The sequence below is a fragment of the Heterocephalus glaber genome, unplaced genomic scaffold, assembly GCF_053883595.1.
Source record: "Heterocephalus glaber isolate CG9 unplaced genomic scaffold, H.glaber_assembly_v1.0 deba00001442, whole genome shotgun sequence".
NCBI classification, from domain to species: Eukaryota; Metazoa; Chordata; class Mammalia; order Rodentia; family Bathyergidae; genus Heterocephalus; species Heterocephalus glaber.
The window spans coordinates 507,834-579,922 of NW_028258296.1; the positions used below are offsets into that span (position 1 = coordinate 507,834).

A 72,089-nucleotide genomic window follows, 5' to 3' on the forward strand; every position below is an offset into this window, starting at 1 on the left:
TAGGGTTAACTGGACTGGTTTTCAGTGAAACTCGATGTGAAGTTTTGGTGATCCTGGGTTGAAATGCTTTCTCTATCCTTAAAAGCAATGAGGAACTTTCCCTTCTCTTAACTAAAATCACGATGACAAGATGGGTTCTAAGGAGATGAGCCTTGATTTACCTTATCCCTCTACAAAAATTTAAGAAAAGAAAACGTGGGCACTGGGAACACAGCCACACATATGCACCCTCTTATCAGATAGCAGTCACAAAAGGGACTCAATTTAACTCATGAAACTAGAGACTCTCTTTTGAGGATAAAGCAAGAAAAAAGCCAGGCTGCAGGTCAGAGAAGCAGATAAAGAGATCCAGGCATTTATTTCCTCCTACAGCTCTGTTCATTTATATGACTTAATACTCATGTGCTAACCAGTAGTTTTCCAACAAGTTGCTCAGAATGATTGAGTTGCCACCTAAATTCTCCTTCAGAGGAGAGACCTGCCCAGTGAAGTAGTTTAACTGTCTTGCCAATTTGGTTTCTCCAGCTATTGGCATTCTGGCATGTTTGTCTGTCTCCAGATAGGTGTGTATTCTCACATATCCAAAAGTCAGCATGGTACCTGCACATGGCAGACACTCAACAAATGGCTTTGTATTCTATAAAAAAGTTGTTCTGAAAAACCAACATTATTAACCACTTTAAAGCAGTGATTTTCAAAATGTGGCTCCCAGGCTGTACAGCATCAGCATTGCCTGAGAACTGGGTGCCACCCAAGACCTGCTGATCAGAAACCCTGCAGGATGGAGGCAGAGGCTCCGAAGCAGGGCCCCAGGGAGCCCTCCCATGACTCCCATGTCTGCTGGCACTTAAGAAACACTTCTTTAGGACTTAGTCTGTGGACCAGAGATCCGGGCCAATAAAAAGTGACGGGTAAACACGAATTACAATGTTAAACCTACAATGCAAAGTGTAACTACCACTGGATTTCTTCTCCACAGCTAGACCAGCCTGAGGAAGCCAGGAAGCTTCTTTTTTTTTCATTTGTCATGTTCAAAAACTGCCACTTTATTGCTGAGTTTTTAAAAGGTAGAATCCCTGAACAATTAACTTTACAAAAATTATTTAAAATGACCTCTTGACATTACATTGAATCTTTATTAACATGGGTACTATTTCCTAAGTCCAAATGCTTTTTAAAATTATTATCATAATTGTATTACAATAATTCTTTCTTTCTTTCTTTCTTTCTTTCTTTCTTTCTTTCTTTCTTTCTTTCTTTCTTTCTTTCTTTCTTTCTTTCTTTCTTGTGCAGGGGAATGAACCCAGGGCCTTTGCATGGAGCTACATCTCCAAGTCTTTTTTATCTACACTCCTATTTTGGGACATGGTCTGGCTAAGTCACTGTGTAGCCAAGGCTGGGCTTGACCTTGTAAGCCTCCTACTTCAGCCTCCCAGAGCTCTGTGGCGACAAAACTAAGCCACTGATAGTACTGAGGTCCTATCTGATAAGGACAAGTGCCTGGGAAGGGAATTCTGGGGAACAAAGGATTACAGACATCTACATTAGGGAATATTATAAGGCAGGCACATTCACTGAAGGTTAACATTATAAAGAGAGAAACTACTACATCCACATACTTCCCCTAGGGATGAATAACAGTGATTGATACTCTTAAATAGATGTCAATCACCTTAATTGGGGACCAAACTACCCCTAGCTAGCCCATACCTTCTGGGAAATCCATGTGTGCTTGCTAGGAGTTTATCTTCCCCATTTGATGTCCATTTAACCAATATAACCTGGGCAACTGTAGTCGTCATCTTACCGGTTGATCATGGCTTTGTGCCACCTTGTCCCCAACTTGTGATTTTTCCTCTGGGTCTTACAGTTTTGTCCTACTTTGTACCCAGCTCACCTTGTGGCTTTGCCCCATAAAACTCCTTTGAAGAGTGGGGTGGGTGGGCAAGCTACTTTCTGGTCACCCTTCTGTCTTTCTTTCCCCACCCCCATTCCTAGCCTTCCGTTCACCCCCTCCACCCTTCTCTATTTACAAAGACTTTATTTCCATTTTTTCCATTTCTCATCATTTTTCCTTTCCCTTCTTTCCTTTCCCCTGCCCCTCCCACTTCCCCTACCCCTTTGGACCTTTTCTTCCTATTTTGCATTATCGATTATTCATTCTAATCATCGGTACATTTTAGGTATAATGTATTATGTAATGTATACATTATAATGTATAATGTATACATTAGGTATAATGTCAATATAATGTCAATACATTAGGTATAATGTCAATATAATGACATTCATCGTTGGAAATTTGCACCTTTACATAGTCTCTCTTGGTTCTTATTTTTCACCCTTGCCCAGCCCTCCCTTCAACCCCTCCAGTCCTCCCTATTTACAAAGATTTTGTTCCTATTTTTCCATTTTCTCATATTAATTCCATTCCCTTTTTCCTTTCCCCTACCCCTCCCGCTTCCTTCCCCTTTGCCCCTTTTCTTCCCATTTCACATGACCTATTATACGTTTTAGTCCTTATTTACACTTTCAGTTTCTCACACCAGAGATACTATTCGGTATTTATACATGTGTGTACTATTTATTTCACTTAAGAGTATCGCCTCAATGTGCATCCACTTAGCTATAAATGTCTCTAATTTCTCATGTTTTATGGCTGAGTAGTACTCCATTTTATAAAAAAAAAAACACACATTTTCTTTATCCAGTCTCCAGTTGATGGGCATTTGGGCTGTTTCCAAGTTTTAGCTATTGAAAACTGTGCTGCTATGAACATGGGTGCACATATATCACTGTGGTATGATTCTTTTAATTCTTTGGGGAAGATCCCCAGCAGTGGAATAGCAGGGTCAAATGGGACTTCCAGTCCTAGTTCTTTGAGGTATCTCCATACTGATTTCCACAGTGGTTGCACCAGTCTACACTCCCACCAGCAGTGGAGCAGGGTTCCTCTTTCCCCACAGCCCCGCCAGCATTTGTTATTGGTTGATTTCCTGATAGCAGCCATTCTTTCTGGAGTGAGGTGGAATCTCAGCATTGTTTTCATTTGCACCTCTCAAATGACCAGTGATGTTGAACATTTTTTCATGTATTTATTTGCTATTTCTATTTCTTTGTCTGAGAAATGTCTGTTCATTTCAGATGCCCATTTTTGGATTGGGTCTTTAAATTTGGGAGGTCTGATCTTTTTAATTTCTTTATAGATTCAAGGTAGTAGACCTTTGTCTGAGGAAAAGCAGGTGAAGATTTTTTTCCCACATTGTGGGTTGTCTCTTCACACTGCTGGTGGTTCCTCTTGCTGTGCAGAAGCTTTTTTTTTTTTTTTTTTTTTTAGTACCGGGGATTGAACTCGGGCTGGGGATTTAGCTCAGTGGTTCTGTCTCCTGCCTCACAAGTGCAGAAGCTTTTTAATAAGAAGAGATCCCACTTGTTGATTGTTTGTTCTAGTTCATGGGCAACTGAGGTTTTGTCCATAAAATCTTTTCCTACACCGATGTCTTCAAGAGTTCTACCTAGCCTCTGTTCCAACTGGTTCAGCATTTCTATGTTAACATTTAGATCTTTAATCCATTTCAATTTTAGTTTAGTGCATGGTGAGAGATATAGGTCTAGTTTTAATCTTTGGCAAGTTGAAGCCCAATTTTTCCAGCACCATTTATTAAAGAGGTTATCTTTCCTCCAGTGAGAGTGTTGGGCTCCTTTATTGAAGATGAGATGGCTGAGTGTGTCTGGCACTGTTTCTGCATCTTCTAATCTGTTCCACTGGTCCTCAGGTCTGTTTCTTTGCCAGTACCATGCTGTTTTTATCACAGGAGCTTTGTAGTATACTTGGGGATTGTCATACCCCCTGCCATGTCTCTGTTACCTAGAATTGTTTTTACTATTCTGGGTCTCTTCTTGTTCCAAATGAGTTTTTGGATTGTTTTCTCAAGGTCTGTGAAGTATGCTGCTGGGATCTCAATTGAAATTGCATCACTAGCTGAGCTCTTGCCATTGGACTGAACAGTACTCCCTAGAGCGGGGGTGACCCAGCCATGGGGCTGTAATCCTGGCAATCCCTTTGCCAAGACTTTTCCTTGGAGGAAAAAGCCAAGTGGGCTTTGCTTACACAACTCTCTTTCCTTCTCCAGGTTTCTGCTGGCTGCATCTCTTTAACTCTAATCAGTCAGGTGCAGACCTTCTCCAGCCCAGTGGTTGCATCTCACTCGTGATGCTGTGTATCTGTGGTATCACCCATTGTTGATCTCACTATTTTTCTCCCAAAGACATAAAAGAGAATAATCTTTTGCCATATTTAAATTCTCAAAGAAGCTCCTCTCAGTATTCCCCCATTGCCAGTAACAGTTCAAATCAATGAACATAGTGGAGAATAAATACTGGGAAGGAAGAAGAACATGTTCAAATAGGAAGGAGAACAAGAGAGGGGGATGGGAGGGGGAGAAAGAGGAAAGGCAAAAGAGAATGAAAGGAAAAAATGGAAACAAAGCTTTTATAAATGGGGAGGGGAAGAAAGGTTGAAGGGAAGGAAGGGGAATGGGGGAAAAGGGAGAATTAAAATACTTTATGCATAGGTACAGATTCCCTATAACAAATGTAATCCTTATGTATGTCAAATATATACTAATAAAAAAATTTTTAAATAAGATCAATGAGATAATTTTCTATAAAACAGAGACCATGGGCAGCATAGAACAGAATTTTTACCATTGTAACCACCTCCCCTATCCTTCTTCATGTAATTCATCAGCCCCAGCAGGAACCCCGTTAAGCTGGTATTACCATTCCCAGTCCAGGAATGGCAACACCGAGGTTCAGAGAAGACGGATTCCTGCAATGACATAAATCAAGGTCTTCCTGTGAACAAAATCTACTCATCAGTGTCTGTAGCCTCAAGAGAAGGTTTGATAATTTCCTGGAGGTTGTCAGGAGGTCAGAAGAAAGGAAAGAGAAAGAGTAGCCTTTCTGTCTGCTATTATACACTTAAAATCTCTTCCATTTGACAGTGTCTTTCTATCACCAGAGACCTTAGCCGGCTACCTCTCCTGTGGCTTTTAATAGCATAGATGTTAGGCTGCTGAGTCAGACAGCCATCAGCATCCTTGATCTGGAGGTCAGAAACAGAAAACTCAGAGGTGTCAACTGCTTTATCTAGGTCACTCCCCTACGAAATACAGAGCTCGGAGGTTTACCCAAGTGCTCTAGCTCCTGAGTTACAATTTGCAGTTTCACCAGGTTGCAGGAAAGAGAGCTTCTCCGGTTTGCTACGTAACAGGAAGGACAATTCATGGAGGAGCCACAGGAGGACTCCAAGAGGTGACAAGGTTGTGGCTACAGCATCAAACCACCCCCAAATATACTGAAAAATTAGTGCAGCTTTCATGAATCTTAGACTATTCCTGGAAAGAGAATCCATTTTCTGATTGCCTCTGTGAAATACATATTCTGAAGATAATAGACATCCTTGGAAATAAATCTTTCTACTTTCCTCATTTCTAGGACTTTCCCACAAACACAAGAGACCAGCAAAAAGGGGATCTAGGTATCAGAGGCTTCTCACCAAGCCATGCCCAGTGCCCAGTTTTTACCTTTAATAAGTCCATGCTCAGAATCACGACCATGGCGGCTCTCATTACAAGAATAGACACCTCTTGTTTTCGAGGTCACTTAGTCACCAGGTAGCAGCAAGCATGATGTTTTCCTTTCTCTTCTTGGCACTCGTTCAGGTTCCCAGGGGCAAGTTTGTGACCAGCAACTCCAGGAAAAATATAAATTCTTACCTAATAAAACACCAACAGACTTTCCAGGCCTCAGGGAGAATAACACTCCTGCCCTTTCTAATTCTCAGACCACATTCCAAGCACAAAATGGAATCATTTTTGTTTTCAAAGTGATGCTAATTTATTAGCCATGGTGCAACTGTTGACTGTGGTAATAGGACTTCAAAAAGAATATCTGCAGTCCAGAAAGCTTGAGGGGGAAAGGGAAATCAATCAGGAGGCTAACAGAGTCCAGTAGGCTCTCTGTTCCAAACTGACTACAATCAACAATTCATCTGCACACTTTCCTCCTCATTTCTCAATTCTTTTGTTACTAACAAAAGATTCTGGGAATTTCCTAGCTGCTAGGGCCACATAGACGTTCAGTATATGATCTGTTTCCTCATAGAAAGTATCGTTATCTCAGACACAGATGTGGAGACAAAGCACTGTGGCCTTCAAGACAGAAGCATATGTTTGGTGCTTCAACACTGGTGGGGCCACATCGGAAAAGGATTGGCAGGGGAGGAGGTGTCAGGAAAGGCAGAAGAGAGTTTGAAAAGTGTGAAATTCAATGAATCTTTAAAGAAAAAATTTATTTCAAACCCAAGATCTTCCAAGGAAGAAAGACATATATATATTAGAGAAAAATTTCTAGGTGGGTTAAAACAAGTTCAAAAGGGGCCCAAATCCTGTTTTAGCTGTTTTCTTTTCTTAAAGTATTTTTTCTACTGTTTCTGTGGATGCTTAGGTAAGTAAAAGTGTTATTTAGGTTTCCTGGTTGCATGCAAAAGAAGACTGGCTCTTGTAAGCAGAAAAGGGAATTACTAGAAAACTATTCAGATCCTTTCCCATTGACAACACACCGAGAGAGCAGACCTGAGAACTAAAGAACCCCAGAGCTACAGAGGCACACAGGAGAGATGGAGCACTGGGGTGACAGGAGAAACCAACCTCACTCTGTCTCAGAGAGCCAAGTGAGTCTGAGGCCACATGGCAACGAAGTGCCCTGAGGCCAGCTGTGCAGAAGTGACTTCTGAGCACTTCTTTTGGGCCACTTCCAGGAACACTTTCCATTTTTTAACCTTCATTGGTCTCTTTCTTATTTGTATTCTTTCTTTTCACTTGACCATATTTCTAACTTTTAAACAATTATAGTGACATGTGCATAACATAAACATATCATCTCACCCATTTCTTTCTCAGTCCAGTGACATGAAGCATACTTACTGCTGAACAGCCACAACTACCACCCATCTCCAGAGCCTTTTTAACTTGAAAAACTGAAACTCTGCAGCCACTGAGGAAGGACTCTCCATCCTTGCCTCCCCAGGTCCCAGCGACCATCCCTACTTGTACTCTTCTACCTTTCGAGGGCCCCTGTGCTGTGTGAGTCTGAAAGAGCAGTGAGGTCTCCCTGTCCTTGTCCAGATGAGCTGCAGAGTTCAGGGCTAGGTTCAGTCTATCCAGGGCTGCCTCCCAGCAGAGACGTGAAGCTGCACAGTTAGCTACATCCACGGATCTGCCCAACAGCACAGGACTCTCTGTGGAATAGAGCTAGAGGGTCAACCTAGGCAAGCTGAAATCACAACTCACACAGCTACTGAGAAAGAGACCTATATTTTGATTCCTTACTGAACAGAAAGTTTGGTGTCTTTTTCATGGTAGGTTGTAGGAAAACAAAGTACATAAACAAGATTCCTGCTTTTAAGGATTAAACTTAAGTGAGGACTCGGACTGTCAATTATAAAGTACCTTGATGGTAGTTTTTATAATAATAAGAATATATATATAAAGAAAAGCCTAAATTAACATGGAGAGTTAGAAAGGATTCTCAGAAGTCTCAGTCCTTGGTATTCATCGTATTTTCCTCACTATAACAAAATACCTGAGACAGTTAACTTTTTAAGAGAAAAGATTTATTTAGCTCATAGTTCTAGAGGCTCAAGGGCATGGAGCTTACACCAGGTCAGTTCTGGTGAGGATCGCACAGCAAATGGCAGGGGCGGGAGCCAGCGGTCATAACTCCAGCCAAGGAGGAGAGAGAGCTGGGTGGGGCCAATTCAGGCCCTACTGGGGGAAACCACAAGGACTGTCACAGGAGCCATCCCCTGGCCTAGTGATGCAAAGACCTCTAGGATCAAAGGCTCCATCACCTCCCAGGAGCATCACTTGCAGACTATGCCTTCCCCACAGTGGATCTTTGGGGGATGCCCAGAACACACCCTAACCAGGTCTGAAGGTGCCCAATCAGTGTGCCTGGCACACTGGAGAGCTAGAAATATGCAAAGCTGCTGAGGTCAGAGATGCCATAAAGGCCTATGCATTCCCAAGACACTCACAAATTGGTGTAGCATGATGAGAGGTGAGAGGAAGGACTTGGCATATGCAGTTAAGGCATAGATTTGGAAGGTGAAGAGCCTCTAATGCCAGGCAAAAAAAAAATCTTTCTTAGCTCCCTAAGACTAGAATTATTAATAGAGAGCCCTCAGATCCTCTGTGGGTTTGTGAGACACCACATTGCAGCCATGTTGGAGTGTTGCTGTTGGATATTTTCCCTAAGAGACGATCTACAACTGTGTATTGTGGTGACTGGAATCTGTGGAGTGGGGTGAAGACAATGGAACCCTTGAAGTAGCCTGTTCTCAATATCTGTGTTCTCCCAGCATGCCCTCTCCAATTGGTAGCTCACATGCAATCCCCACATTGGCCCAACTTTCATTGCTAGCCTTTACACGGTGATGGAGAGCAGTGCAGGGGAGGAGCATGTGATGGAAGGAGAGTGGTCTCTTTTCCCTAGGAGCAGTGGCATGCTGATTGCTGAAACACTGAGCTCATCACAATACAAATGCAGGAATGCCAGGTGAATGAACTGTCTGTTCTGAGACTCCACCCTGCAGTGAGTGCTTTTGTCCCTTCCCATCTTGGGGAACACCTGCAGGCACAATGTGTACCAACTGTGGGAACGTTGGTCCCCAGCAGCATGGAGGAATGGATGGGAAATGTGGGGAGAAACACTGGCACAGTGATTCCTGGAAGCAGAGCTGCACTCTGGCATAACGTTTTGTTAACTCCGTCCTTGCTGGTGGGATGGCAACAACATCTGTCTCCCCCTCCAGTTTTATTGTAAGCATTAAAGCAGGAACATTCCAGTGTAATTTTTTCCTCTCTCTCCCTTGGTACCTCAAACAATATAGAGGTTAAAGGAAGTTTTTAAAAACAGGATACTTTACTAACCTGAATTATATTACAGTATGTCAGTTTACAAATTACTCAGCAAGGATACTGTGTGCTCCTCACTGAGTGTACAGACAGTGTGAGCTCTGTCTTTCAAAGGGCTGAAAGTTTGGGGGGGGGGGCTCTTACATCACTAAAACATTTATAAATGAAATAAAATGTACTCTGTTGGAAAAGACTATGTAATTGAGGGCCCAAGATTTCAGCAGTCTGAGTTAGATAAACTTGGAGTGAAGTCCCCACTCTACAGGATGACTTCATAACCCTGAGCAAATCAGTTTCCTTGGGTCTCAGCTTTCTTATCTGTGAAATGGAAAGAGTCACTCTCCCTCAAAACTTTGTATTTTAGCATGTTTTGTGGATTAAAAGACACACTGTGTGTGAAATACCTCACAGTGTGTACCCAGTAAGATGCCTTCAATTGATAAAACAGGCAGAAGTTTCAAGAAGCCCTTTGCTCTAAGTGCGAGAGGGAGCAGTTCTAACCAAGGAGCTGGGGTCAGACCTGCACCTGGAAGGGTGGGCACAGTTGTCATCGAGGAAGGAGGGGAAAGCCCATAACATCCAGGAAAATCCAGGGCAGTGGAAAATGTCAGCAAAGGGGAGAACAGAAGGTCATTATGGACAGAGCCCCAGCAATCGGGGTGGGGTAGGGAGCTCTCAGACAAAAGTAGAAATGGGCAATTGAGTGCAACTGAAGCCACCAACAACCTTCTCGTCTCGACAAAGAGCATGACTGGGAAAGTGAATTTATTCTGTCAGTCTTTTAGGGATACTGCATTGAACCTCTTGGTTCAAATGGGTTTTCAGGAAGGTCCCTCTGGAGACGTGACGAGGGGCCAGGTAACTCACCTGGCAAGTGAAGGCATGAAGATCCTTACAACTCTAGGCAGAGATATCGAGACTAAATGAAAGCAATGGTGATGGCAGTGGGGAGTGAGAGGAAAAGGCCAGCTCCGGGCAAAGGTGAGCAGTGGTGTCGAGAAGGCCCCTGGCTTTGTGTCTGAGGGATTAACTGTAAGTCGTGCATGTTGTCAATTAAATACTTTTTTCTTCATCCATCATGTATTGACATGCCTGTAAGCTTTTTGTCATTAAAACATGCTCTGATTCAATCCACTATCCAAAGATAGACTGGTAAAAACGATTGCTGTGGAGATTTTACTCACATTATTTATGCTGTATAACAAACCACTCCAATATTTGTTGTCTAAAACTACAACCATTTAATCCATCTCACTATTGCCAGGCTCAACAGAACTCAGTTCAGCTGAGCAGTTCCACTCCATTGATGTTGGTCTGGGCTGTGGTTGGCCCTGGCTGGGCTGGGCAGTCCCAGCTGGGTCCCTCTCAGCCATGGCACTGGTGATGATTGTCATTTAGGGGCTCAGCTGGGATGGCAAAGGCAGTGCCTCAGCTCTCTTCCACGGGACCTGCCTATGTCAGTCACATTTCCACAGGAAAGGAGGTGAGGGATGCTGGGCCTCTCACTCCCTGAACTGGGGAGTCTTTGGTCATTACCTCAGTGGCCTCCTCTGGGTTAAAGCCAGTCTCCAGAACACTTCCACTTCAGGGGGATGGCACTAAGCACCACATCAGGTCATGAAGCACAGTGCACACGTTTGAGGAGGGAAGATTATTGGGGACCATCTTCTGGGACTGGGGACTTCAGCTGAGCTCTCAAAGATCCAAACTGAAGAACACTAGCTTGGAAATCATCCATTTCATTAATGATTAGGAATCCAGAATCAATATGGAAAGGCAATTGGTTGCTCTTCTGCTTACATTCCTGGATAATCTCCAATCCCATATTTCCACTACACTCTCCAAACTCCAGAACTGTATACACATGGCTTTTCCAGCTGAATCTTCCTCAGACAGAGAAATCTCTTCAAACTTTGAAGATATCCTCTCTCCTCTCCTACAATGAACAGCCCCCCCCCCCCCCAAAGAGGCTGGTATATTTTCCTCCTAGGTTTTCTGAATCAGTGCACAGCATCCCTGATCATGATTCTCAAATTTCAATGTGAAAGGGGCCCACCCAGGATTCCAGTTGAGATAAAGATTCTGATCTGACAGGTCTTTATCACAGTTCCAGAGGATGCTGATGCTGCTTGGCCACTCAGGGCAAGGATCAAAGTCACAATACTGGAATTCCTATGAATATTGCTGTTTTCCTTCCAAAACGACCGGTCACGGTCACCCCAGTCTTGTCAATTATTCCTTCTAAACATCTCTTAAATCAACATCCTCTTGTCTTCTTCTCTCTTTTTTCTAGGCTGGTCTGGACCTCTGAGCTTCTCACTTGTGTCTCCGGTCAAGGCTCACATTAGCACAGCCTACAGAGTGTGGTCAAGGTTATCTTTCTCTGGAGGCATGATCATGAAATATACCTTCTAGGTTAGTATTTTGACAAACCTGTCTGAATACTCTGCCCCTACATCTGTGTCCAGTCTCTACTTTAACGTCCCCCTATCCCCACCTGCAACACAGATTCACGCACACATGTGCCAATCTGTGCTCCAGGACTCAGTAATCATTCCTAACATCTTAACTGCTTCCCTGACCATGGCACAACTCATCCTTTAAATATTAACTAAAATATTACCTCACTCATGATGTCTGATTTGGTGCCAACTTGGGAACTCTTTCCCCAGAACGCTGCCTCTGCTTTGCATGTGGCCCCAGCCAAGCACTTTCTTTGTTGTTGGTCTCCTTGTTTCTTCTCCACTAATTCATATGAATGTTGAGAGAAAACCACATTTTCCCAATGTTGTATCCCTAGTAGCTATCCGACCTCAAAACTGCTTATAATGGTACATGTTGAAATATAAATAAGTGAACAAATGAACTAATACAATATTTGATCTTACGAATAAAGTTCAATTACTAGCCCAACACAACAATTTCATTGGAAGCAAATCCTTATGTTCCCTGGGCAACAGTAAGCTCCCTGATACCTGAGAGAAAAACAGGCCAGAATACTACAAATGGATGTTCTACTTTTGAATCTGTATTTTATCTATGTTATTTTTCATGTCTCCTCCAATTATGAGATTCTATGAAATAAGATCACTTCGGGAAAGATGTCAATTTTTGAAAGATTTCTAGGCCATGTAGTAATCTCCTTTAAACTATACAAGAAGGGCTAAAGAACATTTCAGATTTGTGGCGTAGAGAGAGAGCAATCCTGTAATCCATGTTTCGACCACATGTGGTCGAAGCGTCCTGAGCTGAGTTGCCGTCACCAGGATTCCCTTGACCTGTCTACCACTGCCACCCACAATTTTTCCTTGGCGGAAAGACTCGAATTACTGTAGCTTCAGGAGACAGGATACTGCACATGGCTTGATTTTGTCTTTTCTTCTTACAGCGATTCCATAACTTCTATAAAAACCTTCGCTCTTCAAAACATTAAGGGCATTGTTGACAGAAGAAAGAAAATAAAAATGTATGGAATCATGGTTTCAAAGAAGCTACTCCCAAGGGTCACATTTTTCATTTCGGGATATTGTTTTAAACCTGTAATGTTCTTTTTTTTGGCCCAACTTACAGGAAAAATGGCAAATTTCTTTTCAATTTGATATTTGAATAATCCTTGAACTAATTTAAAGTTCAAGAATATCATAGCTAATGGAGCTGTATAAATTTATTTATTCAACAGTTACACAAAATACTATTAAAAATTTGAAACTGCTATATATAATTTACATTTACCAGGATATATAAACAAGACACAATACCTGCCCAAGAAGAAATCAAAGTCAATTTGTTATATGGAAATTTAAGAAGAATAACAAAAAGTCTCCTTATATTAATTCACTAAAGAACTAATTAAATCAATGGAAGGCTATTTCACTAAATTCAAAAAACTTATTTTTATTTTACTTTTGCCCTTGTGTATTTAGATGATTGGATGCACCTTCCCTTTCCTCTGTGTGTGTGTGTGTGTGTGTGTGTGTGTGGGGGGTGTGTGTGTGTTATTCTAAGTTCTATCTGGTAGTGGATCTATGGCCTGCCCCCTTGTGTTGCCTTTGGCCTATTCCATGCCTCCACCTCTGGCCCAGCCACAGCGATTATCTGACAAATACTTTAAGCAGGGTCCAGTAAAGCTCCCCATAGCAGCTTTTTCTCCAAGGCAGGTGTTAGGCAGGGGCAAAGCAAATATATTGAGAGTAAATCTGCATTAATGCAGTGAACTAATTTTGGGTGACTTTTGGAAAACTGAATTTTAGGAACTCAACATTATTAGAGTTCTCATCAAGGATCTCACCATCTAGTCAAAGAAAACAAAGGCATAAGCTGTCACTTTCAATAGAAGTGTGCTCTCTGTTATTATTACTATTATCATTATTATTGCAAGGAGAAGTGTGCTCCTTGCATCTTTGTTCACATCAGCTCAAGAGTGACAACCCAAGTGTCTGCATCTGTCAGCAGAAGCATGGATGGAGAACATGAGACACCACAGTCACACACAGTAGACACTGGACACATGCACTCACACGCAGTGGGTATTATACAGACTCACTCAGAAAAGAAGGAAGGAAATCCTGCCATTGTAGCATCATGGGTGAACCTGCAGGACAGTGAGTGAGCAAGGGGAATAAACCAGACACAGAAAGACAAATACCATGTGGGCTTTACTCACATGTAGAATCAGGAAAAGTTGAACTCATAGAAATAGAGTAAGGTGGTTGGCAGGGCCCAGGGGATAAAATAAATGGAAAGCTGTTGGTCACAGGCAAAGCTCAATTGTGAGATAAAGCTCTGGAGGCCTCATATATTACATGGGAGCTGTACTTATCAACACTATGTCATATCCTTGAATTTGCTAAGAGACTAGATCGTCAAGGCATCCACCACACACACGTATAATCACTGTGGTGTGATACACGTTAATTAGCTTGACTGTAGTAATCATTTCACAACAATATAACCTCAATAAATTTGAAAACTCTTTAATTTAAAGATAGCATAGTCTCTGGAATAACAACATTCCTTGGGCACAGATCAGAATCCAAACTCTCAAACCCCACACCAGACGTACTGAGTCCCAAACCCTGGGTTTGATGAATCCCCAGGTGATTCGCACTGGACCCTGCAGTGTGGAGTGAGCACTGTGGCCGGGGGATGGGTCTGAGCTCCATGTGGAGCAGAGTGGGCTCAGGGACCTGGCGCAAGGCCTCAGAGCAGCTTCTCCAGGGCAGACAGCCTCGGACACTGTCCATGTCAGCTGTTCCTGTCCCACTGAATGCTGCCAGTCTGCTCCCAGAGCAGTGTGTGATGGGCGCCCCTCCTCAGCTCCCTTCTGTCAACTGCTCTCCAGTGACTTCTAAGAAGACTTCGAAATACAGCAAAAGGAGGATTAGTAAGAGAAACTGGACATGACATAGATAGTATAGAAACAGTGAGTTTTCTTAATGCTGCAAGGTGGGAAGAGCATGGGCTCTGGGACAGATCGAGCCTGAGTTAGGACTGTCGGATTCAGGAAATAAAATGCAACATATCCAGTTAAAGTGGATCTCAAAGGAGAAATTAAATATTTTCAGTATTTTAGTATATTCCATGCAATATTTACTTATACTAAACATTTTCCCCTTTTTACATAAAATTCAATTTGATTGGCTGTCCTGAATTTAATCTGGTAACCTCATCTTAGGTTTAAGTCATGAATTACTGTTCACTTATTTTTATTTTAAATTGGGATAAGTAGCAATAGCAGAAGACATCATTGGACACTTTCTGTTTACCAGGTATCATCCAAAGGTTGCGGGAGAATTATCTTAAATCCTCACAGTGTTGTTTGTTGTTGCTTTTTTTTTTGGTACTGGGGATGGAACTCGGGTCCTTATGCTTGCGAGGCAGGGGGCAGAACCACTGAGCTAAATCCCCTCCCCTCTCACAGTGTTGTTTGTTAGATTTCCATTGCTATGACCACATACCTGACTGAGATAATTGACCTAAAGGAGGATCCAGGGTCCCAGTATCCCATCAGGAGCACACTCCAGTGATCTCACTTCCACTAGCCCCTGCTCCGTAAAGGACGCCCCCCCCGTCCCAGAAGTGCTGCAGGCTGGGGACGAAGGCTTTAACACACGTGCATTTGGGACACGTAGGAGCCAAGCTTCCTCATGTAGGCACTGTTACCATTCCCTTGATTCCCGCAGGGATGCTGGAGCTCAGAAACTGGGTTACCAAAGCTAGTGGAAAACAGGAGCAGAATTGGAATCCATATCCAGCCTGACTCTAGAACCACAGCTTTGAGTGACGAATTCTATAGCCTCTCCTTACTGTAATTTCCTTCACTGAAAAATTGTGAATCTCAGTTTCTTTTCAGTTATTGTGAAGATGGAGATCCTGTATTGGACTTTGCCTAGTGTGGGGCAGCTTGTCAACCACAGAAACACTTAATGACATTTATACTCAAAATCCAGTAAACGGACCCAGACGTAGAGTGAGTTACAGAGTAACACTTCCATTTTATTGCAAATACAGCAACGATACTGGGAAGGAGATCTGGGATTCTGTAGACTTACTCTTGGCTTGAGGTTATCAAGGGCAAAGTGAAGGTTCTGTGATGCATGTCTTGGCAGGGAGCTGGCTCTGCTCCTGTGCAGGTGGACGCCACAGTCAATGGTGGACAGGTGGTACCCAGAGCATCATCCTGAATCCCGAGTGCTCTCAATCCCCATGAGCCACACTCTGCCTGGAGAAGGGGAAAGCGTTGGTCACCACGTAGACAATGAGGGGAATGACTGCAGAAGCAGTGATGTACATAAAGTCATCTAGGACTTCCACTTTAACTTACAGAGGGGGAGCCTGAGGACCAGAGATAGCAAATGCATTTTCCAGAGGCACACAGCAAGTAACTGTGGCCCTGGACGGGAACACAAGTCTTGATTCTTGACCCCAGCCTTTTCACCTGTGTCAGTTCTTCGCCTGTTCCTCCCACCTCCGTGGGGTGTTTTACAGCAGTCTTGATTTCATTCTCCATAACGAATGCTGTGAGGGTCAGAGAGGCGAGAGGGGATGGGAGCGCAGGACGCCCTCTGCTTACACAGCCACCGCCCTGTGACCCAAGGGCCTGAGCTCCCAAATGCAAACACATAGGATGGGTTCTCCAGGCCCTGAGCTCTGCCTGAAGCTTCTCGATGTGCTCTGGGACAGAGCTGGGGATAGCTGTGCGGTAGCTCTCCAAACCGAGCTACACACAGATCTGCCCACGCCCCACGCCAGAGCCCAGACATGTTTCTATTTTTCTCCTTTCTCCTTTAAATTAGTGAGTTAGAAACTTTTCTTCCTTTAATGTGCCCTTTATTTGTGACAAATTTGTGGTAAATGCATCACTATTTGGAGCTATAAATGTGCTTTAAAACTTAAAGATTTCACTTCCAAAATTTTAGCAGTTTCGTACAGCAACCATACTAAAAATAATAATAACAATAAGTGAAGCCAGCAACTCCACAGTGAAGGCCCGGGAAGTCCTGGCACACCTGGTGGGAAAAGTGCTGGGTGTTCTGCTGCTCCACTCTGCAGCTACCTGTGGTCAGTGTCCCTGGGAGCCAGGGCTGCAGTTGCTGCCTCAGAGGAGAAGTCCTCTGCAGATGTAATAAATGTGCACAGAGGATGGGGCAGAAAAGCCCAGGATCTGGCTCGAATGGAAGTGAGGATTTGGTTGTTAAATCTTAAAGAAATGCAAGCCTAGGACTGTCTTCCACTTTGGGAGAAACAAAAGTTTATTTTTGCAAATGTGGCAGTTCTCTTTCTCACATGGCTGCAGCTGTGGAAAACCCCAGGTGAGACTGCTGTGCAGTTTGAGTGAGCTGATCGGCCTCTCTCACATTAGGGAACAAGTGGATTCACACTCACTTCCCAGCAAGGATTCTCTGCTTTCTAGTGAATTCCATGCAAAGAGTTTGCAAGTTGTAAGGCTAAAGAGGAAGCATTCCCACCTCTAGTTGCATGGAAACTTTCCTACAGAGGCTGCCACCAATTTTCTGAGATAGTGGATAAGCTCTCTGCTCACAGTGCATTTCAGAATCCAGCATTGTTCCATAATTCTTCCGTGCATGCTGCTATAATGTCAATATATTCTTACACATTCAAAATCTAACTTCTCTCCTTGGAAATTGGGTGTCTGTTTGTTTGTACCTAGGATTGAACCCAGGGTCTTCCAAGTGAGCTACCTCTCTCTCCCCTTTAGGGTCTCTCTAAGCCACTAAGTTACCCAGACTGGGCTTGAACTTGCAGTCCTCCTTCCTCAGCCTTCCAGAGTGCTGGGATTACAGGTGTGCACCACCACACCCAGCTGAATTGAGGTTTTACTACGGATAGAGCGAACAGTGCATTTAAACATTATGATGGCATGTCCCACCATTTAGGCATATTTTCTCCTACCTAGCCATTTTTAAAATCAGAGTTTGATTCTAGAATCATAGTACTCTGTTGATTTTTCCCAAGTATTTTCCCTTTGTCTACTGAAAAGAGACCTGTCTGTCTCTAGCATGCATGGAGAAGCCGTAATAAAATCAGCCTTGGTTTGTGGATCCCATTATGTCTGTTTCCCGGTTTTGAGAGTGATCTTTAATTACAGAGGATGTTAACACTGGGGAGAAGAAGCAAGAGGTCCACAGAACCTCTCCATGTGCTTTGGAAACTTTGAAACTCTGTGTAAATACAAAATTATTTAAAATAAAAATTGAAAGAAAAAAGGCTTAGAAACAGAGAATATAAAAGAAACAGATGTTAGAGAGCTGATCCTAACTGTTGTCCACTGGACAAGCTGCCTCTCTTCCGTGTGTTTGTTAAACTGTAACTTCACCTGCACCCTGTCTGTATGGTTTCAGGGCATGTCTGTGCCCAGGAACTTGATCCTGCCTTGGTGTCTTAATCTGGATACTTGGGTCATGATCAAAGCATCATTTAGTAGGTTAATGTAGGTAAGGAACTGAGAACAATGTGCCTGATACTTGGCAATATGACACAAATGTTGACCATGTTGTAAAGAAACCATTTGCACATAGTTCACTGTCTTAGTTACCTCCCTCATTGCTGAGACGTAATATTCAACCCCTAGAGCTTGGGTGCTGTCGCTTAGAAGGAGAGGCTGATTTAGGCTCATGTTTCAGTCCATAGTCAGCTGCCAGAGGGGCATGGTAGAGGACAAATGCTCACAGCATGGCAGATAGAAGGCAAGGAAAGCATCAAAGGAGGAGCTAGAAGGGAGATATGACCCTCCAGGTCACATCCACAGTGACCCTCCTCTTCAGGCTGGAATCCACCTTTCAGCATGTCACTTCTCAAAAGCTCCACCTTTGAGTGCATGAGGTTTGGGGGCATCTAGGTATAAAACACAACGTCCACAAAATACTAGTTTTCTTTCCTTTCCTGATTCTGAGTTCAAGCCCATAGACAACATTTCAAAAGTAGCACAGATAAAAGAATTGTGGTTTATTCACACAATTAAATTCTATGAAAAAATGAGTGAACAGTCTTCTACTACAAGTAAAAATACAGATGAACCTCACAAACATAATACTGAGCAAAAAGATTCATGGGCCAAAGAATGTCTTAATGTATGATTACAGTTGCATGAAGTGGTAACAGGTGTAATAAAGCATCTTGTTCTAGCTGTGATGGTGTAATTGGTACCAGACCAATTCTGCTGCCACAACTAATAAACACGGAGAGAAAATGTGAAGCTATAGTCTTCGTATACTGCGCAACCAACAGCACAGACTTGGTTGCATAAGAGAAGATGAGCTCTGTCTTTAATATTTTTTTGTTTTTTTGGTACTGGGGATCGAACTCGGGTCCTTGAGCTTGCGCAGCAGGCGGCGAAACCACTGAGCCAAATCCCCGGCCCTTTTAATCCTTTTTTTTTATTCATTAAGTTCATTGGTACATTTTATGTATACAACATGATGACGTGCGTCATTGGGAATCTGCACCTGTACATGATGCATCTGGGTTCTTGTCTTTTCCCCTTCCCCTGGCCTCCTTTCCACCCCTCCACCTCTCTCTATTTAGAAAGACTTTGTTGCTGTTTTTCACCTTTTCTTATATTTATTCCTTTCCCTTCTTTCCGTTCCCCTACCTTTCCCACTCTATTTCCCCTTCCCCTTCCCCTCTGAATCTTTTCTTCCCATTTCATATTATCTATTATACATTTTGATCTTTACACTTTCAGTTTCTGGCACCACAGAAACTATTTGTATTTACATGTGTGTGTCCTATTTATTTCACTTAAGAGTATAGCCTCAATGTACAACCATTTAGCTAGAAATGTCTCTAGTTTCTCATTCTTAATGGTTGAGTAGTACTTCATTTTATTAAAAAAACAAACCCCAAAATACCTTTATCCAGTCTCCAGTTGATGTGCAATTAACCTTTATTTTATCTCTCTATGCTTTTCAGATCCTGATTTAGAAGAGGAGAACCCAAGAAGAGCATGGCGGTATCACTAAGCTGAGGACACAGAGCCTGGAGCTCAAGGAGGCAGATGGAATTCATGAGACAGAGTGAAAAAGAAAAAGAAGCAATTCAGAGAGAAATTTAAATTTGTGTCAAGACCCTTTTTAAAAAAAATTTATTTTATTGGTACATTTCAGGTATACAATATAATGACATTCATCATTGGAAATTTGCACCTTTACATAATCTCTCTTGGTTCTTATTCTTTTCCCCCTTCCCCTGCCCTCCCTCCAACTCCTTCATCCCTATTTCAAAGACTTTGTTTCCATCTAAGAAAAGTCCGGGTCCTGATGGCTTCACTACTGAATTCTACAAGACATTTAGAGAGGAACTGCTGCCACTACTGTTTAAACACTTCAGTGAAACTGAAAGGGAAGCAATACTCCCAAATTCATTCCTGGAAGCAAGCATCACCTTGATCCCCAAAGCAGAGAAAGACCCAACCGAAAAAGAGAACTATAGCCCAATCTCACTAATGAACATAGATGCAAAAATCTTTAATAAGATACTGGCAAACAGAATGCAGAAGATCATCAGGAAGATCATACACCCTGATCAAGTGGGATTCATCCCAGGGAGGCAGGATGGTTCAACATATGCAAATCAATCAATGTAATACACTATATCAATAGAGCCAAGGACAAAAACCATACGATCATCTCAATAGATGCAGAAAAAGCATTTGACAAAATCCAACACACATTTATGATAAAAACCCTATAAAAGATTGGAATAGACGGTCTCTACCTCAATCTTATAAAAGCCACCTACGAAAAACCAACAGCCAGTATTATACTAAATGGTCAAAAACTGAAATCCTTCACACTAAACTCAGGAGCAAGTCCCTTTGAGTCATGGGCTGAAGTCGAAGGTTTTCATACACAGGGAACTCCATGAGCCAGGACAAAAAACAGTAGCCAGGGGAAAGAATAGCTTTCAGGAAGCTGTAAGTTCAACAACTACTGGATGTTCTCATTCTTACATCTGTAAAAAGAGTCTGTGGACAGTCTGGAGCATTGGATAGAGACCTGCAATGTTCATTTCTTGGGAGCAGGACAGATCCTGTTCAAAGTAAAGTCATCTCAAGACCTGCACTATGATAGTTTAAAAACAAATTGCACAAAGAATGACATAATTTTCAAGTTAATTGGCTGTCTTCTGAAACAAAGTAGGGCACTGTTTAAAGAATATAACAAATTCCAAGCACTTAACAACCTAAAATCACAATGTCAAGTATCCCACAGAAAATTACTAGATATGTTATGAAGCAAAGAAAGAAATTTAAAGGCAGGAGATAAATAGTCTATAGAAACAGACACAGAAATGATAACAGTGATGGTTTAGTGGATACTGGTTTAAAACAGCTTTATATACATATTTAGGAAAAATTAATATAAGAGGGGTGGAGTAAGAACTATGATGGAAAAAAGACTAGTTTGAAATTATGAGGTAAAAATTATGGTACCTATAATGCAAAAAGATCACTAGAGTGATAATAGCAAAGGCATTGGGAAAGGCAAGATCAATAAATTTTATTCAGGGAAACAGAAACAATCCATGTTAGAGCACATACACATAGACATATACACAAGACTAACAAGGAACAAGGCTCCTGCAGCCTGTGACAAACACCAAGTAGTCTCACAAATACGTCCCTGGTAGAATAGAGGAAACAAAAAAGTATCTAAAGGGATAATGACCAAAGTGTTCCTAAATTTGAATGACACATGAGACCACATATCTAAGGAGCTCATCAAACTCGAAGATAAATACAAAGAGAACTACAGCAAATCACCTAATAATCAAGATCTTCAATAATAAGAATAAAAACTTAAAATAAGTTTGAGTTACAAATAATTATATACAGAGGAACTAAGATAATAATACTGGCTGCACATCAGACATTAAAGAAGCCATGAAGCAATGGAATAAAATTTTTAAAGTGATATATGTAAATTTTTAGAAATTAATAAAATTCCACACCCCAAAACTTATCCTCCATAAATAACAGCTAAATAAATACAATTACAGATATCAAAAGTTGAAAGGATTCATCACCTTTCAGCTTTTATATTTTAGAGAGCATCTATCCATGTATAATATATTATTATGATATATATGAATACAATGTATAGGATTATGATAAATGCTTACAGATGACCTGTGCAGAACTGCATGGCCCCATTATCTAATTTTGGGGGAAATCACCTTTCTATAAGAAATGCATGTGAAAAACTTATAGTGCCTGTTTATATATCAAAGAACATGAAAGGACACTTATTTTCAAGAAGTCTCAGCCAACCTAGCTTTTACAAAATAAAAGCAATTCAAAGGACACTCATGAAAGTTTTTATATTGATAGTATAATTTTACTACTTAACGTCTCAAAAGTGTTTTGCTTTTCATTTATTTGCATGGCCAATTACATATTTTATAGTACAGGATTTCAGAAATAGAATTTTAACATGGAATTTATAACATCATTCCTGCACAGACTCGGCTTATATTTGTATACATTGCTATAACTCTCCAGAAATTAACTCCAGTTATCTCCTTTACCCCTGGGGGATCCATCCCAGGAATCCAGTGGATTGGGTAGCCAGGGACAGTACTGAATTCTTCTTTTGCTGTGTTTTTCTTATACATACAAACATACATATGCTAATGTTTCATTTATAATTGGGTGTAGGAAGAGACTAACAATGACTAATGATAAAACAGAACAACGGTAACAGCATACTGTTATAAAAGGTGAGTTTGCTCTTTCTTAACATAGCTTCCTGCACAATGCTCACCCTTTTGTTGAAGTCCTGAAGCCACAGATAGCAAGCCCTGGACAAGGTCCTCCTGGAGCCCTCAGCAAGACCAGCTCAGGACAGGAAGCACTCCTCTGTACAGGCCCCAGTCAAGTGTAGCCTGCTCCCTGAGGGCCTGCTGCATCCAGCAAGGCACAGATAATTGGTGCTGCTGGAGCAGGTGTGCTCCTTCCATTAGCTTCTGTCAGGGAGCAGAGTGGATTGCTTGTTTCTCCCACCCTGCTTTGGCCATCTTCCTGTGCTAGGCACTCAGCACCAGGCCTAAGTGCCTGAGAGTGCTTGCAGGGGAGAGGGAGGGCAGGGACAAGAGGAGAGGTAAGAGGAAAGAAACAATTTTCTTAACACCACCAAAGCAAGGGAAGTGGTTCCTGTTTGGAGGAAGCAAGCTCCAGTTTGCACCCTCTGTCACCAAGCAATTACAATCTTCCTCCACCCTTTCACAGTAAGACTGCGAGAACTTCAGAAATATTACTCCAGTGTTAGGCTGGTGCTTCTTGTCCTGCTATGCCATATGAATTGTTTCCCTTATGATCTGGGGACAGTAAAATATTTTACAAATATTATTGTGCCAAATGAGTATGTGTAAAAATTGTCCTCAGGGCTTCCAATGACGAAAGTGTATCTCACCAGCAAAATAAACACGCATCCCCAACCCCCAGGCAACACTGTTCTCTCCCTTCTTGAGTTCCCGGAGCACATTATTCATTCTTTTAATAAAGCAGGCAGCAGAGGGAGTCTGCTCAGCTTCCCTGTACAGTGGTATTGTAAGCCTCTGTGGACAGAGGCTGCATCCTTGACCATTTAGACCCAGTCCCTAACACAGGGGCTCACGCACGGTACGAGTTTCATAGTTATTTCCTGAGTGTTTCACAAATTCAAGAATGTCTTGTCACACTGATATCTGAATAATTTTTAAAGTTATTTAGGTAGTCAGTCTACCTAGCTGTGTAACAGTCAACTGTAAGGGCAACCTCAAAATAAGGAGCTAACAAAATGTCTCTGTTGGCTTCTCACCCTGCAGCAGCCACATCATAACAGGAAAGGGGTCTTAAGTCATTCTCAGTTTCTCAGGAAGAATGGGGTCACCATGGGGGATATGACCCTCTGATATCCAGGGGCATTCAGCAGTACATGTATTTTTCACCTGAGACTTGAAAAGCCCAGGGACTCTTGGATTCCTAGGAAAACTGCCAAGAGAAGAATCAACAGAAGTGGAAAGAAAGATCACTTTCTGTTCATAGTCTGGCTCATCTCTTTTTCTTAGAGGGGAGAGAGTTTATGCGGAACTCTAAAATGCCTTCAGCCATAATCTCAAATTGTTCCCAGAGCAGAAAAAATATATCATCATTGAGTAATTTGGTGTCAGTTTTGGTGTTCGCTTGGATAAGAGGAGAGGTAAGAGGAAAGAAATGATTTTCTAAAATCCTATTGAAGGTGCTCCTGATTTACCAACAGCACAAATCAATAAAACAAACAGCGTCAGTTTTGCTCCCAAGCTGCTGTTCTTTAGAATCAAAATAGCAACTTCACAGCACCAGAGACAAAACTGCACCAGCCAACACATCCCCCAGGAAAGCAGGACACGAGGGTCTGCAGCGACAGGACTAGCTGCACTGGAGTCTGACGGTGGGCTCCGGGGCACCCATGCAGAAGGGCAGTGGCGCAGGGAGAGGCACCGAGAAAGCCCATGAGCCCACGAAAACGTGGGCCCCAGGAGAGGAGGGCTTGCTCAGGGTCTTCTGCTGGGGACGGCGGTTTAGGAAGCTCTAAAATAATGGAGAAAAATATTTTCGTGCCAACAAGGAGGACACGGACCAACATGGCTGCAGGCTAGATGGTTGCCAGAAGTGTGCGCATTAGGGCTGACTTGAATTTCCATGTATTTGAATTTACTTGAATCTGACCTTTTGGCCGCCCTTCAGAGGAAATTTTATATTAGCCCAAACTCCCCAAGGCGGTTTCTTTTTCAGAAAGAAATATAAACTGAGATCCAAAGTGCAGTCATGTGCTACCTAGTGGCTTTGGTCAACCACGGATCTCACATAGGCAGTGGTCCCAGGAGCTCATGTCACTGGGCTGCACCCTCTTTGCTCTTGTAAGTGCACCCAAAAGAAGGAAGTCACCTAAAGACACATCCTGTCACCGAGTGACACACCACTGTGCTTCCTTCTCAGAAAAGAGCCTCGGATTAAACCTGTTCACTGTCGTCTGCGGCATCCACTCCTCAGCACAGGGCACGGAGCTGCGATTCTGAGTGCCCACTGTCGGAAGCTGAGAGCTCCGATGGGTTCTGTCCCCTCAGAACCAGAGGACAAGGCCCATGCACCAAGGAGTTAAATTAGAGATGAAACATTTCTACCAGCTCTGTAGAGTCCAGATAGTGTGCCATGGGTCTTCAGGAGATAGAAACCTGCTGCCAGGTGAAGGCAGGTGGTGTTAGAACCACTGGGGGAGTCACCTTCCCACTCAGGACAATCTACGGAACAGGAGCAAGGCTGCCCACTTTCCACACAAGTTACCTGGGTAGGCAAGTATGCAGCAAAAGGTCTCAAACATCCCAAACGTAACTGCTGCCCAGTAAATGAGCTGAAATGCTGACCAACTTTTGAAGACTCACTCCATTTCTGTTTGAATCTTACTGAGAATTTTGAAAAACAGGAGCCTACTTTCTATCTGTAGCAATCAGTGCTTGCTGATAATAACTGTCAAAATGAAGCTCAGTACCCCAGTCTCTGTCTTTCTGCTTGTATTCTTCATCATGCTGGCCCCAGGTAGACACCTGAAGCTGCAGGTTTGCATACTTCAGACCAAGCAGGCTGTGTGTGTGGTGCATGTGTGTGTGTGTGTGTGTGTGTGTGTGTGTGTGCGCGCTGACCTGGAAAGCATACCATTCCAAGCTCCAAAAGGTTGAAGTTCTGTGCTTCAAAGATTTAGAGAAATCTGTGCCAAAATCCCAGCTGGCATTTGGGCAGAAATTGACAAGTTAATCCTAAAATTCATATGGAAATGGGAAGGATCCAAAATAGCCAAAACAATCTCAAAACAGAACTCAGTTACAAATTTCAAATTTCTTGATTTCAAAATTTACCATAAAGTGGACAGGGTGGTCATTGCACAAGGATATCCTAGGAATCCCTGGAACAGGATTCCAGAGTCCCAAAGCAAAGTGTCAGATTGGTGCTCAGTTGATTTTTGACAAAAATGTCAGGAAAATTCAATGTGGAGTGGGCTGTCATTTGAACTCAGGGTTCTGGGACAATTCAATATCCACATGCTACAGGATGGCTTTGTCCCCTGACCTTTTGGCATACACAAAAATTAACTCCAAATGGACGCCAACTCTAAGTATAAAACTTTAAATCTCTTTTTAAAAACTATAAATCTCTTCAAAGAAAACATAGGGTTAAAAAAGTTGTGACATCCTCCCCCTAAAATATTTCTTAGATGTGGCATCAAAAGTTCAAGGGATAAAATATATAAATAATAAATTAAACTTCATCAAAATTAGAAAAAATTTTAAAAGTATACCAAAAATTATGAGAAAATATTTGTAAATCATATATCAGATAACAGACCTGAATCCCAAATAAAAGGATTCTTACAACTTAATGATAAGACAAAAATTAACTAATTTCCAATATGAAAAAATTTGAATAGATATTTCACTAAAGAACCTATACAAATGGCCACTAAGCCTGTGAATCGTGCCCAACGTCACTTAGGCATCAGGAAAATACAAATTAAAACTACAAGCTATCATTTCCTTCACTAGAGTGGTTGTAGTCAGAGAGAGACAAAAGCAAGTGTTGATATAGATGGAAAGAAACTGGAAATTGGTGCAAATCAAAGCAGCCACTTTGGAAAATTATTTCAGTGGTTTCTTTGAAGTGATATAAATTTACTATGTGAGCAAGCAATTCCATTCTTTTACATCTATGTAAGAGAAATGAGAGTATGTCTGTCTACCCGAAGACATGTAAGTGAATTTTCACAGCAACATTATTCATAATAGACAAAGTGGAAATAGTACAAGTGCCCATCAACTGGACAATGTATAAACAAACTTTGTCCTATTCATGCAACAAAAAAGGGCAAGATACTGCTATATTCCACAACATGAAGAAGCCTCATTTTGCTAAGCAAAAGAAGCCAGACAAAAAGTCCAGGTTTTGGGTTATTTCTGCATAGGAAATATTCAGAAAAGGAAGGTGATCTTCACCCTCGGCACCAGGAAGGCCTGTTTATCCAGAGAAAATCGGTCTAGAGCCAGGGCCCCTACCCTCAATCCTAGCCCCCTAGGCTGGCTTCCTGCCTCCCACCACCACTTCCACTGCCAGTCCTCTTCTGTACTTCTTATCCTTGTTTTCTTTTTTTCTCCCACTAGGAAAGCACCTTAGAACCATGAATATGGCCCCAAGACTCACACTGGTACCTGATGAGACTCAAGAAGCCCAGAATTCAAGGAGAAAGACGTTCTCCTCCATACGGAGGTATCTTCTCAGCACACAGGCTCTCTCTCCCTGCTTTCCCTCGAGCATCAGGCCTGCTTCCGTGAGCCCAACAGTGACCTGCAAAACCACCTCGTGGTTTCGCAGGGCCTTCCCAAGTCCATGCTCGGGTTTGAGAGCTGGTGCTCCCTGCTGTGTCAGCTGAGGTTTCCTGGCGGGGGCTGGGGATGAAGATGGTCCAGGATGGCCACCCAGAGTAGTGCATGCGCCCCTCCAGGCACTTGGGCCTCACTGCAGCTTCCCCTTCCCACTGCCACCCGCACCCTTTCCTGCCAGCATGTCCCCTCCTTAGCCCCCAAATCCCTGCTCCCCTCTGTTCCAAGTCCTCTCCTAACAGTGATTTCGCTAACTTGCCTTGCGTTCTGAGAAGCAGTGTCTTCCCACTGAGCTCCACCACACGCTGGTTTAAGGCTGGAGGTCTGAGCCTGAGAGGCCCAGTCTTTCCCACCCTCTCAGAACCAGCCCAGCCTACAAACAGTGGATCACATCCCTCTCATGGAGAACTGTAAGAATTAAACTCGTAACTATGCTGAGTGCTCGCTGTCTGCCTGGGGCCAGCAAAACAGCTCTGACTCTCAGGAGACAAGCGGATGCCCAGGTTCCCTGGTAAGGGAGCGGGAACCCGTGTGGGCCTCCTCTGTGCCACCCCACCCTGGCACCCACGCACTGGCCCTGCATTCCAGGAGGAGGCAGACGTGTTCAGCACAGACATGAGCACAAGCAAAGGCCAGCTCCGGCTCTGGCCTGGAGTCTTCGCTGGCCACCTCGGTCACTTTACCCAGCATCAAATCCTCAGATTTCCGTCTATTAAATCACCGTCTGTGCTTGTGCTGCAACATTGTTAAATGCTTCAAAAATGCGAGTTGCTTTCTTTGCTTCCTTTTTTACTGCAAATGAGGAGATCCCAGCACGAAGCATCCCTCTTATGTTCAGGACCATTTCTCCCTGTCCGGTGTCCAGTGCTCACAAGCCTTCTGCCAGCCGCCTCGAGACAACCCGACGACAACAGTCCACAGTGACATTAGAGGAGAGGGGACATTTACTCGGATCGTGGCACACTGACCCCATGCTGGCACCTTCTGTCCCGTGAGCCAGGAGATGCCTTCAAAGCCACCTCCATCCAGCCCCTGGCCACCTCTGCCAATGTCCAGTCAGGAAAACGAGCTGGACTCCGTGTGGCTGCTGCAGAGTTGGAGTCTCCCTGTTCCCAAGGCAATGTCCCTCCAGGACATCTTGCCAGCTCTGAAAAGGGAGGAGGGGTTCACACAGAGGGACAGGGAGTGAGGGACAGAGCAAAAGTCACTGAGAGGAGCTCTGTCCCCGGGAATTAGGCAACCACCGAACATCTACCACAGGCAACAGAGGGAATTCAGAGTCTCAGTAACGCCTGAAAGCCCAGCAGAAACAAAGCCCACAGCCTCAGAACACCCCAGCATGCATGCTTCTGGTGCCCACCCTCAGGTCCTTTGTGTTGATTCCCACATCTCACAAATGAGAGCCCATCTGCAGGAGAGAGTCCCACACGGAAATCCACGGAGAGCCCTGCAGATCAGCTCAGCCAGGCTGTGGTGCTCGTGGGTGAGGTCACAAGCTTCACAAAGAACCAGTTGCCTCTGACAGAAGCTGTCAGTGCGAATTAAGACGTCTGCGTGTCAGACGGGGAAGGTGCCACGCAGCCCACTGTTGACCGTGTGTCAGGTGAAGACAGTACTAATTACCCTGTGATCCAAGTGTGTCTGTTTTCTGCTCCTCCCACAGGAAGGTCACCAAGCTATGATGACAGAGTGGTTTGCAGTTTTGGATTCCGCCAAGTGGCAGGTGGTCTGACAAACACGCAACTCAGCGTGTTCTGTTGGGTCCCCGCAGCTGTGCTGCCAATCAGTTCAGGATGGCTGCTAGTTAATGCTAATTAGCTTCTGTTGATCTGCATATTCCAGCAGCCTCCCAGGATTCCCATTCTGATATGCAAGAGTGCCAGTCAGGTGTGTGACTGAATTAAGAATCAAAAAATTTTCTCCTGTATGCAGGAGCATGTAGGTCTGAATCCCAGCAGAGGTGAGCACTGTTCTGGTTCAAGGGGGCAGCTCTAGCCTCGGTGTGGGGGCCTGGGCTCGGGCCAGCCTGCTTGTGAAGACGAAAGGTGACTCTTTCACCTCCAGCCCCTTGAGGGCCAAACCCTCTTCCCATCTGGCCTGTGAGCCAGCTTGGCAAGTTAGACAGGCAAGAAAGCTATACTTTTCTGTTTGATTCAAGTCCATTTCATTAAAAGCTTCTAAACAAAATGTACCAAAGTCATGGTGTGCAGAGGACACTAGTTCTGCGTGGCCACTTCCAAACTCATTGGGTATTTTTGGAGGAACTGTACTACCTCCCTGGGCCTCGGATTCTTGGAGTGTCATATCAAGAGGTTGTGTTGGGCTCCATCAGAGGGAAGAAAGGGAACATGGCTTGGGATCATGTGAGCCCCCAACTATTGTAATGTATTTTTATAAATTTTTAAAACATAAACAGCTATTCGTTGCTTATTCTGTGCCAGCACTTTGCACATGGCTAGAGATTCAAATATGAACAAGAAATTATTCATTTTCCTCCAGGAGTAGATAATGAATAGATAACTACAATTGAATAAACAGGGCTCATTCCAACATAGTGCCACATAATTCTGTCCTTGCTTTCTGCTGTGAGAACACAGCAAGTGGCAAGCTCCCACGTTTAGTAGCTTTGTTTTCCTGAGTATTTTGCTGGCACCTTTAAGCCTTGGTTTCTCCTTCTGTAAAAATAACGTACCCCAATTTTATTGTCGAATGAGCTAAATGAAATAATACTTGTTAAGGTACTGATGTCACATAGGCATCTAATGAATAGTATTTTCCTTCTGTTTTTTCTTGTGGGGGAAATTGTTAGAATCACGTGAGTCCAATAAATTCTGGAGTGGAGGACAGAGGTAGAAGAAGACACAGGAGAATTTTGGCTCAACTAAGAAAGAAACTGGGCAGACAGCACCATGGGGTGGGTGTTTTCAGACCATGCCCTGCGTTTCATCGGGACACTGAAAATACGATCCCGCCGGGCAAACATTACAAAACAATTTTCAGAAGTTTTATTTGGCTACAGACTTTAGAAAGTTCTGTTTCTCTGAAGAGATGAAACAATATTTCTTGGAAAACATTTGCTAAATAGGGTTGTAAAAGAAGATTTTTCCCATTTTCATGATGTTGAATCTGGGGGGCGCCAACTGGATTTTTGTAGGAAAAGTTACTAAAACTGTTGCTGTACTGACATTTTATATTTATTACATATTTTCATATTTGTGTCTATATAAATATGTATGTCTCCGTTTTCTATGTATATGCACATAACGCATACGGGCATATGTGTCTGTATATCTAGGGTATGCATTTAAATGTGCATCAATGTATATACAGATTTATGTTCGCTGTGAGATGAGAATTGTGTGTACACACACATGCATGTGTTTTACGCTATGGTACCCATATTTATCATTCGTTCAGGGCTATATGGTCATGGTTAAGAGCATAGAATTTGAAATTAAACTCCCTAAATTTGCATTCCAGCCTTATGACTTATTTCTATGTAACTACAGGCAAGTTTTATCCCCGCATCTCAGTGGCCTTCTCTATAAAATGGAGTGGTAATTGTACCTACCACAAAAGGTAATCCTGGAAAATTAACATATATAAAAGCACTTGAAACTAAACTTGGCAAACAAGAACCTCTTTTATATTATTATTATTATTATTAATTACCATTGCTATTATGGTGGTGTTCTTTTTATTATTATTGTGACTATTTCTATTATTGTGTTACTGTTATTGTTACTTCATTCATTTGTTAGGGATTAGGTTTTTTTATGTTTTATTTAAAACTTTAAAGGAAGGAAATATTTAGAAAGTTTTATTAGAGCCTGTACCATTTCCATTTTGCAAGCAGTAGATATTTTCTTCACATTTGGAAGCATATCATTGCTTTGTTTTGAGTAGAATCATATGGGTATAGGTACTTAGCTATGCAAATGCCATGACTACGTGATCCCACCCTGCCTGGCTGCCATCCCCTTCTTGTAGAAAATAGTAAAGGAACCTGATGCATGTGTTTTAAACTAAATGGAGAAGTTTGGCAATGCAAACTGAATATGTTTTAGTGGGCTATTCCTTTGAATGCTTTGCTGTTTCTTTGAGAGAAAGATTTCTTTATTAAGGGAACTAAGCTGCTAATTATCACTCATTTAGACTAAGACGCATATGCTCAGCAACCAGATTGACATGACTTGAATCTCCACTCCACCCTTCCTAGCACTGAGACCTCAGGCAAGCAGTGAGTTGAAGTCAATTCCTGAGCCCTCAGGTAGCGTTGATCAGCACTGATGTTGGACTCAGGCCCTCTGAGGCCATGGGGCCAGACAGTACCTCTGCTGGAGAAAGGTGTTCCCAGTAAGTGATGTGGACATTTCCACAGTCAGTTCAATCCTTGGACTGAAATGAGGATGGAAGTAGAAGGTTACATATTCTGTAGACTTCATTTTGTTTCTTCAAGAAATCCACTTAGTCGTGGAGGTAGTATTTACTAGACTCTTATTCTGGGTGGGACAATAATTGGTGCCAGGAACAAGGTATTTGGCTTCTAGTAATTTAAAAAGCTCATAGATAAATGGAGGGCAAAAACATGCAAATAAATAAAAGTCATCAGTGTGATAGATGTTACAGCAGAGTGCAATAAACTAGTGTGTGCAGAGAGAAGGAAGAAATGGGTGATCCTCTTCTGGGATAAGGGAATTCATAAAATGTAAGATAAAGCTTGAGGTGTCTCAGAGAAAGTGGGTACAACAAATGGGAAGAGCAGGATATTTCAGGCAAATGGAACATTCAAAGTCACTAAGGCAAAGCAATGTAGGAAATTCAGGGAATGACACTGGTGCTGTGTGCCTGGGTGTGAGGAGGTGGAGAGAAGACAGAGGAAGCCTGAAGAATCGTCACCCAGACCGCACTGGCCCACCTGGTGCCTCGCCAACCTAGCCGGCTTCAAAACCAGGAAAGGCCTTACGCAGATGAAAGCCCGCTTGCATGTTCATTTTGAGATGGTACATTCTTGCAGGTATCAAGTATAAAAGTGAACAGGCAGGAAATTATTTAAGAGGTCAATATGGCAATAGGGACCAGGAATAACAAAAGTTAGGACTAAAAATGCTGTAGTGGGAGTGAGCATAAAGGAGTATGTTCTTAAAAACATTTAGGGGACAATCATCTCCAAGACTTGGAAAATGTGGATGGAATGCATAAGGGTTTCTTGCTGGGATATGATAGAGTTAATGCGGGAATACAAGAAGAACAGGTTGGAAGAAGAACAGGAAAGATGCGTTTAGCTTTGAAAGTGGTATAACTGTGATGTTTGGGGCATTCAGAAGGAAATTCAAATTTGGATATAGGATTTGGAGCTGAGGAGAGGGATTAGGGTGAGAGAAAGGCATTTAGAAACAATCAGCTTACAGATGGCAAGTTTAATTATGAGACTAGATGACACAGCCCCCAGAAAGCCTCTAAGGTGTGGTGAGAATATGAACGGGGAGAAAGCACAGGGGGTGGAGGTGTCTATGAGGATGACAACAATCACCTGCCCTCCTTCTGTCTTCTAACAGGCACTGGCCACTCAGTGAGCCAAAGAGGCCCTGGGTTTGCTGAAAGACCCTGAAATCTCCTCACAAAGCATTACGTTCTTCCAGAAGCCATTTGCTTTCTCTGCCATGGTGAATCCTAAATCTAGAGCCCAGAGAGGAAAAAAAGCAATTAATTCCAATGTCTAACAGAAGGATTGATAATTTGGTGGCCATTGTTTTCAATGACACTCTCATGTTTTCTTGGACCTAAGGAACAGTAGGACTGCTACCCTCCCTTTAGGTAATTGATGGGTATCCCAAACTCAGAACTTTACTACACAAAAACTGATTTTCCCAACTGAAATAACAGGAGAGTAAAAGGCCTAATTCGTACAGTAGTGATGAGCAATGAGCCTCCCCTGTGAAGGGCTCTGAGGCTGGGAGTGAAAGGATCCAGGTGGAGTAAGCCCTGAGGTTTTTCACAACTGCTTAATAAACGTAAGATGAGATCCAGGTCTGATTTGAATAATAAGCTTGATAGAGAAGTTGGAGTGAGGAAAAACCTTAGGATGGTTCTGATAGATTAAAGACAAGTCTTAACAAATTGAAAGGAGCTGATAGAGCCCTGACGTTTATTGTGCTTGGCACAAAGGAAATGACCTCACTGCGGTCATACCAAGGCTGTCAAAATTATCACAAGACATTTTTCTTCTTACAAAAGTTAATTATCAGTGAACTTAAAATACTGTAGCTGCTAGACTCAGAAACTATATTTTAGCAATTTGCTGATTCTCTAGGAAAAGGCTTTATGAAGATTGGGTTTATTATAAATCAGATATAATGGGTACTTTTTAAAAGTCAGGATGGGCATAATAAATGTCTTTATTCTCCACTCCATCTTGCCCTAACTTCACCTTGGCTGCAGCCTCTGGCCTCAGCAGTACTTGTACCATATCCCTCTGTGAACACTAATCGATTTTTGCCAGTTCTGGCATACACGCTCATCCCCACAGCTGGCCGTGCCGAGCTGCATGGCCAGCACCCAGCTCACATCGGGTAAGCTGGCGCGGTGAATCCTTCTTCAGTCCTAGCTGACCTCATCATCTCTGGCATCTAAAACTCGCAATTACCACTCAAGCCTGAAGGACATCTACATTTATCCCCACTTTTCAGATAGGGCAGGTGCAAGATCTCACAAAGTCTTAATATTCCATGATAAATAAGTGGAAGACCAGAAATCTACTCCTCCTCTTTTGACTTCACGTTGAATTTACTACATTTAATTAAGCAGAATATTTAGAGCCATTTACTTACTCATGGTCTTATTCCTTCAGGCCATCCTTTTATATCAATAGACCTTAGGTGAATGGCACTGGATTAGTCACATTCCTAGTTTCACCAGTCATTAGTTTCTGCATATCCCCAACATTTTGTGCATGCATGCATTCACCTTTCATAGTATTATTAATGTATGTTAATCCATCCTTCACCCAGCAAATAAAACATCATCATTCACTACCTCCACCCATGTGCTCCTCCTCCCCCACTTCACCAACCCCAGGATTACTGCCTAATTCTAAGGTATCTTTACTTCCTACTTTACTCTGATCAAGTCTCTTTTTTATACCTAGTTTAATGTATTCATTTTTGCTTCTTTTAAAACTTTGATTACAATTATCATGTTATATACAGTCTTTTGGAACTAGAATTTATGAACTCAACATTGTATTATGAATATGTATTAATGCTATGTGATGTAGTTGCAGTTCCTTCATTTTCACTACTGGAAAATATTCCACTGCATAAATACTACACACTTTATTTACCTGTTGTTCCATTCATAGGCATTTGAGGCATTTTCAGTTCTTTGTTTTTGCTATGATCAGTAATGCTGCATATAATAGCTTTTGTTTGTTATGACCAAATGCCTGAGAAAAACATCTTAATGGAGAAAAAGTTCATCTTGGCCAACAGTTTCAGAGGGTACAGTCCATGGTCGGCTGGTTGATTTACTGTGGACTGAGGCAAGTTAGAACATCATCATGAAAGCGGGTGGAGGAGCAAAGCTGCTCACCCCATGGCTGCTAAAAACCAAAGAGAAAGGAGAAGATCCAGAGAGAGGGGCCAGGCCCAGACGAGATACAGTTCCCAAGGTTTTCCCCTGGTGGTCTGGTGTCTTCAGCTGGGCCCCACTTAGTCTCCATCATCTCTCAAAATGCCATGAAATTACGGCCTCATCAGTGGTCCCTCCACTGCTGACCCACTACACAGTTCCCTCTCCGGGTGCCTCTGATCGAGGGTCCAAGCTCCCTGGACACGGGTCTCCGGGTGACATTTCACATTCAAACCACAACATGGCCCTCAGTATTTCCATAATTCCTGAGCTTGGGATTACTGGATTATATGCATATAATACTGCAATCTGGGAGCTGTGAATTAGGAGAATGTTTAATTTTACAGAACAATGCCAAATTGCTTGTACAAAGTGGTTACAACAATTTATAAAGCTGCCAACAAGGTGAGCTGCATTCTTTGTAATGACTTGGTAAGGTTTTTAATATCTTGTCAATCATGTAGATGTTAAATGATGTCTCATTTTGGTATTGATTTTAATTTCCTCAATTGCTTACAGAGGTGGAGAATGTTTTCACATACTGGCCCTATGTATTTCTTTGTATTAATTTAATTTTAAACATTTTTGACACAAATCTATTGTCAGTTATACGCATTTTCAACATCTCTGCCTGGTTTTCATCTTCCCTTTTGACTTTTCCAGTAGATACCATTTGAGAGTAAATGCTAACCGCTAAGAGTTCACATCTGCAACCTTCTCAGGAGAACTGTGCCTGGTCAATGGATTGGTCTGACAACCTACGGCCATTCTACACCCAGTCACTGGCTGCTACAGTACCCAGATGCCGGAGGCTGCCCCTCACTGCGAGCCAGATGTTCCTGTGGTTCAGTTCTCACCCCAGACCTCTGCGTGGGATCGGGCAGACCATAGAGCCCTTCTGATGCAGGAGCATGCTCATCCCTCCCTCTCCTGTTTTGTCAGGACAGCCTCCTCTGGAGAGCAGGTCCTCAACAAATCACTTGCACAAAGGTCTCCATCTTAGCTCCTGCTTCTAGGAAATCCAACATAAGACATGCTGAGTTATCTTTTTGATGAATAGTTCTTAATGTAATATGATAAAACTGATCATTTTTTAATTCATGGATTTTCTTTTAAAAATAGAAACCCTTCCTTACCCTATAATCAGAAAGATACCCTCATCTGTTACTTCCTGCCAAGAACTTTTAAGTTTTGTTTTGACATTTAAGTCTTCAGTCATTCAGTACTTGATTTTTTATATAACATGGGGTAAAGATCCAGTGTCTTTAATTTATAGGTAAATAACACCTTTGTCCATATGGATTTATTGAAAATTCCTCCTTTTCCTTAAGTTTCTTTTCAGAAAAGTAGTAATTTAGTAAACATTTTTAAATGCCTTTTATATTTTAGGTGCTTTGCATGAGGTTGGAGATAGAAACATAAAATTAATGTAAATAATCCTCTGCTGTCAGCGGCTTACAACACAGTGAGAAAGCAAAAGGAATCTATGATGGGAGAATGTACAGAGTGGGTGTCTACCACTGAAGGAAGCTGGGAAAGACTTCGTACAGCAAGTTAAACAACAGTAATTTTCTTCGTTAAAAGACAGAGAACTGCTGATGTTTCCAAGGAGAAGAAACACCTCCGAGAAAAGCCCAGATTGTAAACGAGCACAGATGACTTCAGAATGCCGCTAGCTCTGTGTGGCACAAAAGGTGGTAGCAGAGGAGACCTGAGAGTGGGCAACCCCCCATTCATGAGGAACTGTTGGTTGTGGCACCTTGATTGCCACCTTGTGTCTCTCAACACAGCTCCTTTCTCCTCAAAGCTGTCCTACACGCTCACACCGGGTTGGAGGAACAAATGGGACCCAGGCTTGGCCTTCTAGTCCTTGGGACACCAGGCTTAGTCTACGAGGGATTGTGTGCTGCAACTAACATAGCTCGGGGGCCTCTTATAAGAATGTGTGCTAGGAAGAATTCTGTCAAACATCTACATGGTAAATTCTGTTAACAACCTTTCTGCTAAGGTTGCTTCCTAGGCTGAGAACGATCATATTCCCCAGCACACTGAGAAGACTTTGGTGCAATAGCAGAAAAAAAAAAATCTTGTGTCACAGAAAACAAAGAGGAGAGACAGTAGAAAAGTGAAACTCACTCACAGAAAGGGACAGTGACGGGTCACGTGAGGGCCCAGTCACATGACTGGAGGACATGTCTTTTGGGGCCCCTCCCTCTGTCTTAGGAACTACCCAGGTTTCTCTTGAGAATATGACCAAAATATTCTCCTTATTTATCAAAATACTAAGACTTGGATCACATATTTTCAACTAAGAGAGAAACAACTAAAACAAGCACTGATTTTGTCCCTATGACAGTAAAGAGTGATGAAAGGGCTTTTTCTGTTTCTACAGTAGAGGTCATGGTTAGGGTTACTTTACAGAGCTCTTCCTGTGGCTGCAGGGTGGTGGAGAGATAAAAAGGGTCAATAAAAGCAAGAGGAACCATACTGAAGATTCATGGAGCAAGAAGCCAGGAATAGAGTCTGTGTTTACTTGATTCCCCAGCCCTGGGCTACCTCCTCTTTCATTCTCCTTTGAACACAAAGACTAGAGTCCCTGTGTCAAATAGTTCAACAACGGTTTTTGGCATTCTCAAGGAAATATTGATACATACCTTTATTATTGATAAACAGACAAAAAGAGTACCTATCTTTAAAACTTGTATTTTTGGTTTTTTATAAATATTACATAACATTCTGAAAACTTCAAAAAAGATAAAAAGTGTTAAGAAAATTAAAACCATCAATAGCCTGGGAAATCAAAGAAAAATACAGTTAAATATGTACTGCCTTCTTCAGGATCATAAAAATGCAGAACTATAAGCTTTAAAACTACAATTGAATTTGTTACATTTCAAAGAAATGTTATAGAATGCTTCATTTTCTATGTGAAATGTATTTTGAATTTTTAATTGCCACTTTTCATAGCATATGCATAATACTGCTTAAACATCAGTCTATTTTTGGAGATTCTGTTGTTTCCAGCCTTCATAATTCTAAAGAATGCTGCTATGAGGCATCCAATATGCAGATCTTTTTCTGCATTTTCAATTTTAGTTTGGACAAATTCCTAATGGAATTACTGAGACAGAGGTTATATTCATTTTTAAGACTCTTTCCACAAGAGGACTTTGCAGATTAGACTGTGTACTTTATTTCCGCAGCATATGACAAGTCTACAGTGACAGATGACCTCAAGCCTGAGAATTTCCCTGCATTTAAAAATTCGGGACAATCAGTTTCGGTAACATGTCAGTGTCTGGAATATAATGTGATGAAAAGTTTCTGCAGCGCTTCTGACCAGTACACATTCTGAAGTTTCCTCTTCCTTTGAACAAAATATTCTAAGCATAGACCTTGAAATTTGGTTGACTCGGTTGAATTTTTCTGTTTCTTTGAGGGTGGGTGAGAGTTTGGAATATTTTCCCTTTCTGGAGAAAACCCTACATATATATTCTACAGAATGAAGGTCTTTTTATTGGGCAGGAATAGCTATATCAAGAATTTCACATTTATGATATCATTTAATCTCTTCCAATAGCATTTGAGAATTTACTTGGTACATTAAAGAATATAGCAGCTTTTCAACTAACCTAACTTAGAAGGTGATTCCAGTTTCATCAGTTGCTTGTTGAGCAACTTGAATTACCTTAATTAAGCTACTAATTCCTCTGAATTAAAGATATAGGGTTTTCTGGAAATGATCACCAGGAAAAGGCTTGAAGGTCTAGGGAGGAGAACATAAAAAAAGGGAAACACAATGTAAGATATCATCAAGTTGGTCACTGGTGCAGATGACTGGTTCCTAATCTTCCTCTGTGAAATATTATGAAATGCATCTTAGAACTCTTTGGCTAAGAAAAAAAGGGGAAAGCATTTACTCACCAATGATGTATCAGTCTGGTTTTCCATGGCTGGAGCACAATGCTCAACACCTACAACTTAAAGAAGGAGAGGTTTATTTGGCTTAAGGTTTTAGGGGCTTCAGTCCATGGTCACCTGGCTCCAAGATGGAAATATCACAGAAGAAGAGCATGGCAGAGGAAAGCTGCCTAATTCATCGCATCCAGGAAGCAAAGCAGGGGAATAGTGCTAGAAAGGAAGGTTCCGTAAACCATATATAGTACCCCCAAGTCATACCTCTATGACCTACACAGACACACCAAGACGTGTGCTCTACTAATCTCTTAAGTGCTCCTGAGTCAACCAAGTAGACACAAATAAGCTTACTACTATATTCTATCCCCAAAAGCCTTGACACACAAGTATATCTCCTTAAACCATAATCTCCAAATAAACAGAGTCATAATTCTCCCTAACGTGATACAACTATTGTGCATACAATCAAAACACAATAATCATTTTTCCAAACCTGCAACAGCCCCAGTACTACTAAAAATTCCTAGTCAATGCCTCTTTTGACACTGAGGCATGCTCTTAGCTGTGAATTTCCATAAAAATAAAAATTTACATATTCCCAATATACAATTAAATAGGGTAAACATTCCCATTCATAAAGGGAGAAAAGACTGAAACCCAAAAGGGCACACATTAAGTCCTGTGGCTTCACATCTGGGACCCAGGGTACATGGTGGTGAGATGTGAGTTCCCTCCCTTGGGCTGGTTCTGCTTATGGCCTGCAGCTTTCCTCTATGGACATTCCATATTTCTGGCATCTCCACATTTCTGCACTTTCAGCTTCATTCACAGTCCTCTCAGAGGCTTCTTGCCTGGCCTCCCAAGCCTTCCTTTGAAATCTGAGTGGAAGCTCCTCTTACTTCACAGCTCCTGCATTCCACATGCTGGTAAGCCCAGCATCATGTGGATGACATCAAAGTTGGCTGCCAGTCTGAGCAATAGTCAGGCCTCCTTGGACCATGGCTCCAGTGGCCTCTGAGTATCTGAATGGCTTAGTTCATGGCATCCAAGAAGAAGAACAGGACAGCACCAGAGAAGGACCAGGCCTGGGCCTATCTATAGTAATCCAAATCTTCTCTCTGGACACAATGATATGTACATTATTAATCATATAGGTGGCTCCCAAGCCAATCAATACAATTAAGCTTGACCACCTCAAAAACCATATCCCATTGATCAAGGCTAGTCCCCAAGTATTACTTCTCTTGCATTTTCAGGTTACGTTTGTAAGGGAGTACCTGCTGAGAATTCAGTAAAGACTTGAGAGGGGCAAGGTACATCTGATTGTGGTTGTACAATGGTGCTCAAAAAAGGTGGAGCCCATGAGGAAATGCAATAACATACAAGAGGCATCTTGTTCGTTTCCTGTTGCTGTTATAAAAAATTGCCACAAATTTAGTAGCTTAACATAACACAAATTTATTATCTTATGGTAATATAGACCAGAAGTTCAAAAATGGCTTTTATGTTACTAAAACCAAGGTGTCAGTGTGTTTGAAAAACAAATAAAATAAACATCTACACAACCTCCATCCAACTTAAGAAAGAAAAAACACATTGCAAATACTCTAAGAATTTCTATGCTTTTCTGATCTCATTCCCTACATTGATCATTATCCTGAATTTTATGTTTGTCTTTTTTATTGTTTTGAAATGATCTATATATTCTTAATCTGTGTATTGGTCAGCTTTCCAATTGCTGGTACAAAATACCCAACCTCCACAATTTAAAGGGAGACAGCTTTATTTGACTCATGGTTTCAGAAGCTTTAGTCCATGATTGGCTGGCTCCAAAGCAGAAATATCAAAGAGGGAGGGTTAGAGACCAGATATGAACTCCAATGTCATGCCTAGTGACCCTCCAGACACACCTCCATATATGTGCTTCACTAGTCCTCTGTGTAGCTCTCAAGCCAATCAAGCTGACAATTCAGCTTAATTGACACACAATGTATTATTAGAATTATCTATAAACAGAATGATGCAGTTTAAGTTTTTCTGCTCTTCAATCATACTAATGTATATAGTTTTCTTGATGTATTCTTACTTCTTTATATTAATTCATTGCATTAGTAAACTATTACTTGCCAGTAAATATTTGAGTTGTTTCCTCTTTGGTAGTATTTGTTGTTGTTTTCTCTTGGCTGCTAAACAATATGAAAATGTTTGTACTTAACTCATCATGTACACGTGTAAAAATTTCTCTAAAGAATGTTCTACAAGAGGAATTGATTGATTTTAAGGGGGAACACCTTTAAATGAGAAGAGAATTCTAAATTGTTTTCTATATAGATTATAAAGTGTAAAGAGTCACCAACAATCATACGAATTATTTTATTCTACATTCTAACTAAAATTAAATATTAATAGGCTTTTCAATCTTTGTCATTCTAAATGTTTTTTTAAATTAATTTTATTGGCACATTTTAGGTATACAATATAATGACATTCATCATTGGTAATTTGCACATTTACATAATCTCTCTTCGTTCTTATTTTTTCCCCATTCCTCTGCCCTCCCTTTAACCCCTCCATCCCTCACTATTTACAAAGACTTTGTTTCCACTTTTTCATTCTAAATGTTAAATGATATATTTTGTAAAATAGCTAAATGTGTAAAATGTATTTTTATGGTAATGTTTTGTATCTTGCTTATAAAATCTTCTCCCATTTCAAAGTCATATATCTTTCAAAACTGTCTCCTGAAATTGTAAGATTCCTTTTAAAATTAGAGATTTTTAACTGGGATTGTTTATGTATACAGAAAGAAATCAAATTTAGTTTTCCTATATGTTTCACCATTTTTCTAAGAATTGTTTCTCCTTTACCCAGGGATTTGCATTGCAAGCTTTTTATATAGTAAGATTCAATATATTTTAATCTGTTTTTGCTATTTCTAGTCTAATTTAATTGGCCTATTTGTCTGTAACTAAGCTAACATTACATTTATAATTAGTCTTTTTAAAAAATATTTTATATACAATGGTTCGAGCCTCCTGCTTTCTGATTTCTTCCCCTCTCAGGGTATTTTGGCTGTTCATAGCCTTCTTCTTTTACAAAAATTTTAGAATCAATTTATAAAATAGTAAAGCTTTTGTAATGTCTTGACAGGAGTAGAAACTTGACAGTGTTTAACTATTGGAGTTTTCTGTTCATGAACATGGTATACCTTTCCATTTGTTTAGGTCTTCTTCAATGGTTTTAAATTAATTCTTACAATTTATCTTCACAAATCTTTCATACATTTTTAATATGTATGTGTGTAGATGGATAGCTTGGCAGATGAATAGAATATATCTTTGTTTTTATACATGGTATCATATTTAATGTTAAAATTTTAGCTCTTATTGCTGATGCACAGAAATGCAATTGAATTTTATGTGATGATTTTTTTTTCATCACTGTTCCAATATTCTCCGTTCAATTTTAGTTGTTTTTAGCACATGTAGTTGTTTTAGAATGTTTTTTGCATTTTGAATGGAAATGACAGTGAGTAAAAGTAAATAATAACAGCAACACTGTGACTTTCTGTTTTATATTTGTCCTTTATGTAATTGTACTCACCTAGATTCCCAGTAAAACCACTGAAAATAAGTTGTTATGCTTCATAGTTTTGTTTCTCTCTCAAAGGCCATAGGTATTAATGTATTTCCACATATTTCAGCATTCGTGCACTTTCTTCTGAATTTTGTAAGCAAGTAAGTGACAGACATGAAGACTATTGATTACTCAGTGAGTATTTTCTTTTTTAAAAATAAAAAGGACATTCTGCTGTACAACTGCAGTATAATTCCAAAATCAGGAAATTTAACACTAATCTTTTTTCCAGCCTTCAGGTTGACTTGATGTTTCCCCACTTGTTCCTATATTATTCATCATATCAAAAGAAAATCTTGGCTTATATATTATGGTCTTGTCTCTTACAACATTAACATTTTTGAAGAGATCAAGCCAATTATTTTTAGTATATTTCTCAACTTAGGGTCTCCTGGTGTTTTCACATGGTTAGCTTCAGGTTATGCATTTTTTGTAAGCATAACCAAGAAGTTGTGTTGTGCTGTAACATTCATGAGCTAAAAATTTATATCATTTGCCTAGTTGTATAGATTTCAACACTGATCCTTGGTTAGCATTGTGCCTCTGGGCTTCTTCACTGCACAATGCTGCTTTTCATCTGTCATAAAAAGAATATCATGAAGTAAACTACAATATTTGATAAATGGTTACTTTTATAATTCTAGCATTTTTTCTTCATTTTTTAGATAGTCTTCCAAAGAAGAGCTTTTGCTTCTTCCAGGTTTTCAGTTTTGTTTATTTCTATCATTCTGTATATCTGTATGGAGTCCATGTTGAAAAACTTCATGTTATAAGATTCTTGAGTTTAATAGGCCTTGCCTTGGTTCGTCTTCCATAAAAGGAAAATGATAATATTTATCATCAAGATTTACCGTGTAGATTAAATAAGTACATACATGTAAAGTTCTCAAAAAATGAGCATCAGATAATTGGAGATTTTTGTATTATTAGTAGTAACATAATAATAATATCTGTCTGACTTTCAATACAGAGATGTTTTAGAAGCCCTCTTATTTCAGTACTTTATGGTCTTGGACTTATTTGACCTCTCTTGTTCTCATTTTCTTTGCCTATAAAACAAAGGAGTTGGGTTAAATGGTCTCTAAATTAAATTAAAGCTTTCATGTAAGAAACCAGAATTCTATACCTATAAAAACGTGTGCATAAATTCCACTTTATTCCAACAACTTTTTAAATATTATGCATTATTTTTACAACATGAATATCTTCCACAATTCTTAGTGCTCTTCCAAAATATGTAATATTTTGTCTCTGAATAAACAATCTGAGTGTGCCATTTAATCACTCTTTACATTTCAGTAATATTAGTTGGTTGCAGCTATTTTCCAAATATGCTGATGAGTTTTGACAAGATGTAAAATAGCTGAAGACAGATGGCTTGCAGCTCCAACTGTTGGGGTCTATTTTATTCTGCCAGCGAGGTCGTTGATCCTTCCACTTGGTACAGCCTCAGATCACATGATTCCCTGATCTGCATGTCAGAGGAAGAAGATTCAAGCACTTTAAATTTCTTTTTAAAATATGTGAGCCCCATCACAAAGTGTGACTGGTACAGCTTGGAATTGTAACATTGTAGGTAGCCTTGCACACGTCTTTACATACTGTTGAGATAAAGAATATGGTAACAGAAAGCTGAGATTGACTAATCTCAGTACTAAACACTTCCCGAAGAAGAGGCTGTCTGGGACATTGCAAAGATTCCTGGATTGAATTTTTAATATCTGGGCTTAAATCTTAATCCTATCTAGTCCTCTGATCCAGGTCAAGTGAGTGTCAATTTTTCTTGTTTCAAGCTGCAATAACATAGCACATCTCTCAGAGATGTAAGAAGGAAGCAAGTCAGTTTTAGTGAAAGCATCCCACTTACAAGTGTCTGGTAAATGTCCGTGAAGCACGGAGCCCAGGAACCAGGATGAAGAGGCCTGGCGTGGCCAGTCAGCAATCTTCAGTGTTTTTTCTAAACTGAACTTGGAGAAGTTGGATGTCAAAACACATGCTGTCTTCCGCTTTGAGCATTTCAGGACTCTAGGCTCTAGGTTGTGTAAAGCACCTAGTAAAGTGAAATGCTAGTGCATTTTAGTGGTGCGCACTGTATGACAAAAACAGCAATGTTACTTGTGCAGCCTGAACTCATCAGACAACTCAGTACCTGTGTCTGCACACACTTGTCTTCCCATGCCTGGAAGGCTTTCCCATCCTTCTCTGCCAAGTAGGCTCTTCCTTGCCTTCCTTGCCTGAAGATCTTGTATCAGACCATCTTTCTCTGCCCAGTGAAATCCTCCCCATCAAACAAATATTCTTGCTGTCAAGACACAATCCTGACCAACCACCTGCCAAGTCCTTCTGCTCCAGCCTGCAGAGCACAAGTGCCTACTGAAGCCAGCTGTCAATGTGAGGCTCTCCCTTGCAGTATGACCCTCACTTTCTGACTTTTCCCTCTCTACTTTCTTACTTCTCCAGTTTTCAGTTCCACATGCTGATGCTGCCAAGATGAACCCCAAGATCTTTGGTTCTGAGCCCCATATTTATTTCACTGCTTTGCATTGTGCATGATGTGTGGACCTGTGTACTAACACCAGAAAGTATGAGCAACAGGATGACCCAATTTATCTGATCCTAGAGGAAGATAAAGATCGGGAAATATGAGTAACTTAGAGCTGCTAAGGAGAGAGAACAATCATCACTTGAAATTCCCCTTCTGCCTCCTGCTGAAGAGGTGGGGATGGTTCACACACCAGAGAGTAGACAAGAAGGCACAGCCAAGCTTTGCTAATCACCATCTAACAATTAGATTTTTTAAATTTACATGTTTACATGGAATTATTTTTTCATTAATTAATATAAAAACTCTAGAACAGGGAAATTCTCACTCATGGGCTATTTTGTGCCCCAGGACACATTGGTCAATTTGGAGACATTTTTATCACAATGGAGTGGTGCTGTTGGGGGCGGGTGATGCTGACATCCATTCAGCAGAAACCAGGGGTCCTGCTAAGTATTCCACAGTGCACAAGGCAGTCTCCAACAAAGGAGTATCCTTTCCAGGTGTCTCAGTGCTAAAGTTCAGGATCACTTTTCCAAATGGATTTTCAGTTACTAATCCTTGCAAGATGTATTCCCAAGCATACATTGGCAATAGAGGACTTCCATCAAAACAATTTGTGGCCCCCAGAGCCTCAGGCTTTGCTTGAAGAGTTCATATGGATTCAATTTAGTTGACCTAAAACCTTAATGTTTACCTACTGTGCGAAAGGCATTTGGCTGTACACTGCTAGAGAATATGCAAATAATTATAGTGTGCTCTATACCCTCAAAAACCTATAATTTATTAAATGTGGCAAGTTCCTAGAAAAATAGGACCTTGAATTCTCAGTACCTACCTGGTAGGTGTTTAATAAATACCATATTAATAAAGTATGTAAAAGAAGGCCAATCGGCAATTTTTCAAAATCTTCACTTTCCTCAACTTTCATACCCAATTTCATCTCTTCACTTTTGTGGTTGTGGTTTTTTGTTTGTTTTTTGACAGGGTTTTGCTATGTTGTCCAGGTTCGCCTTGAACTTACTATGTAGCCCAAGCTGGCCTGGAACTCACAGCAATCCTCCTGCCTCAGCCTCCCAAGTGCTGGGATTATAGGCGTGCACCACCAAGCCCTCTACCTCCTCACGGTTGTTAGAAAGCTTTGTCTTATGTTTAATAAAGAAGAGGGATTATCAGTTCACACTGCTAAGTGTGGCTCTGTGTCTCCTCTTTTACCCCCTGCCTCCTTCAGGTTTTACAGGACAACTCTTCCATCTCTTTCCTTGTCCCTTTGCCTGAATTCCATGATACTCAAGCTCTGACTCATTAGTAATCAATAACACTTAATTTGTGTCAAGTACGTAACTTAGTAATTTGGATATAGTAACCCATTAGCATCTCTCAGACAATTATTCCTTGCCATACAGGGTCCTAAAGATGAGAAGTAATAGGACCAAACTCTTATACTTAAGAAACCCATGAGTGCTTTCTAAGGAGTAACTCTGAGACTTTATACCCAAATGCCTAGGAACATGGTGCTACCCTTCATTAAAAAGAGGAAGAAGACCAAGGAGTGGCTCAGGAACTCCAGTGCTAACTGACCAAGGGGTAAACAAGGTATCAGATGGGAAACTCCAGCATTTAGAAATTGGTGGATGGTCATCGAATACTTATAAGGAAGATTTTGGCTTGCTGAGGAAGATCTGAGTCAAGGGTTAAATTAGATAAGGTGTCAAAATTGTTATTTTTCAGATGTCCCCCAGGAAGAAGTAAAGAAAAGCTCAATATTTGGGTAAGAATTAAATATCTAAGCAGTTATAGGATTGTGGGAAAGCCCTGGTCATTAGAGTCAGACAGATTCAGTGACTAGGAACTTAAACTTAATATATCACACCTGAGATCTTAGGCAAATGTGCAACCTCATCAAGTACTAATATTCTCATCTATAAAGGGATGATAACACCTAGCATGTCATGTGGAGGGTAATTAGACAAATAATGCACGGAAGACTTACTATAATACAGGGCATGTGATAATGAGTAATTTTAATGATATCATTATTAATTTTCCTATTAGAGTTTGATTTTAATTAAATGTCTATTAATCAAATCTTAAAACCCAAGAAGCCCAGTGCGCAAAATTCTTCAAAGATCAACATTATCTTATTGTTAAATTCTATGTTCATCAAACTAAGCCAAAAATTTCATATTTCCTAAATTATAGTTTCCTGGCATCAATTTCTTGAATGTTCTGTACTTTCATCTACAAATAGGATGATGGTAATTTATGTTGCGTAAGGCTCTAAGAGTTTCTCGGGTATTTACAAACAGCAGTTGAAATTAATGAAGACAAGGGAGTCATTTGTTCATCCATTAATTTATTTTTCCACAACACAATGAGTTCATTCCATATGAAAGGAAAGATGGCCAGGGCTGGGGATTCAGAACAGGAAAGATCACACCCTTCAAGGCTGTGTTCTTGTAAGGACATAAAGACAATTATTTGACTAATGTGCAGGCGCCATGTGTGGGGAATGTGAGGTCCTCGCGGTTGAAAGCTAGCTTTCCTGGTCCGGTGGGTAGGAGAGAAGCCATACCAGAGGGCACACGCACCCAGGGGGCAGGACTCGCACCCCGGCCCGGGGGCAGCTGCGGGGAAAGCCGCTGGGATTTACCCTCGGAAACACTCTCTCCCAGGAGCCTGGGTCCTTCTGGCCCCGAAGGCTCCCTGCCCGCCAGGAGCCAGCTCGGAGCCGGGCCAGAGACGCACCGGCCGCCGGCCCCACGTCCACAGAGGACGGGACACGCGTAGGCTCAGACCTGTGCTGGTAACCGGCCCCTCTGCCGACCACCTTGTTCTTCGGACCGGGGATCGAACCCAGGGCCTTGGCACTGAGCTACACCTGCAGCCCTTTTCTATTTTTAATTTTTCACCAGGGTCTTGCTTAGTCCCTAAGTGGCCCACGCTGAGCTCAAACTTGTGATTTTCCTCCTTCGGCCCCTCAGAGTGCTGGGATTACAGTGCTGGGTGTACACCCTCTTTTTCAGATTCAGTCCTCAGAGGATCAAACTCCAAAATGGGATTTGATGCACAAGAAAATATACTGGGGGGAAACCCCACTACGTCACAGTCAAACTTAGTGTTGGGAGGAGACTTGAAAGGTACAGAAAGGAAAATCTTCACCCTGAGCTAAGAGCAGTGAGCTTTGTCACCCACAGTACCTGAGCGCTTATGACAGTGCCACAGAGCTTCCTGCATAATGGTCTTAGCTCATCACCAGGACAGGAACTGGATGGAAAAGCCTAGGAGATGGAGGCGGGAGGCCTGCACAGAGCCGTGCAGTGGCAGAGGCAGGGCAGATGTGAGAGGACACAACACATGGACAGTGTCATGAATGCGGAAGCCACCGAGGCAGAGAAGCAGGCCCTGCAGGACCCACACATGGGCCCCTTACAAGCAGGTAGCCAACATCACTGGACTTCTAGCAAGTCGGCTACCCTGAGTCGCATCCACCCTGGATGGACCCGAAGCTCATACTCCCTGGGATGGCTGTCTGGCCTGTGGGCAGCATTCCTGCCCAGAGCAACACTTTGTTCTGGAGACTGAGGGACATCTGCCTCAGGGGGAATGCCAGGCAGCAAGCCTCTGGGAAGAGGGTGGAGGAGGGGCCCAGGAACACCGCCATTGTTGGCTGCCTAGGGGCAAAAGGCAGCCATAACACATGTCAGTAAAATTTTCTAGTAAATACCACAGCATTTACATAGACACGAAAGAAGTCACATATCTAAGTACATCGGCAGCCTAGAAATAACAGGTGAATCCAGCTAAGAGCCAAGGTCATGAGTTTGAAATCTCCACTGCAAGCCATCAGGCTGGAAACTCAGTCAGAATTTCCCTATTGTAGTGTTGAACCAAATTTCTTCTTCAATTTTTCTCTCGTGTTGCCAGATGCTGTGGTGTCTGATGGTTCCACTCTTTTTGTACCAACCAAAGAACTGGCCAGGATAACCAATGAATAGGTAAATGCAACAACTTCTCTTTAAAGTAAAGGCAGAAAAGGAGCAAGTGAAGAAAAGAGAAGAGCAAGAAATGTGTCCCCCAAGTCGGAGAGGCCACTTAGAAACAGGAGGACAGCGGAGCAGGAAGACTGCAGTGTTGCTGAAGCCCATGGCTGCCGTCTTATATTTTTCAGAGCTGTCCCTGGGCACTGCTCTGCCACATCCTGGCCGTGACTGACAGGTCACATCTCGCTGTCTCCTCTCTGTTCTGGATTCAGTTACATCCCGTTCTTAGTCTCCGGGCTGGATCTTTGTGATCGGCAGGAGACATCTTCTTTCTCAGGACATACCAGTGCGTGGCCATCTTTTCCCTGAGTGTCTCCACTTTGTCTTTCCTCTTGTTTGTCAATCTCTGCATCCAAGGACACAGGTCATGGTAGAATGAGGCCCTCCCTCATGACCCCTTGGAACTTTATTACCCCTCCGAAGACTCTACCTCCAGATAAGGTTACATGAGGAAGTCCTGGAGTTCAGGCCTTCACTATGAATTCGAAGGCATGTGAAATATGGAGGAGAGAGGGGATGATGAACACACTGAAAAAAAAAACTGCCATGAATTTTACAAAGAATGAGAAAAGATATCAAACCACTGATACCAGATGCTCAGAGGACTCCAAGCAGGAAAACCACTGAATACCCCATTTTACCTCTCATCCCAAGGGCCCTGTGAAGCTGACAACGTGAAAGTCTGTGTTTTCCTAGGTGAGGGAGAGGAGGTGTTTTGTCCGCAGTAGCAGAATGGCAAGGAGAGAGAGCCCTGCAGGCCGCCCAGCCTCTTTTTGCCGTCCTCTGCTCTGCGGAGGTTTGTTTGCCACCTCTCCTGTTTACTGTCCCCTACTGTGCACTCTGAACCTGTTACATCTCATTCCTCTGTTTGCACACGGTGCCTAATAATGTACAATTGTTTTCACAAAGTACACACAGAGACCCACAGGGATCAGCATAATCCTGGGCTCTGGCTCCCGTGGCTTTGGGGGAAACGGCCCCTGGGAATCCTCTGTCTCTCACCGCTCAAGTTGCTTCTACTTGTGGGCCCACGTGAACTGGGGTTCTCTGCTCTCTGTGCCTTTGCCGTGTCCAGAAGGCAGAGGGGACGTGAACAGGCCTTCTTTGGTGGTCAGCCCTGGCCACAGGCATTGCCCACCTTCTCCGGCTCAGCTGAGGAAGTGGAATTTTCCAGTGTGTTTGCATGCTGGGGTCAGAGAGGGAAGGAGCTGCAAGGCAAATTTCTCCTAGTCTCACCTTCCATAAATATTTCTCTTACACAAATTGTTCTTCTCTGAAATGCAAAATTGCAGAGTTTGGTATTTACTTCATTTCTTCTGGTGAAGGCCCCCCTTCCAGCAGGGCTGCTTTCCTCCGTCTGAGCCTGAGTGGAAGGGGTTCACAGGTCAGGAGGACATGCCAGGAAGAGGGAGATGGAAGCAGTGCTATCTTCTGCGGCATAGTGCATCAGCTGGCTCTGCAGACCAGCTCAGAAGAGCCATAAGGAAGCCATCTGTTTGGCTCATGGTTTTTTCGGTTCAGGGGCAAATGCCTGTCAGGCTCTGGCGAGGACACATCAGCTGTCTCGGGAACTGTATGTGTAGAAAAGCGCTATGGACATCAGACTGAGCCAGAGAGAGAGCCCAGGTCCCACAGTCCCCCTGAGGGCTCGGCCCATCCCCAGCGGCCCAGGGACTTCCCACGGGTCCCACAACTGCCTACCAGTGCCATCCCAGGGACAGAGGAGGACACTGCTGTCAACACTGCCTGCTCAGAGCTGGGTGAGTAAGAAGCTTTTCTTTGATGTTCCTGAACCCTTTATTTCTGCTGTCCACCGAAACCTAAGTGAAACATGTGGTGTCTCTCTGCCATCGTCCACATCCTCCCAGCTTGTTCAAGACGCATCTCCTGTGTCCTTCCATCCCCAGTTCATAGGCTTGGTGCCTCCGTGTGCCAGCCTCGCCACCTGGGATAAGAACCCTCAACGATGAGCCACTGACTTCCCTTCCTGACCACATCCCCTAACGCCCTGTGCCCTGTTCAGCCCCAGGGATCCAAGCCACAGCCCAGAGCCCTCCTGGCTGACATGCAGGCTCTTGTCAAGGTGGGGTGATGAAGGCCATGGCAGAGGAGTGAAGATTCAATAGCTCCAGCCAGTCTTTGCCTCTCTCTGTTTTTCTTTTTTCCTCTCTGAAAAAATAAATCCTCTCCAAGTATGCAAACATTCATTGTGGAACATATTTCCCCTTCTGCATAAAAGGAGACAAACACAGCGGCTGTCAGATGGGGCCGTGTGTTCCCCCGCAAGGTGTGATGAGCCAGGCACTGGGCCAGGTGAGGAGCGCTTGCTGTGCTGGGGGCAGGCAGCAGGCTGGAGCAGCAGGTGCACCAGTCTCTTGGCGGCAGAGCCTTGTGGGAACAGTGCGGACGCTGGACACCTGGCTCCAAGACGGAGCGGTGGGGCTCAGGTTTGACTGTTTAGCTCCTTTCGTGTGATCCTAGCAGGTTTCAGGTCGTGTTAAGCCCCCAGGCACCTTGCAGGAAATCACAGGCACACAGTTGAGGTGAGGTCCTGAAGAGACAGCTTTAAAAAGTCGAGCACAGTGACTCACGCGCAGGGCTTTGGAGAGTGACTGATGCGACTGAGTCCGCTCCTGCTTTGAGTCCACAGGTCCAGGGTGGGACTGGACACTCTGTCTCTAACAGTGGCAGCGATGCTGGTACTGTGCTCCAGGAACTGCACTCTGCAAACCTCCTTGTACCATGTACACACGGAGCTGAGGTGGAGGAAGCCCTGAAGGCTGAAGGAAGGAACCTCAGACAGCAGGGCACAAGAAGCACTGCTGGTCAGAGCCAGAACAGCAAGTGTGGCGCCCGGGCTGCAGCTCAGAGGCAGACAATCAACCGGACGCCATGCTGAGGAGGACCAGGCCATGTGTGAGTGAGCGGCCAGTCCTGCCGGGGCCACTGCCAAGGGTGTCCATGCTGCACCGGGGCCGGGACACAGGCACTTGGGGAGGTGTGGCCTCCGGGCTGAGTCAGGACAAGCTACCTGAGCTTTCCCTTCACATGTGTCCTTCTCCCTGGCCTACTCCTGGGTCACACGATAAACCCAGACTATGCCCGGTCACAGGAGTTTCAGACAGAAAGGTTCAGTGTGTGTGCATGTGCAAGTGTGAGCGTGAGTGTGTGCTCGTGCACCCAGAGTTAGTGAGGTTGAGCGAGGAGCCTTCCAGGTCAGGCACTGCTGTCTCCTCAGCACCCCACACCCGTGGGTTCTGAGTCGGGGGAGGAGATGCATGCAGCACCGTGGTGCCACCCTTGACTTTGGGGATCTCGAACTCCAGCAGGACCCCGGGCCAGACGCCGCCTGTGCCGGGCACAGAAGGGAGGACCCAGGGATGGAGGATAACTGGGCAGCAGTGGCATCAGAGGCAGGTCTGCGGTGGAGGTAGCATCTCAGTGTCCTGTGGTGGATGAGCAGGACTTTGCCTGACGGGGACATTGGAAGAGTCACATTTGACCAGTAGATGGAAGGAAAATGATTTCCTCTTCCAGTGCAAGAATAATAGTCCACCCCTTACTCATTTCCAGCCATAGTGCAGAGAAACTGTTTATTTTAATAGACTTCCAAGATGAAGGTACAAATACTGAACTGAGGGTCACTGGAGCAAATGCTTTTTACAAAAGCAAAATATCTCTTTGAACAAAAAGAGTTCTTGTTTCATCCTAATCTCTTTCCCACTTACATCTCTCAAGGGAGCATTGCTTGGAAAGCTGTTGAGTTTCCTGAATTCCACTGTGAGTTTGAACAACCTTCTTGGAGCCAGAGTGTAAAACAGAGGAAGTCTGCACGGCAGAAGCACCCTGTGCATTCCACAGCGGTGCGGTGTCTGGACGGATCTGGAGTGGTGAGGACAGTAATTATGCCATGCGTCGCCTTGACATTTTAGCCAATACTTTTGCATTCTTCTGCTCAGGCTGCCACAGGACAGTAACAGAGGTGGGGGCCTGAGCAATAGAACTTCCTTCTCACTGCTCCGGAGCCTGTGGGTCCTAGATCCAGGTGTCCAGGAGGGTCACCTGGCTGTATCTGGCAAGGCCTTTCCTCCTGCCTGTAAGTAAGTAGTGGCTTCTGCCTGTGTCCTGGGGGAGCTTTTCCTCCATGTGCTCAGTGTGGCATGAGGTCTCCATGTTCCCTACTCTTCTAGGCTCCAGTCCTACAGGATTAAGACCTCATTTAGCCCTAACTACTTCATGAAGGCCCTGTCTCCACATACAGTGCTACTGGGGTAAGGGCTCAGCAAGTGAATGTGGTGGGGAGGTGGGAACATAAGCTAGTCCAAGGCACTCCTGGGGCCAGCGACTTCAGGGAGCGTATTTTAGTTTTCTCCTGAATTTGCTGACTTCCTTCCTGGCACAGTGTAAGTCTTCTGACTTGGGTGGAGTCAGTTACTCTCTCCGAGTCACCCCAACTCCAGCATGAGATGGAGGAGCTGTCATTATCGCCCCAGATCTACACCCAACACCCACAGTTCCTAACAAGCACAGAGCATGCGCCAGCCCTTGTTCTGAGCTCAGCTCACATTAGCTGTCATCATTCTCATTTGTAACGAGGAACTTGAAGCCCAGGAGAGTTCAGCAGTTGCCAAGATGAGATCCACGAAATCGAAGGAGCGGCCTCTAAAACCTCCCGGCTGGCTCCAGAGCCACACTGATAACACACACTTCTGCCCCTTTTCTGACGGTCACGCAAGTCAGGCGGCTTGGACGCCACGGGAGTTACGGTAAATGTGGTGCCTAAGGCAACAGAAGTGCCAGCCTTCGAACGAGAAGCCCCGATCACCAGGCTGGCAGGGCCCCTTCTTCCCGGGCTGCAGAGCGGAGTCCATTCCTGTCTCTCCAGCCCAGTAGCCCCGCCATGCCTTGGCTGTGGCTACACAACTCCGACTCGTCTCCGCCTCTACCCTTACACAGCATCATCTCCCTGCTGCTCTTCATCTGTGAGGACACTGGGCGTCAGACTCAAGGCCCTCAGAGAGGACCCAAGGTGATGTCGTCCTAAGGCCCGTATCTTCCTTCCATCTGCAAAGAGCTTTTCTCTAAATCAGGTAAATTCGCAGCTCCTGTGGGTGTGTGTGGGCCTGTCTCTGGGAGGAGGCAGCACCAGCTCCCTAAGCACTGCAGGAGCTGGCACCCGGACACAGGTGCAGCCACGGGCTCTCTGCTGGCACTTTCCCCAGGCCCTTGTCCCTTGCCCTGTGTCCCCCCTGCACCACGGACAGTGCCACTCACTGACTCAGTGGTCCAAGATGCACCTTCCCCAAGAAGCGGCCAAGACAGAAAAGGGACAGAAACTGACAGAAAAGGGAACATGTTTCCCAGCAGGGCTGGAGCAAGGGTGAGGAGGGCAAGCAGGCCACTGAGGGTTTGAAACTTAGAGGACGGAGCCCACGGGACCTGGGGGCAGGACCTCGTGACATTGGCTCTGAGCTCCACATTTCCTCGCCCTTTGTCCTGACCCTGTCACCCAGAACGAGCACCTGAGGACAAGAGTCTCTGCCTGAAGGAGTGGGCAGGGGAGATGACCCAACAAGAAAGAGAGTCCTCCCGCATGCGAGCCCCTGGCTCCTGTTTCTCCAGGCTGAGTAAGATTTCTGGCATTGGGTTCTTTGGTGTCTTTATTAGTGTATGTTTTTCGTTTTTCTTTTTTCTAATTGCCCAACTGTGAATTTGGTTTCTTTTGCTTGCAACCAAAACTATTTCTACCCAAACCTGCCGTCTTCGGCTTCGCGATGCTCACCTTCCTGCTGTCTCCCAGGGTGACAGACAAGCACCAGGGCATGGTGACTCCTGAGGAGCCGTAGCCTCGGTGGTCCCTGGTGTTGCCCTGGTCCCCAGCGTGCTCCTGCAGGTGTGCGGCTCTCAGGCGTGAGGCTGAGTCTCCCCTTTCTGGTTTTGTCACGAAGAGTCCATCATCTATTTTTCAGCAGTTGGCAAGTAGGCTCTTTAATTGGTGATTTAAGAAGGTCTGGGTGAACAGCAGAATTCCATGCCCTCAGGGGCTAATTAACTCTGTGGCTATTTTACACACACAAAGTGGGCCAGAATGCCGGGACTTTATTATTCTGCTGCCGTTTTCACAGTTTCTCTCCTTTCCTCACCTGTTGTTTTGAGTATACTTGCTGCTCCTAATATTTTCAGTATTTTACAAAATCAAAGGGTAAATACATTAGCAATGACTAATCAACACTGTTTTGTAGCTTAGAATAAAAAAGATATCAATTCCCTCTGGAAATCTGCGATCTCACTCTGACCTCAAGGGAGTCTTGCATTACACCGAACAAGCAAGTCCTTGATGGGGCCTCCAAAACCACCTTCCACCACAACGGCTTCTTCTGCTTCACCCCTCCAGAGTGCAACTCTCAGTGGAAAGAGAAGAAATACAGAAAGAGCTCAATGAAGACTATGGTCTTTTGTCTGATTGTTGGTTTGCTTATATGGCAAATGGATCACCTTCAATCTACCCGCACCATCACCTCAAAGTAACAATAATTGCCCTTTGCTGAGTGCGTATCCCATCACAAGAATTTAACGCTGTCGACCCCAGTTAGCCATCACATGACTCTTATTTCAAGATTTACAAGGGGGAAGGGGGTGGCCACGCGTGGGCCTGGACAGGGAGGAACCCCGAAGGTGTGCCTCATGCCACGGGTGGGTCGTTCTGCCCTAGGCCCCCAGGGGAAGCCTGCAGAGGACTGGGAATCCGCTCTGCTGTCATGCAGGCCACTGTGGCTTGTCACCTACCTGCACCTGTGGCAGAGCAGCCAAGCCATCTGTTCCACACCAGAGCAGATGAGAATTTCATGCCAAAGCCACAGCCACCACCAGACTGGCCACAGCCTGACACCTACTGAGTTGACACATTTCCCCTGTCCTTTGTCTTTCTGGTATCCTTAGTGTACTTTTCTCCACTTGCTATTTCTTTTTCATTTTCAAACCCTTTTCCATAAAACTAGTGAGTGCAGATTCCCCTGAGCTGTTTTATTCCCTCAAACTGCTCAATCTGCAGGAGAGTGGAAGGAATCCACAATGGGACTCAGAAGACTGGATTCTTACTTTGTCCCGCCCAAAGGAAGACTTTGGCAAGTCCCTTCCAGTGCCTGGCGTGGCCTGAAGGACTGGGATTCAGAGTCCCCGACACCCTGCCAGCGCACATCCTGAGCCCTGAGCCCTGTGCTGGCCCTCTGCACCCCGTGGGCACGCTTTCCCTGCTGCGAGTGACAGCCCCGAGGCCTTCTCTCCTCCCAGAAGGGAGACTCCCCATGGGCTCCTACAGCCCACTGGGGGATGCACACACAGTGGCAGCTCAGCTAGCACTACTGTCGCCTAAGCTCTGAGCTAGAAGACGGGACTCACGTGTGACCGAGGAACAGACCCGTGTCAGTGACAGGCAGCAAGTGCAGGACTCGCCTCTCCTCTTCCCAGCGGGTGCAGGAAATTCTCCCAGAAGTGCGCATAGTAGAGCTAAGAGGGTCTTGAAAGCCAATTACTGGAATATTTAAGAGCAGACTACAGACAGATCGAAGATCAATGCTGGCTTAAATCACCACGAGCCAAACGACCTTGAACAAGTTACTTAACCTATCCCTTCCTTTCCTTCATTTGTGAAATGGGAATCACAAGACTAAATTCACAAGATGAGAAAGGTAAATGATAATCACTCATTGAAAACGTATAGTACATACCATATGCCAGGAACTGTGCTACATTCTAAGAATATTGTTCTGCATGTAAAATATAAGTAACTCATATATAAAAATTTATATAGTATATTAAAATTCATTTTTATAGATAATTAGCTACAAGATAGTTAAATTACATATAAATCCTACAGACTTTTTATATATTTCATGTAATATACATAAAATCTGAAGAAGCCCCAGGAACCATCCTCAGCAGGCCCCGGTACGAACACAACACCTCTGTACCCTATAAGGCGGGGAGGGTTGCCACTCCCACTCCCACTCCCTCTCGGGGTAAGGAAGCCCCCAGCCCAAGCGCCCAGGGCCAAGGCTCGGTCTGAGACCACCGTCTGTCCCCTGAAGCCGGGCCTTGGCTCCGAGTCCCCGCCCATCCACCTGTGCTGCAGACCCTGCCACATCCCCCGTGTCAGCTCTGACACAGGTGAGGCCTCGTGGGGAAGCATGACCACAGACAGAGCCATGTGGAGCCGCGCCAGCTGGTCCTGCTGGAGCATCCCATCTCCCATCCTGTGCAGTGTCAGGGTGACCTGCCCACTACCTAGACTGCCCTGGGCTCCTGCCGGAATAACAGGAAAGGAGACAGCTTTCCACTGAGTGCAGAAGCTGGGAGCTGGTGGCGGAAGGGCAGCTGGAGACTTGGCAGTGAAGGAGGCAGAGCGGTTAGACCATGAGGGACAGAGCTGCAATAGGAGCCTTTCCCACAGCACGAGCCCCTGAGAGCTGTTTGTTGCAGCCCACTGGCCAGGTTTCTGTCACTTGCACATGAGTGCTATCATCTTACACAGCACCACTCTTACAGCTGTGTCCAGATGCCCCCCAAAGCCTCATGCGTCATAGGTGGGGCTTTTCAGAGGTGCTGGATCCAGAGTGTGTGACACTGGGATGCATTCATGGTGCAGTGCTAGGCTCCAGGGCACCAGGATTAAGGGTGTGAGAGCTGCCACCCCAAGTAATCTGGATAAGATAAAGGGGCATGAAGAGGCTGTTGAGGTCCCTGTTGCTTTTGCTGCCTTCTGCCTGCCACAGACTGTTTCTTCTCTGAGACCCTTCCGCCATGTACCACCCCCCACCTTGGAGCCATCTGACTGTGGGCTGAAACCCCCTCAAACTGTGAGCTAAATAAACCTTTACCCTTTAACTTTGGTGTCGGTGTTTTGTCTCAGTAAGGAGAGAAAAGCAACTAAGACAACCACCAATTATGTGGAAGCCACGTATACAATTATTTTCAAGAACAAGTAAGTTCAAGCGTGGAAAGAAAAAGCCTTCCCTGCAGAAGGTACCCGCTAAACCACTGAGACACAAGGGATCATCACCTATACACAGAGCCAAATGTCCAGACTCACCCCACTGACTTCCAGACCCAGAATTCACCTTTTATGAGAATCGCAGTCATCAGGCCAGAATTTTCCTTTCCATGTGTTCCAGGCCCTGGAAATCTAAGTAAGTACACACATGCATTCTGCTTTGCTACTCCTGATACCTCTGTAATGAACTGACTGGAACTGACGAAGACTGCTGGTCTCGGGGACGTTGGGTCTCCAGGATCAGCACAAGCACCATGTTTATGTTAATCACACGAAGCATCTTTACCAGGCTGGTCTCTACACTGGAGGGCTCAACCTTTTCTTATCAGCCTGCCTTTCTGCAGGAAATCATCACAGCTACTATGATTTCTACTTCATGGTGAAGAAGCAGAGGCCCAGAAAGCAGTGAAATAGCTGGCATCACAGTGAGACTGTGGCAGCAGTGCCCAGTATGAGCCAAGTGTGTCCAGTCCCAAGCCCATACTCTTGGTATTGCATAACCTTTAGTGAAAACCTTTGTCTCAACTGACACAGGAGCCTGGGCAGTAATAATATTACCATCATGTGACCTCGCTGAGATCATGCCCATTCACCTCCCAAGTCCCACAGATATGTGTGGGCTGTGTCTTGAGGCCACCTGGGACACAGATAGCATCATGAGCCACCCAACAAGAGAACCTGAAGCAGTCAGCAAGCGTCCCCTGTCCCCTGTGGGCTGACCGCCGTGGAGGCTTCTGGACGGAGTCCTGGCACATTATTAGAGACCATGCACCGGGGAAGGGGGCCACAGTGCTCTCACGATGGTAGATTTTACTTCCACCCCCACTAGGGTGCGGTGATGGTCTCCTTCTGGCCTTCCTGCTCCTACTCCAGCTCTAGTCCTCTGTGCACCAAACCGGGACCCTCAGCACCAGGATCAGTTTCTGAAGAACTTTTTAATTTATTTAATTTTATTTTTTTTTAAATTATTTATCACCAGTTTTTAGAAGTAGAGTTGATTTTTGTTTATAGACTTCAAATCGGCCAACATTGTTAAACACATTTACTAATTCCAATAGTTCATAGACTCAATTTTCTCTGTAAGACGAGGGGATTTTTCCTGACTAAAGAAAATTTTCTTTCTTTCTTTTTAGTCCTTAAGCTTTTTTTGTCTCACCTTATTCCATTGGGTAGGAACTTGAGAAGAGGTTGAAATAGTAAACAGTGCTCTTGTTCCCAATTTCAAGGCAAAAACTTTTCAACATTTCCCTTAGTATGTTTCCCATAAATACCTATAATTATAAATATTATCCCTTATATTCATACTTTATTTTCTATTCCTAGTTTGCTAAGAGGTTTCTTTTTTATCATCATAAATATTGACTTTTTCTGTACCTTTTAAGATTAACATGTGGTCTTTCTCCTTTACTCTGTTAATGCCATGACTGACTGGTTTTCAGATATTAAGCAAACCTTATACTCCTGTGTGAGCTCAGCTTGATCATGATGCATTATCTCTTTTATGTATGATTCAAGTTTGTTTTTAAATATTTTCTCTACAATTTTTGTATCAATGTTTACAAGACAGACTGACTTACAAATTTTCTTTTTTTTAATGTTTTGTTTCAAGGTTATGCTGGCAACCAAAACTAAGTTCCAACTGTTGCCTCTCTCTCTGTCGTCTGAGAAGACTTGTGTAGAATTGGTGTTAATTCTTCTTTAAATATTCAAAAGAGTTCACCCATGAAGCTATCTAGATGAAAAGTATTTTTGGAGGGGGCTTTATAAATATGTATTCAATTTTGTTAACAACTCTAGGAGACCTTCAATATTTGATTTATTGTTAGTTCTGCTAAATTGCATATTTCAAAGAATATAAACAAATTGTCTAAATTTTCAATTTTCTTCATAAATTTGTGATATCTACTTATGATTTTTCTAATGAATCTACATTTAGTTAAGTTCCCTTTTTCATTGTCATTGGTACATGTGCCTCTGAGTTTTACTAAACAAACATATTCTGGCTTTGTTGATACTTGGTATTATATGTTATTTCTAATTTCAATAAAATTTTTTTCATTATCAGCATTAAATTCTTCCTTATATTTTCATAAGTTTTGATGTCCTATTATTTTTCTGTCTTCTTGAAATAGACACATAGATCATTGGTTTCAACCTTTTTTACTTTTTCATATTCATTTTAAAGATATACATTTACTTTAAGCACAGTTCACTCTGTATCATATAAGTTCTTTTTTTTTTTTTTTTTTTTTTTGGTACCTGGGATCAAACTCAGGGACCTTGCACTTGAGAGTCATGAGGCATGGGGTAGCACCACTGAGCTAAATCTGTGGCCCTGTATCACACAAGTTCTGATACACTATATTTTCATTATTATTTGGTTCAAAATATAATTTTGATTGTGACTTCTATAATATATGTTATTCAAAACAAGTAGCAAAATATCCAAATACTTAGTGTTCATTTTTAGTTTTAATCTAGTGCTTGGTTTTAATTTTAGTTTAGTGTTTTAGTTTCGATTTTTTAATTATTATTGATTTCCACCTTAAATCTACTATGGTCAGAGAACAGACTTTACGCCATTCCTAGCATTTGGAATTTGTTGCGATCTGCTTTTCAACAAAGTTTAGGGTTAGTTTTGATGCATGCTCCCATGCACTTGCAATCTGTACCTAGTATTCAGTTGCAGAAGTCATTTAGGCAATAGTAAAAAGTGCATCCTTTAATTTTGTGTATTTGCTGGGTTTCCTCCACATCCATTACTTTCTAAGAAGTGCCTAAAGTCTTCACTGTAATTGTGGATATGACTACTCTTTTTATTTGTTAGTTTCTAGTTCATATGTTTTGAGGATAGGCTAGTAAGTATTCACAAATTTAGAAATGGGATATCTTGCTGGCAGATTGACCCTGCCCCTTTATGTAGTTCTGAGAAGTCTCTGTTTATCTCCATCAGTACTATACCTTGCAACCTACTTTGTCTGATACTATCCTAGTATCTTTTTATATATATTGTCATGGTGCATCTGCTCCCATACTTTTAATCCAAAATGTCCTGAGATTTCGTATTTAAGATGTGTCTTTCATGGTTTAATACCTGTAGTTGATTACCTACCTTGGTATACATTGACTTTTATTGAATATTTATTCTGATTATAGTTAATGTGATCTTGTGCTTACTGACATATTTGGGTTAAAAATCTACTATTCTCCTATTTTCCTTTGTGTTTTTTGTTCTTTTTCTTTTTATTCAGCCTTCCTTGATTTATGGTGTAATTTTTATTATATCCATTTTCTTTTTATTGGTGTGCTCAGTATTCATTATTTTATTTTTCTCTTTATGGCTATCCCATAGACTACAACATATTTCCTTACTTCCAGTCTTCTAAAAATTAATAGGCAATTCAAGGAATTTAGACCACTTCATTCACCATTTGTGCTACTATTGTTATGGACTTTAATTCTAAATATATGATAAATAAAATAAACAGTTGCTATTGCTTATATAGGAAGTAAATATCAACCCTTAATCATTCCAAATACAAATGTACACTAAATGGAGCATATAGCTAAATTTAAAACCAAAATGATAAAATCTCTAAGAGAAAATATTTTTCAACCTTGAGGGTTGGCAAGGTTTTCTTAGCTCTAACACAGTCAATATCACCTGTGTAAAGAAAGAAATGATCAATTGAACCTCATCGACACTGAAGCTTTTGCCCTTCAACATGTCTCATTAAGAAAACCAAAAGGCAAATCACAAGTGTAGCAAAATATTTACAATACATACATCAGAGGACTTACATCAAGAATATGCAACAAATTCTTACAAACTAATGATAAGAAGTCGAGCCAAACAGAGATTTAAACAGTCACATCATGAATAAAAATATATTTCTTGTCAATAGGTATTTAAAAATATGTTCACCATTATTTAGTCTTAAAGAATATTCAAATTAAAACCATAATGACAGAAGCTATGTACCCCCTAGGAAGACTGAAAATTTAAAAATTAACCACATCTTATTTGATCTTACCAGAATAAATGTTGATGCAAATGTAGAATAGATGAAACTTTCACTTTTGTTGAAAATTGAAAAATGATACAACTAATTTAGGGAACAGGTTGACAGTTTTTAAAAATATATAAGTATACCTACCATAGAATTCAACCATTCTACACTAGGTATTACCGAGGATAATCAAAAGCATATGTCCACACAAAACTTCCATACATATGTTCATCGCAGTTTTATTTGCAATAGGCAAAGCTGAAAACAGCCCAAATCTCCATCAAGAGGTAACTGTATAGAGTAACGGCAGCATGACCACACAATGAAACACTACTCCATAATAAAAGAAGAACGAACATCATCAGGAGATGGAACAATCAGAATCACTGTACTGAATAAAAGGAACCAGGCAGGAAAGAGTACACACTGTAGCGTTCCATTCATACAAAACTGTAGAATATCCAGATTGACTTTCACTAAAACCGAGTTTACTCTCGGCCCTGGATCCTGGGTATCAGCGTGTGTGTTTACGGCCTTGGGCAAAGCCTGCGCTTCACTGTCTTTTGAGGTGCAGTATGTCTTGATACGTGAAAAGGAATCATTTGCTTGTCCCAGCCCTCTCCTCTCCAGTGCACAGACATCCGGGTGCTCCAGGGCCCCGTTGTTACACAGCTTTGACAGGAGGTCCCGTACTTTTAACTGAGCCCAGTTGGCTCCTGAGGAGCCCTTAGATCTTCGAACCTGGCTGCTAAGAAGCCATGAATGTAAAAAGCACTTCCAAAGCCCGGTGGGCCCTTGTGGTTCTCTGCAGGTGAGCTGGACACCACTGTGTCTTGAGGGTCCAGTGGAGCAATGTGGACCTGGGGAGCTGCGCTACCAGCCTAGCTGTGAGGTCAGTGTGCGTTTCGTACCCTGCAGACTGGGTCACAACTGTCTTCTATTCTGAAGGGATATCTGTTGTGCCCAGGCTGGTGGAATCTGCAGATGTAACACCCAAGACACAGTCTCTTAAAACTTTAGGCTTGAAATAAGGGCACATTTGGGTTGTAGTTCTATCCCATAGAATGTGTAGGAGGAGGAAATCACTTCCCTTGCAAGGCCTGAGTGCTTAGCATTCCCCAGGTAGGAAAAGGGGAATCTACTGCAATGAGAGGCTCACGTTCCAGATCCCAAGCAGGCTCCTGCTTTCCTTCCTAGAGAGCCGCTTCCTTTACTACTGGAAATCAAAGGGAAGTGGCCTATGGCTGTGAAGTCAAAGCCAAGATGGAAGGCTCCAGGATTCTCAGACTCTCAGATGTTCTTCCAGTCTTCTTAGATACAATGTACTGGGGGAGTAATGTGTGGGGGTGGCATTCAGGAAAATCTACTTTGCCAAATATATAAAAATGTTCTGTGTGTGCATTCTAAAGGAAATGGAAGCCATATGTTTCTGATTCATTTACATGTAATCCATCAAAATATTATTTTGTAAGAGATATTTAATGTCCAAGAAACCTGCCAAGCCTTCTCATAAACATTTTTCCGAAGGACCAGCTGCACTGAGGCAGCTGTGTAAGAAATTGTCCTTGGGAAATAGAACTTATTTCAGAATCTCAAGTGCGTTTTAAACTTCCCAAGGGCAGCCTGACATGACAGAAACATCGCAGACTTTGGACTCGAATAGACTCTGATGTGAAACCAGTTTGCCTCTTACTACCCTTCATGAAAATGTATTTCTATGTGTTCGTTCATTTGTGTAGTGTGTATTCGTGCCAAGCTGAGGGTGCAGTATTGAATTAGGATCCAAAGGCGGTCAAGTAGAGCAAGGAGTAATCCTCTGTTCATGAAACCAGCACTCAACTCACCTGAGCCCACATTTCTTTATGCTCAAAAGTGGAGCTAATAATACTCATCCCAAAAGATTTTGGTCAATCAGCAAGCAACATAATTCCTGGCATGCAAAATACATACAACAAAAGGAGTTCTTTTCCATTTTCATTCTTTTTCCATGTGAAGATACTTTCCCTCTGCAGTCTGTCTGCTCACAGACACCAGCATTGCCTGTCACCTAATGCCCAAAAGACCATGTCACTGGACGTCTTCTTATCCACCAGGTCACAGGGTGCCTTCCTCTGAAATCCAAAGCCATATGTGTTAGAGTAGAAGTAAATAACAGTTTGTTTGATAATGAAGAAAAGCATAAACTGTGGAGTCGGAGCAAACTCCGTTTGAATTTTGGATGTGTCATGCACATTTTCATCCTAGTCAAGTATTTGAGCTTTACTTAATATATCTGTAAAATGGCATTGAAATCATCAAATATACTATGTTGCTGTGACCAATTAGAGAATGTGTGAATGGTTCATAGACCAAGAATGAAGATGATATCACTTCCATAAAAAGCAAATCAAAATATTTTATTCTTGGTGTTCAAAACCACAATATCACAATTTTCTTGCTATATTATAACCTGTTTAACATATGAATGTATTTTTTAAATGGAAAGTAATCCAGTAATTGTATCAACTGTACCCACCAAATAGATACAAATAGCCACTGAATCTCTTGAAGATGCCTGAGGTTAAATTTCTATAGCAAGAATACAAATACATGATACGTGACTTACTATTTCCAATTAGTGATTCCATTTCAGACACAAATAATCAATGACAGAACTTTCTCACCAAGCATGTGCAGCCTCAGCACTCCATGCAGCCCCTACAAATCACTGGGAATCAGCAAGCCTGGAACCTCAGTTTGCATCACACTTGTAACATCCATTTGCATAATCTGCATTTCTGAAATGTGATGTCTATTCAGCAGGGGTTTACTTAGCATTTACTCTGTCCCAGATAGACATGCAGTTACAGGAAAAGCAAGCTATGACCCTGCCCATCATCTGTTTTACAGACAGAATGAATAATTGCTAAACAGAGACATGAATTAGGATGGAAGGGAAGAGGTCAGTAGAACCGAGGGGAGCAGGGTATATTTTTGTCCTATTTGATCACTCTTCTAACCAGAGTGCCTAGAGTGAGCAAACTGTGAAGATCAAAAGCTGTTATCAGATGAGTGAAAATGGAGGGGTGGATTTGATCAAAATTTATTATATGCATCAAAATCCAATGTTTTGTAAAATTAATATGTACTGATGACAATGCACTTGCTGAGCACATGCTCTGCTGCCTTTGAGCATTCTCTGTGTTTATTTGATTTTTCTCATTTTGAGAATGTTGTCTACAAGTCAAAAAGTTGAGAGATATAAAAAGGAGAGAGGTGATGATCAGGAGGGATCTTGAAGGATATGTCACTTCCTCCCAAAGAGTAGAAGGGAGTCACTCCAGGCAGAAATGACCTGAGCAAATACAAAGAAGAATGAAAGCTCACAGCTTGACCATGCTTTATATCCTCACAAACTTGGAATATAGGCCTTATAGGCCACCTCCTCAGTTTGGCCAGACGGGTAACAAATGAGGCCCATGGCCAAGTGGAATAGAAAGCCAGGTCAAAGGAAGATAATGAGAGATGCCAAGGAGAGAAGCTGTTTTTCATTGTTTTTGGACTTTGCTATTTTTCCCAGCAGGCACTGCTGCCCTCTTGATCATTAGTGCCCAAACATCTTGTTTGTTTCCACCAGACGGAAGTAATATACAATTATGCAAATCGTCTTAACTCCAAGTAAGGAATCACGGTCCAGTCAATAATGCTGATGCATTATGAAAGGGCAGCTCCTCCTGGAAGAAAGAACGCGAAGAGCTGATCATAAGCAAACATTTTGAAGCCTGAAGAGAACTGGTCCCTGCAGCGCAATCTATTATCATATTTCCACATAATTAGTTTGTTTTCCACTTGAAATCAGAAAACGATTCGACGTTGTCTTCCCTGCCTCAGGATGGAAGAGCATCCTGTGGAATTCTCCTGTGAAGTTTCATATGGTGAATAATTAGTGACAATTAATCTGTGGAAATGAAAGTTTGGAATACTGTATTACTCATGAATAGCGTATGGGACAGTTGGTGGAGGAAGAGTCCACTTCCGGGGCATGGGCAGAGGATGGCTGGCAATCCACTCTCACCAGTGCTCTACAAGACAGGGTGGGACGTGGCTGCAGGCTCAGGGAGAGGGTGGTCTCATCTGTCGAGAAGGAAAAGGAAAGATTTCTAGGGACACCAAGCTCTGTGCTCACTGCGGTCACTCTATTTGGAGAGGCTGCCTTAGAATCTGTGGCACTTTCCCCAATGCTGATAGAATGCATCACTTCAATCCTCAAAATGCCTACAGCCTTATTCCGTTATCTCCATTTTACTGATGAGGAAGCTGGCACCTACAAGGCACAGCAATTGACTGACCACTGCCTCCTAAGCGGAGATGCTGAGGCTGGAGCACAAGTCTTTCTGATGGCAAAAGCCAACAGCCTTAGCGTAAAAATTCCAGTGTGGCCTGGAGTCAAAGTGGTGGAAGCTCAAATTTTTAATCCCTCTCAGTATCGGTTTCCCCAACTGAAAAATAGCTATGGTGAAAGTATGTATGTTATAACGTTGCCTGAGTGTTACATAAAATAGTGCATATAAATGAGACAGTATCTTCACGAAGTAAGGACACACGAAGTCATACTTATATTAAATATTAGTAAAAGTGCTTTCCCACAGATTAGTGTGACAATCAGAAACATAAGCACCTCATACCTTGAAAATAATCACCTTCAAATGATTTCGGGATCAAGTTATAACTCCCTTCCCTTACAGTCCTGTGGTGGAATTTTTCCCAAGCATCTGTACCTGGAAATAAATTAAAATGGAAAATTTGCAAATGATCAGGGTTAATGTCTCCAATTATTAAGTGACTGGAAAAATGAGACAGCAGGAACACACAGCAGGGGAGCATTTTTTAGATGTAGAAAGCAGAGATACTTTTGTAGATTGCAGAATGGTTTCATTTTTCATGGCTGTACCACACTTGAGCAATACTGGATTATGATTACTAGGACAATATGTTCTCCAGAGCTGAAAACAGTGAAAGGAGGGCAGCACACATTTTAAAAGAGCCAGTTTTTCTTTTTTCCCTCCAATTATAAATGCAAAATTTGATGTAAGAAGAAAGAACACAAAATAGAAAAGATTCACCAAAAGAACCTTAATGGCCCTTCCTATGAATGGTTTTGACACTTTGTGTGTTTTGTTTGATGGGTTTCTTTGGAGGAAAGATGCAGCATATTTTCTGTAATTGTTATACTGTATCAGCAATTAAAAATTCCATTTTCACTTAAAATGGTAACCAAAAAAGGGTTTTTCCAAAGATTCTAAAAGTGTGAGTCTCTTATAAAAGTAAGGACAATCATTCCATGGAATATTAATTGCTCTTAAAGTAAGGGATTGTTTTTAGATTCAAAGATCACCTTCTGTTTCTTTCTCGGAGAGTAGTTTCCAAACCAAATGCACATTTGCCTCTCCAGCATCTGCTGGATTTGGAAGAGGTTTCCAGACTGGGTTGAGAAATGGTCATTATGGCTAAGCTGCAACTCCAATCTTGAAAATGAATGAATGGATCCAGTCCAGTTCCTTGGCTGGGTCCCAGTCTTTAACATCCAGCAGAACAATGAATATGTGGCTTCGCAGCCAGCTGGTATCAGACTTGGGCAGGGAGAGTGTCAAAATATTAGTGACTCTTTTACATTTGTCAAAGCTGAGGCCAATATAGAAAGTGAAGACAGCTTGCAAATGTGGATTGTGCACCAAAGGGTGCGCGTGCGTGTGTATGTGTGCATGCGTGTGTATGTGTGCGTGTGTGTGTGTTTTCAGTCCTGCCCACCGGATGTCAACATTTCCTTGCTTTCTGAATATATCTAGAACAAATGCAGAGTGAAATATCTTTTACTCTGAACATGAAAACTGCTACAGATTCATCACTAACGCACCCACCACTAATTTATTATGTCGGGCAATGTACTCAACAGGAATGAAGGGGCCATCAGCATTTCCATGGCAATCCCTCTTTTTCTTTCTGCAGTCTGCAACTCATCTGCTTACTCGGTCATTCCTGAACCTGGCAGGCAGGGTCTCCGTGGGAGAATAAATATATTTATACAAAATGTTTGAGAAAGGCTGCCCACATTGAGTTAGAAAAATAAGCATATGCTAGTGCTGTCTGGCACTCTCTTTGTGATTCCTGTATCACTCCAAAAGGGAAAAAATTTACAACAGAACATTTTTAATTTTATTTCTAAAAGAAACATTGCTGGCAACCAATGTACAATATGGGCTTGATGGAGACTTTTTCCTCCTCTTTATCTTTATCTTTGCCCTTTTCAAAGAAAACTACGTAGGAAAACAAATGCCTTACCTCCAGAATACATTGAATCAATTATTAACACACATGTCTCACTGCAGCTTCTCTTTGCCATCTGTCTTTCGTTTCCCCTGGTGCTGTGCGTGCGTGAATCTGAGCTCTGCGCTCAGTGAGAGGCAGAGCTGACCAGAGACCTCCACACTTGGCGGCTGGCTCAGCACAGGCACATAACCCTCCCCGGGCCCATTTCTTCCCTAACCATACAGGGTGGAAAAAGCCCTGTGTCTGGGCCTGCTGATTGTTTCAGGTATGTTTGTTGCTCTCCTCCTTGCTGCATTGAGCGAATGAAGAAGACAGGGTGCCAATAATGATAGGGATAACTAATAAATAACATTCTACAACCTCTGCAGGTTACTAGGTCAGGCTAGCTTTGACCTAACAGCAAGTTCTCATGACTATACTTATTCCCACTTTGCTGCGTGGAAACGGAGGGTGAAGTAAGACAGCATTTTGAATGACTAACCAGAAAGCCAAGGGCACTGATGACGTTTGATGACATCAGACTTCCCCCGAGCTCTGGGCGGCTGAAAATGGCCAAGTCCAAGCACTTGGGCCAGCCTCGTGCGTCCCTGGAACAGAAGACTGGCAGCTCCAGGGGCCTTGCTCACCAAGGACACCAAGGACAGAGGCAGGAGGACACCGGAGGCCCACTCTGTCTTGGCAGTGGCTGGCTCGTCCGTGTCTCCCCAGCACAGTCTGGGCAGTGCCCTGGGATTGATGGATTCCGACGTCCGGCTTCACTGTTCTCCCGGTCTGTACCTGGGCCTCACTGAGCCTGAGCCGTGGAGGTTAGAACCCCAGCCTCACCCTAACAAGGCCTCCTGGAAGCAGCTGCCAGGGCCATGGGCAGAGTCACCTCTGCCCTTCACGTGGCCGCTCACCCACCCTGCCTGCTCCTCTGCGGCCTTCTGGATTCTGCCGGCAAAAGAAAACCTCTTTCCTGCCAATCCTAGGGTTGAAGCACTCTCTTACAGCCATGGTCTCCCTCTCCTTAATATTTTGTGAATAAAATGTCTCCTTACTCAATTCCAGATTTGTTTTTTATTTGACATGTTAGTAATAATATTAATGGTTGTTGACATATGTGTAGTTCTTAGAATTCATAAGATTTTCATAAGAATCATAACCTCTATTTGTACAGTGCTAAATGGCTATGTTTTTAAAAATCCTTTCCCATTAATAATCTTTTCAAAGTGAGTCTTCACTATCCATAAGACAATTATTGTCCCATTTTTAAAACAAAGCCACTGAGAAAGAAATGGAACAAGAGATCGCAGAGCCTGCTGGAAGGGAATGAAGCGGGTGACGCGGGTGTCAAGGCTGTGTCCTCCATCTGCGAACAGGGGGTCCGTCCTCACCACAGGACCTCCTGCTGTACTCCCTGGGGCTCCTCCTTTGCTCGGCTACTTTCGAAACTAATTTCACTGCATTATTTCATTTTCTTTTTCGAGAACTGCCAGCAATTATATCATCTTCAAGTCCCCAAAGCCCTGGATCTATCCCTGAGAATAATTCAATACATTGTGTCATATTATTCTCTTACAAAACTGCTCTTCCCAAGCAGGACAATACCCACATCTACACGAAGGCCATTTTCATTAAGGCACTGTTTTCCAAAGTGGGTTCTGTACAATAATAATTTTATTAGGTGCAAAAAGAGAATGTGTAGTCAAACAGAGGAGAATCTAAGTTTAAAAAGTGTTTTCTAGTCCGTAGAACTCCTCAGATTCTTCCATATATTAACCAAAGTTCCAGTTCCAAAGCACTCTCCAAAAGTCCTTTTGAGAGGAGCATCTCTTTTTATTAACATTTGCAAAAACAGCTTTAAGAAATTCTCAATTAAGGGAAGGAGGCTCCAAGGAATACTCATTTAAAAGGAAAAACTCCAATTCTGGGCAATTATCCTCCAGGATAAATCAATTCATCAGGTGGAGTTAGACTTCTTAGCAAGACCTGAGAAACAGTACCAGGGAGAGGTCAGCTTCCAGCAGCAGTGAGTGAGACATGGGCGGGAGGCCAGGCAGGAAGGGCCCGGGATGACACAGGCACTTGGGGACAGTCGCCCTTGGGTGCGAGAAGGGAAGACCGCAGGAGACAGACTCCGCGACGGAAGGCAGCCACCCGGAGGGCCTTGCACAACAGTGCTTAGCCGAAGCACTGCTCTTTTACATTTCCATTTGCTTCTTTTCAAAGCAGCTATGGTTTGAGGAAAAGTGCACTGGACATAAAACCCAACAGTTTTGACCTTCAGTCCCAGCTCTTCTTCTTCCAGAGGCCTGAGCCTGTTTCCCCACTTGAATGAGGAGGCAGAAAAAACAAGCCAGTCAGAAGCCAGTTGTAACTCAGTGAGGTGATTCTAGTGGACGTGCAAGATCAGAAGCCAGCATGTGCCTGGCGCGAGGCTTGGACCAGAGCTACGGCTCTGGGAGGTGCGAGCTCCACCCTGGTTTATACAAGAGGAAACAGCAGTGCAGAGAAAGAAAATCCCAACTCAGTCTTCTTTGCTACATGCTGCATGTGTATGTGTGCACTGTGTGTGTGTGTGTGTGTGTGTGTTCATAGGCTCCCTTCTTCAGGGACGTAGCTCTTTCAAGGAGCGCTGTGCAGGCTGGGTGGGGACCCTGGTCATGTAAATAGAGACGAGAGCTCCAGAATGGGGCAGTGTCTTACCCTCCCCGTACCCCTCCTGCAGCAGAGTGAGAGGTATCACAGGCACCTTACAAATATAAATAATGAGGGTGATGACTTTTCCCATTCTGAAAGCCGGCAGCGCTCCCGACGTCCAGACTGCCTGCCCCACATAGACCAGATTTGAGTTACACGAGATTAATTTCATTTGGCCATCAGGCAGGACTGCTCACTCGGCAATTTTTAAATGCAAATCCAATTGTGGATTGCTCACAAAGTAATTTTGTCTTATTTTCTTCTCTTTTTTGAAAGAATTGACTGGGATGCAATTCCAAAGGATAATGACCACAACCAGTTATATTAAAATGTCAGATATAAAGTAGAAGTAATTATCTACCCGTCAAGAAAATCTTGATATATGGAGCCCCAAACCCATTATATGGTCCATTCATCAACATTTATTCAATACTCACTATGTGCACACTATTGTACTAAATGCATGGAGAACTATCACAGGAAGGCGAAGACCAGCTCTGCTCTTAAGAAGTATCAAAACTTGGCCAACAGATTGTTTGTGACCCGGGATCAGAATGCAGGGAGCCAACTCACACAGTCCCCATGAAGACTTGAGAATAGGGAGACCTACCATGAAGAAGAAAGGATTAAGGAGCAAAGCGATGGCTATTCATTCACAAGCACTAGGGAGCAATGATGCGGTACCCATAGTCTAGGCAACTGAAGAATTCATGTGGACCTTGCATTCTGGGGCAGAGAACCAATGAAATAAACAAATGTGACTCCACCTAGTGATAGTGCTGCACAGGTAATAAAACAAGACGGTACAACAAAGATGATATGATGCAATAAAGAAGTTTCTCTCAGTACTGCAGTCTGAGCTGAATCCTGCATGACACAAAGCACATAGCCATGAAGAAATGTCCAGCCTCAAGAAACCGCAGGTTGGGAAATAAACGAGTTTAATTTTCAATGAAAGAAAGAAGACACACGAGACAGGGATGAATTACCAAGTGGAAAGTGAGGTAGTTGGACCCAGAGGCCAGCAATGACCAGAAGACGTAAAGCTTGCAGGACACAGTAAGACTCTTTCGTAGTCTTCTGAATGTAATAGAGGCCTTACATTATTGGAAGGCTTCAAGCAACAAGGAAGGCTTCAAGCTTGAACTAATTATAGGAAGATCACTGGGACAGTCTTGGAGAGAGCAGACTGAGTTGTAAGAGTTAAAAAGTCCAAGTAGGAACGATGCCTGGATTACTTATAGTAGACCAATTGAAAAATAAAGGTGCTCTGAGCCAGCATGGTGGGTGTGGGGACAGAATCAGGATATGCTTCAGACTCTCTGATGGGCAAGACATGAGGGACAAAGGGAGGAAGAATCACGGAAACATTCTAGATCTTGGGCT

The 72,089-nt window shown here is 42.9% G+C and overlaps 1 long non-coding RNA gene across 3 annotated transcripts; it reads left to right on the forward strand.

The window, feature by feature from the left end:
- Positions 1 to 51,103: 51,103 nt before the first annotated feature.
- Positions 51,104 to 59,595, forward strand: LOC147827561 (uncharacterized). 3 transcript variants are annotated; one of them, XR_015451886.1, is made up of 5 exons: positions 51,104 to 51,572; positions 52,395 to 52,927; positions 53,253 to 53,746; positions 54,170 to 54,283; positions 54,899 to 59,595. It is a non-coding gene; the product is annotated as an uncharacterized LOC147827561 (long non-coding RNA). The 3 variants fall into 3 exon arrangements; XR_015451885.1 differs by having other exon boundaries at positions 53,253 to 53,422; positions 53,613 to 53,746; positions 54,170 to 59,595; XR_015451884.1 differs by having other exon boundaries at positions 54,170 to 59,595.
- The last annotated feature ends 12,494 nt before the right edge of the window (positions 59,596 to 72,089 follow it).